The sequence below is a fragment of the Pistacia vera genome, unplaced genomic scaffold (assembly GCF_008641045.1).
Source record: "Pistacia vera cultivar Batoury unplaced genomic scaffold, PisVer_v2 Contig43, whole genome shotgun sequence".
NCBI lineage: Eukaryota > Viridiplantae > Streptophyta > Magnoliopsida > Sapindales > Anacardiaceae > Pistacia > Pistacia vera.
Genome location: NW_022196257.1, coordinates 312,028 through 384,116, shown reverse-complemented (window position 1 = coordinate 384,116; position 72,089 = coordinate 312,028). Strand labels below are relative to the sequence as shown.

The window sequence follows — 72,089 nt, the reverse complement described above, 5'->3', positions numbered from 1 at the left end:
TAGAGGAGGTTTCTGTAAATACCTCTAAGATCAATGGAAGAAGATACAAACCGATTTCCACCTTCAAACGAAGTTACAGTAAGTTAAAAACCTCTTTCAATGCGAAATTCATATGTTGTTTTGTTCCAAAGCAATGTTAAATTGGGCATTAAACTCTCAATTAATATGTTGACCAACACCCTCCCAATTAATACTTTGTTGTGTACCAAATCAAGTTTACATTGGGCATTTCTCCCTCAATTAATACGTTGACCAACACAATATTTAATGAAAAGTTTGAAGGCAACCTCATGTGCATTATAAAACCGTGACATTTTTAACAATCTCTCAAATTTCTTTGTTGTTTTGATTTGCTTCTTACATCTCCCATGGCTAGCACATCTAACAGACGCAACTCAATGCCTGCAAGCCCAACAGCTATGGAACCCATATACAAGAGCACAAGGTCGTAACTCCAAGATTTGAAAAACAAGATTAAAGAGCTAATTCATAGGCTCGGTGAGGACTTTGAAAGTCTTGTTTTTGAAGAAGCATTGCTCAATGACTTTCCCCTTATGGCCTCCTACAACATTTTTTTGGATGTGAACAATGCTAAACGTACTAAAGACAATAATATTGAGAAGAATGTTGGGAATACGATTAACTAAATGAACTTGATGTTGTGGGATTAGGGAGCAGTTTTGTCGTCATGTTTTAATATGTGTTCCTTATCATTTTTTATTGTGTTGATGTTATGCTTACCTTGAATAAAATCGATGTATGTGTTTGTTTCCATGATCATGCGTGTTTGATTTTATTTTTGCTTCAACCAAGTCATGTATATCTTATCTTCATTTACTTTGATTTTATATTTCATTTTAATTAGTTTCTGTTTGTTTATAATGAAAATGAAATAGAAATCAATGCACTTCTTAATTTTTATGTTTATAATGAGCTAGCATAAATTTTTTTTTGTTTTTTTTTGGTTTCTTATTGGGACAGCCAAAATGTTTTTAATTTCTGATGCTACAGTAAGAAGATTTATTTGTAATGTTTAATCTTCTGGTGATAAGATTTGGCAGATGCAACTATTGCAGGTGTGTTTTGACAATTGATATGGGGTATATGGATATTGCTATCATTATACCTATAAGGTATTATAAGTTTTTATGTGGTGTGTGAGGCTGGTTGGAGTCTAGGAATCCATTGAAGAACATGATTTTCCTAAAATTTTATTAATTTGGTTGAATGAAAATAGTGACTGTGTGACGATGGTAGCAGTGGTTGGATGGCAATAGTGATTTGGTGGTGATGGCAATGGCAGTGGCAAGGGTGGCGAAAATGTTTTATAATGTATTACTTGAAAGTCTATCCTTCGAATAATTACAATACAAAACAAAATACACTTCCAAAAATAACTTAAACTTAATCGAGAGAAAACAACCTTGAAGAAGAGAGAGCATGCAAACATGTTTCCAACAAACAATATTGCATGGTTTAGGGAAGACTTTTTTTTGAATTATAATAAAAAAAAGAGTACGTTGAATTAAAGTTGTCGTTGTTTTTTTTTTCTACTATAAGCCATGCAATCTGTAACCAACTAAACGCTTAATTATATTAAAATGTTACTGTTAAGTGGCTAAACCCTAAATCATAATAACATCAACCAAATTAGTAACAAACAATTTTGTTTTTACAAAAAAAAAATAATAATAATAAATAAAATTGCTAAGCCACTTATCAATAACTAAATAATACCCACAACTCATAACAATCAAGAACATTAAATAATTTCACCCAAATCATTCAAACAAAAAAAGTCCACCCTAAAACCTTTGTCACTACTATAATCTGATCCAATTTCTCTTATCAATATCGGATAACTCTTGAGTGATATTCATTGTCTGATTAATATCATTGTCTACATTCCTTATCCTTTCACTCATTTCGCCACTTCTAAAACCCTCGTTAATATTTGACATATAAATGTCTTGAATTATGTTCATATCAAAAATACGTCATTTTCATTGATAGTCGCATGCTCGTTACATGCACTTTGCTGTTCAACCTAAAAAGCAAACCAAAATGTTTTTAAAATCCGAGTCAAGTTAAAATGTGGTGTCAATGACAGTAAACAATATTATACAATGATTGTAACTAACTTGGAAAACATGCTTGTTGATTCCTGGCTACATTATTTTGGCAGAGTTTGCGTCGTGATCTGTATTGATTACTCCATGGACGTCGCGACTCCGAGTCACAAATGGATCAAAGACAGTTGTATTTTTTCCCCTATTGTCATCATCTAGTTGCCTCACAATAACGTCATCTAAGTTCTCTTCTTGCATATTCATCCCATCATGCCAATTCAACAATTCTGCCTTCACGTCTTCCAACCTCTTGTCCAGGTACTCCAACTTGTTCCTATTGTCAAGTCAACAATGATACGCTCTTTTAAATTTCTTATCCATCCTCCTATACGTTTCATACTCTTATGTCATATGCGGATGCCCTCCTTTGAAAAACATATAGCTATGTCATCGATAAACGTCTTTCCTCCACCTCCTTATTAGATAATGCTCATTGATCATATTAATATCTTTCACATACAATATCTTAAAAATATGGCAACAGAGGATTCCCTTTGATTCAAATTTCCTGCATTTACATTAAAATTTGAAAAGGAAAGAAAAATCAGACATTAAAATTTTACTTGTCTGGATGAAACCAATATTGCAAGAGAACCGTAAACCAAATTAATTTCCTGTTTCCAAAAACTACAATGAAACCAAATTGTCAAAAGCTTAATTTATAATATGTAATTTCAATAAATTATAGAATATCAGGTTCCAACCAATATCACACGTAATTTTAGTAACATTCACCATATACTAAGGTAACTACAATATATTACTCGTGTCAATAACATTTCAATAATATTAGACTATAAAATATGTACCATAAATTCATAATTCAAACCTATATCACACATAAAAGACTTTGAAAATTTTGAAAGAAAGTAAAACGGGGATTATCACACGTAATACTTCTGAAATATATGTATATATATACACAAACCTGTAGTTACTCCTCAATAGTTATCCATCTTCTGTATACTCAACTTCATAAGTGAACTCCTTGTGATACCAGTCATTCACTATACATCTCTCCGTCACCTTGAACTTCTCAACACCATCTTCCTACACTTCCTCATCGTATGTGGAGTTACATTGCAGTACAACATGCACCTTATCTCGTTCTGGACAATCTTGAACATTCCGTTTGTGAATGCTCGTTGAAACTTCCTCTCCCATTCAAATTCAAAAATGCACTTAATAACTATATCTTTACTTCTAGAATCAGCATAAAACTCTATCTTATCGTGCATAGCAATCTTGTACTAATCCACAAATTGGTTAAGAGTGCTCATCGAATTCATGTACCCATCAAAATATGCATGCATGCCCTCACTCCTTTGAGTTGATAGCATTCTGACCCAGATTCTATTGTTCAAATAAATTGGCACCCAATTCACCCTCTCCCTGCAAAGCCTTGAAACCATTCATTTTCTTATAGCCCATGCCTCTCCACAAACCCATTCCAATTGCTCTCAAACATCTCAACAGTTAAGCTATCATATATGACAGCTTTAAACTCACGAACTACAATACCATAGTCTGCAACTCTCTTAAACTTCTGTGGGACCTTATATAGAATATGCCACAAGCAAAATCTATGAACAATATTGGGCATGACTTCTGACATGGTTTTCTTGATACTTTCGTATTGATCAGTCATTATGGCTTTTGGATGAACATCTCTCATTGCTAACAGCCAACAAGTGTACAACCATTTAAATGTATCAACGTCTTCATGTGAAATCAAGGCACAACCTAATAGAATGGACTGTCCATGGTGGTTGATGCCCACAAATGTCATGAATGGCATTCTGTACCAGTTCCCTAAGTATGTTGTGTCAAAGCTAACAACATCATTGAACTCCTCATAAGCAACTTTGGAACGGGGATGAACACAAATGACATTAGACAACCTAGAATCACTATCAACATCAATCAAGTGAAAAAAAATCTCTATCCCTTTGTTGCATCCTCAAGAATAATTGGTGGATTGACTCAGCTTCACCTTCACCGAGTCTCGGCCTCCTTTTTTTTTCAATGAAATTGTGACAATCCTTTGGCAAACATGTTAGATTCTCTAGCCCACCAGATTGGACTTCAAGCAACCTATTGCTTTTGCAAGGCCTGATCCCAACAATATCATTAGCCTCTAGATTTATCCTCACTTCATGATTCAAATTCATGTGCCCTTCCATGAGCCTACACATTGATGGATCCAAATCATGATTGTGATTTGTCTGAATTTTTGTAACCTGCCACTTTCCATTAGATCTTAGAACTACACTTAACCTAGCATGACAATTTGTCCTCTTTGAGGACTTCTCATAATATGATTTCTTTCCTTTGTCACAACTAATAGTCTAATATCTTCAATCACCATTCCTCCCCTTATATTCTGATTTCTTCGCAATAGCAAATCTTTTATATTTTGCATGCTCTTTATATGCCTTGAAGTGAGATTCCAAGCTATGGAAAAACATACCTAGTTGAGGACCATGTTCAACAGTCGCTTCTGTTTCATTAGTACTTGCTTCAGTATCCGAATTTACAATTTCATTGTTGCAGAAAATTGCTTCCAATTTCGCGTTTTGCTCTCCGGATTCCATAATTTCCTTCCAAGTCAAATAATGAATAATGTTTTCCTTCCAACATGAAAATCAGCACTTATAAATGAACGAAACCATACCAAATGAAATACAAACACTTAGCTTACAAAACAAACTTCCATAGTTGCCTAAGTTCTTAATTCTTACATTACAAAACATTCTTCATGATTTCTCTTTAAATTAAACCAATTTCATTACAACTTCTCTAGCTGCTAAATGTTTACATGTCCACCATTTTGGTCTTAAATTTTCTTTCTTGCCTTTTTAAAGTCTCGGACTATCAATACTAGATTTTTATTTCATATTTAACTATTAATGAAATTAAACATAAATTAACTTAATTAAACTGTGTAACCCTTGAATTAGTAATTTAATCAATAATTGGTTTTTTTTCTCAAAGAAAAAGAATAAGGCAAAAGTGAAATTATTAATAAGAAGATGGAATACGAGATAAGTCAAAAGGGAAATTTATATCTTGTTGTTTCAATCAAGTACTCTTCCCAATTTCAAAATATTATTTCTTCAAATAAAAAGGAATTATTGTCCATCATCCCCAACTTTCCTTCTCGAAATCCTAATTGTTTTGAAAGTAAAAAGTGGTAGTTATAAAATCGCTCAACACCTAAAACTTATTCTTCACTACAAATACAAATACAAAAACAAGTATTGGATAACGATGATACTCTCTTATTCTTCTTCGAAACTCTTAGGTTTTCAGATATGAACATTTACTATCCAGTTCTCTCTATTTTATCACAATATGAACTAGCATTTTTTATCCAACTATCTCTATTTTATCAATTTACAATATATAGAAAACAGTAATATACAGAAAACGTTTTTTATCTTGTTCTCTCTATTTTATCAATATTCAGATCAATATACAAAATACATTCAGATCAATATACATAAAACATTGATATACGAAAAACATTTTTTATACAGCTCTCTTTATTTTATCCACACAACATTCAGTTCAATATACAAAAAACATTTTTTATCCAGCTTTATTTATTTTATCCACACAACATTCAGATCAATTACAGAAAACATTTTTTTTATCTAGCAGCTATTTTATCACAATATGAACTAGCATATTCATTTGTTGGCGAAAATGAGATAAAACAGTGTACCTTTGCATGAAACTATGTTGAAAATCAATGTATTTCACTTTAGGTGCTTCTCATAAGGGATTACACTTGCAAATGGTTCTGATACAAGAAAAAAGCATGCAACCTCAGTCATCATCCACATCCATGCATTTCTACCTAGCTAGTCATCACATTGCTTATACCTTCTTTATATTGTACCAACACCCACAAGATTGTTAACTCTATTTCTTTCATGTTCATAGCAAACACAAAAATCTCATTGCACCAATCTATTCATATACTCGTAGCTTCATTCATCTCGTCTTTTTCCACCTTTTACTGTAATGAGCCACTGAAGTTTACCTGTTTTTTTTTTTTTTTTTAAGCTGTAAAGATGAAGAGCAAGATGTAGAATAGGAAAGAGTTTACATTTTTTTTTTTTTTTAAGAAATTTGATTATTACAATAAATTAATTCCAACTTATATTTTTGAAAATATTGAAGTAATAATTACTTCTCTCTCATCCTTCCATAACGTCAATGGAGGAAATTGTTTTCCCTCCAAAAGATAGGTTTAGGAGCCAAAAATAAATTTATTTTACTAAAGGGTAAACTTGTAAATTTACCATCCCAAAAAAGTTTTTGATCTGGATCAACTTATCCAAATAACACTATCTATCTTTTAAATGAGTACTACAACTCTCGTTATATACACACAAAAAAAGTACAAATACCCTAAACTTATCCCTACAAATCAAAGCTTCCTATTAACTACCCTTATCCTAGTCAATATACAATATTTTATAGCAAGGATACGATTTTCCTAATCTAGAAAAAACCAGTATTTTTTTTTTTCACATTTAAAATAATTTTTTCATACAATCTTAAAATACTAAGTCTATTGGAATTTGGAATGACCTACTTGACAGCTATATGCTTATGACTATTGAGTGAGGCAATATGTCTTAAAATTCACTTATTTTTTATATAATTAAGAATAATAATTAAGTTTTTTAGTTAATAGAATCAAGCTAATAAACAATTTGACAATTTATAAGTTAAAATTAAACATATAGATATTTATATTTAAAAGCAGATTTAGATTTGAAAAAGTTATTATTCAACTTAAAGTTATCAATGAAAATCATAGTTTCATGAGAGTTTTTATTAGAAAGAATAAACATTCAATTAAATGTTATTAAATAGAGATTTAAATAATAATAATAATAATAATAATAATATTTTTTTTAAAATTATATTAAATAGGGCTTAAAGCAGTTAACTCACTTAATTGAGGCCTTTTTAAGAATTGAAGATCTCGATAAGCACAAAATCTATGAGCACAAAATTATATTAAATAGGAGTACCTGTCCATCGGCCCAAGTTGACATAGTATTGGTAAGGTTACGAAATCGATGAGCTCGTATTTAAGGGAAAGCGTGCAGGACACGTGCTTGAAGAAAGGGTAGAGTTGGCAATAGAGTGCGTTGTACATTTGTACTCATTATATTTCACAATGCTCAGTTCTACCTAGTATAATTGTACTTCAGGTTTTAGTCACATTCAAAATCTTTTACTAAAATCCATACCAGATTCGCCTTTTACCTTTATAAATGATGCTTCTCGGTTCAGCCAACAATTGAACATGTATTTTATTTTATTTATTTGTTATGCACGGGAAAATAAAGAGCTGACGTGGAAGGAGTCACGTCAGGAGTAACCTGCCCCTGTCAGGACAATGTGCGCACGTCAGACCTGCGAATAAACATGGAGCTTACACACGTCCATCTCTCTGCAGCAAGTCATGCAAAGTCAGCTTGGAAAAAGGGAAAACGGGACGTGAAGATGGATGACGTGCTGACAATCACACCAACCCATAGATTTAATGATGATTACACGCTTCCATTCGAGATAAAATGAAGAAAACCTCACCATTAAGGGGGTTGGTTCATTCATTTACCAAGATACCCTCTCTCTCTTGTAAAAAATAAGAACAAGTTCTTTTATAACTCTCTGTACGTCAGTCCGCTTAGCGACCTGACCCACACCAACATCAATACAAAATCAGTGGACGTAGGATTTGCTACCTTAGCATCCGAACCACTTAAAAAGTCCCTTTTCATTGATTTCTGTGGAGGCATCCATTGTCACGGCATAAATTCATAAAACAGTGTCACTCACGTGACATTGGTTGGTGCCGCAATCGAGCATCAACAGTTTGGCGCGAGAAGGAGGGCCTGATTTAGCGTCTATCCTTACCAGGAAACCTTGGACTACTGGTCTGACAGCTACAATGGCCCGTCAATCTGAACCGGAGCAGGGGAATCAACATGCAGAAGTCCCCCCAGCCCAGAGGGCACCCCTTCCAACGCACCTCCAGTTTCGCAAAATGCTGTGGGAATACCCCAACGCCGCAACTGGACCCTGTCATTCGAACTACCTGGAGAGGTTCGACAATACTCTCCAGACGGTCAACCAGAGGTTGGACCGTCTGGACCAAGGCATGTCGTCCGCGACAGCCGTGCGGTGCAACCGCCAAAACACCTGCAAGCCGCGCGAAAGCACGCAAAGGGAAATAGCACGTGCCCGGAGCACTGCAGCGCGAAAGCGCAAGGGTAAGCAAGTGGCAAAAAACAAGCCTCCGACTCCCAGGGCCAGCAATACAGAAGGCGCCCGCGAGCAGGATATCGCAAAATTAAGACTCGGCGAAAAAGTGAATCCCGAGCTGTCCCACGCCACGTCGCAACAACCCGAGCGAGAATGCTGGCGCGATATTCCATCACCACCAGCAGGACGATCCCCGTCGTTCTCATGCGGTGGCCACCACACCGTCGCGGGGCGTTCTACCAACACGCGAGGGTCGTGAAAGTGCCCCGCGTTATCCACCACCTTCGCGCGTCTCTAGTCAGCGTGTGGTCGAGCGCGGCTGGAAATGCGACCGAGGTGAGGGAATCCGACCTCCGACCAGTCCTGAACCGCAACCGAGAGGGCCGGCTCGCATGGGTGAAAACACCCCCTTTGACCTCTTTACCGCAATTGAGGAGCTCCAGCGAGCTCTGGATAGCTAAAGGAGTAGCAAAACGAGCAGGCACAGGTCCCTCTACATCCCGTTTTCTCCTGAAATATTGGCTGCTCCGCTTCCACCAGGGTTCAGAATGCCAGATATGCGACCGTTCGATGGAAACTACGATCGCGATCATTTATGAGTTCAACGACCTGATGGAGCTCCACCAGGTTTCGGACCTTGCGGTGCCGCTGCTTGGCCGTGACCCTGACCTCTCATGCCGCGTTGGTTAGGTCGCTCTCGGCGGGATCTATCGGTTCGTGGGCTCAGATGAGCACAACGTTCCTCCGCATTTCCAGCCAACCGAAAATTTTCAATGCCTTTGAGCTACCTCAGCAATATAAGGCAAGAGAGACGAATCCCTGCATCTTATATTGATCGTTTCCAAGGGAGCTCACAAAGTGGCTCACGCACCAGAAGAGTCCATCCGAACTCTTATAATAGCTGGAGTTCGCCCCAAACCGACCTGTGAAAGAACTGCAGGCTGAGGACAACATTTCCTCACCAGGTTCCATACCTGGCAGAAAAGCATCTCCGGATAGAGAATTCACTGGCAGCACTCGTCTCGCGACCACGGCACATCCAGTAGTACGCCTGTCGGGAAGATAACAGGCGAGCTGATCGCAAGAGAATACTGCCGATCAGCGAAAAGGAAAAAACCCCGCTATGAGCAGAAAAGTCCTATGCTCCTGTTCCTCGTCGCGATCGCGACGCGACCCAATATACTCCGCTGAATGTGTCCGTATCCGCAATCCTCGACAAATCCGAGGAGGCCAGCTTACTCGGCGAGCCCGAGCCCATGAAAACCCCTGCTACGGACGAACAGCAAAAAGTATTGCCGTTACCATCGGATAATGGGCACCTCACTGATGAGTGCCGAGCTCTAAAGCAGGCTATCGAAGAGCTCATCAAGAAGGGGCACTTCAAGGAGTCCATCGATGACTCCCCGAAAGAAAATCAAGGGGAACGAAAGAAAAAACGCCGTGATCGCAGCGGCTACGGCATTGTTACATCATCTTCGGGGGCCCGTACCTCGCAGGAAACACGCGAGGAGCGCAGGAGCGATATGCTCGCGAAGCTCGCCACGACCCGATTAGGGTAATGAACACTTCGCAGCGACCTCAAAAGCTCGGAAAGAGGAACCGATCACCTTCTGTAGAAAGAGGCAGCTCGCTTGCACCACCCTCACGAAGATGCCCTGGTAATCCCCCCCCTGAAGGGTGTCATAATGTCTGCAGAATGCTTGTGGACAACGGAAGCGTGTGAACATTGTTCAAATCCGCTTTCGATAGAATGAACCTGGTCGAGGCCGACCTGAAGCCAGCCTCGATGCCTCTGTATTTTTAGGGGATCCACCTGATCCCCAATGAACGTCCAGCTCCCAGTCACGCTCGGCGATACGCAAGTGACTAGGGTTACAGAATTCTGGTCGTGGACTCCATCAGCCTTAATGGATCTAGGGCGACCCTCTACTGAGAACTTTCAGGGCAGTCACTTCCATTATCACCTCAAAATGAAGTTCCCCACCCAACGGGGATAGGGGAGGTAACGATCGCAGAGCGATCTCGCGAATGCTATGTAAAATCGGTCCAGATGCCGACAAAGGAAGGGCGTTCCGCGATGTGCACCACGCCACGCTATGGCGATCAGCGGACCGAGCACCCGCCTGGTCCGGCAGAGGATAACATAGATCCGCGAGTTCAGGAAATCCCCCCGAGCGGTCCGGTGAGGATCTGTCCGGTGTCGGTTGATCCAAGAGAACCGAGCCAACGCTAAAGATCGGAAGCTGTCTCAGCCCGCAGCTCGCCTCTGAGCTAATAAGCTTCTGAAGGAGAACATTATGTGTTCGCCTGGTCGCATGCAACATGGTCGGATCGACCCGAACGTTATTTCACCCACTGAACGTCAACGTGAGAGCTAAGCCAGTTCGCCAGAAGAGAAGGGCAATGGATCCGGAGCGGTACGCCGCGTTAAAATCGGAAGTGGAGAACCTTCTCCGCAATGGGTCTATTCGCGAGGCTCTCTATCCGACCTGGTGTGCTAACCCTTTCTGGCAAAAAGCCAAACGCAGTGGCGAACCTGTGTAGACTTCAGCGACCTGAATAAGGCTTGCCAAGACAGCTTCCCTCTCCCAGAATCACCAGCTCGTGACGCCACTTCGGGGACGAGCTGTTAAGCTTCATGGATCATATTCGGGATACACCAATCCCGATTACAAGCCAGACAGGAGCACACGACCTTCATCACGGACCAGGGGCTTATTGCTACAAAGTCATGCCCTTCGGCCTCAAGAATGCAGGTGCGACCTACGAGAGGTTGGTCAACCGAATGTTCTCCGACCAGATCGAGGAACAATGGAGGTCTACGTGGACGACATTGGGTCAAATCCCAGGCCGCCACGGACCATATTTCGCATCTCGCTGAGAGTTTTACATACTCCGACTCTACAGAATGAAGCTGAACCCCTTAAATGCTCGTTCGGAGTATCATCAGGAAAGTTCCTAGGGTATATGGTAAATCAGCGAGGCATAGAGGTGAACCCTGAAAAGATCCAAGCCCTACTCGATATGAAAAGTCCGACCAGCAAAAACAGGTCATGAGTCTGAACGGCGAATAGCGGCACTTAGTCGCTTCATTCGAGGCTAACGACCGCTGTTACCATTCTTCAACGTACTGAAGCCAATAAGAAATTCGAGTGCTTCCGAATGCGAGCAGGCATTCCAGAGTATAAAAGCATCTTGGGAAGCCACCACTCCTCTCCAAGCCACTTCCACAAGAAATCCTGCTCGTCTACCTGTCCGTGCTCAGTCGCGGTCAGCGCAGCTTTGATACAAGAAGGAAAAAGTTCAGTGCCGGTATACTATGCAATACGACTATCGGATGCGAGATGCGGTACCCGGAAATGGAGCGCCTAGCTTTGCCCTGCTGGTCGCGTCCAGAAAGCTGCGACCTTACTTCCATGCCCACACGTACTTAATACAGCTACCCTCTCAGGCAGGTCCTCCAGAAACCAGAGGCCTCGGGTAAGCTGCTCAAATGGGCCTGGAATTGAGCCAGTTCGACTTAAGGTACACGCCTAGGTCGCTATCAAGGGCAACTGTTGCAGACTTTATCTCGGAATTCTCCTATCACCCGAGCGAACAACAGTCTAGCGAAGTCGGGCAGAAACTATCTGAAATCTGTCGACGTGGAACCTCTACGTCGACGTCATCGAACAGAAAAAGAGCTGTGCGGGTCTTCCCTGGAGTCCCGGGGGATCCGAATCCATGGTATTCTCCGATTCGGTTTAAAGCGACCAACAATGAGTCCGAATACGAGGCTCTGCTCGCGGGGTGCGACTCGCTAAAGAAATGGGTGCGACCGATCGTATTTATAGCGATCCATGCTGGTCGTCAACCAGATCCTAGGGAGTACCAAGCTAGGAGAGAACTGATCCGCTACCTGAAAGAAGCTAAAGCCTCTTGGGATCGTTCAGCACTTTGAGATCGCTCAGATCCCCAGGGAGAGCCTCATAGCGGACGCCTTGGCAAAGATTGCCTCATCACTAGATTCGGAGGCTCCTGATAACATTCCTGCGTTTTGTCAACTCTCCACTATCAGCTCGGCCGAGAAGCCTTGGAATGGTTCAGACGGATTCCTGGATGAACCCCTGTACTACCTCAAGGACGGGACCTTACCCAACGATAAAGTCGAGGCGAGGGTCTGCGAACAAGTCTGCTCGCTTCACGCTCATCGGGGATCAGCTGTACAGGAGAGGATTCAGTGCCCCACCCTCCGATGTGTGACCAGCAAGAAGCAACTACATCAGGAAATTCACGAGGGGATCTGCGGTAACCACACAGCAGCTCGGTCTCTGGCGAACAAGATTGTTCGCCAGGATACTACTGGCCCCGAATCCAGAAGATGCGAACAACTTCGTCAAGAAATGTGACAAGTGCCCGTTTCGCGAACATTCCGCGAGCCCCTTCTCACGAGCTAATCACTATGTCTAGCCCCTGGCCTTTTCCTGGGGGAATCGACCTCATCGGCCCCATGCCGGTTGGAAAGGGAGGGGTCAAGTATGCCGTGGGTCGCGGTAGACTACTTCACGAAATGGGTCGAAGCCGAGCCGCTAGCCGCGATCACGACCGAGAAAGCTGAAGGACTTCGTTTTCAAGAATATAATGTGCCGCTACGGAATTCCTCACACCCTCATCTCAGATAATGGAAAGCAGTTCGACATGAGGAGTTCAGGCAGTTCTGCGACGAGCTGGGCATCCATAAAAAATTTGCCTCAGTCGCCAGACCGCAGGCGAATGGCCAAGTTGAAGCAGTCAACAAGACCATCAAGCACACCTTGAAAGCCAGCTCGGGGCGCCAAAGGAAATTGGGCTGACACCTCCCCAAGTCTTGTGGCGTACAGGACAACTCCAAGGACCTCCACCTCGGAAACTCCATTTTCGCTACTTACGGCGTGAAGCCATGATCCCTGTAGAGGTCGGAACCGGGTCTCTTCGGAGGGACCTGTACGATGGACGGAAACGAAGCGCTAATGAGAGCAAGTTTGGACCTGGTCGAGAACACCGCAACAAGGCCTCACTAAGGATAGCGGCCTACCACAGCGAGCAAAAGATTCTTCGACCTCAAAGGTCAAAAAGAGACTTTCAGGTCGGAGACCTTGTTAAAGGAGGTTCTCCTCGGGACCAGAGAACCGAGTGCGGGGTACAGGACCTAACTGGGAAGGTCCATACCGGGTCGACAAGGTAATCAGACCGGGACCTACCATCTTAAAAGATGACGGTTCCAAAGTACCCCAGCTTGAATGCCGGCACACCTCCGGCCGTATACTCATAATCCCGAACTCAACTCTCTTTTTGTAAATTTCTTTTTAAGTGTTACTTTGTTCGCTTAAAACAGTTCGTATGTGTTCTGTCGCATTTGTAGACAATTATGTAAATCACGAGTTGTAAATTGTACACGCAATATATGAAAAGAGCGAACTGTGAATGAATAGATAACTCATTTCAAGGAAATTCAAAAAACCCGATTACACAAAGACAGTTCAACTACGCCTAAGGTTGGTCGGGAGATCCTTCGCCGAGCCACCCCCTGGTCGGGCCCCTGAGGGCCGCGGCAGCCTGGTCTCCTCTTCGGCCATAATCGCAAGGTCGCCTGCCACCCTCCGGAGGCGGACATGTCCAAGTCGGGTTCCTAGCTGCAGGGTGTAGATACACTTCGCCCATCCGGGCCTTCTCTTCCAGCTCCTCCGACTGATTCGCATTTCATCAGTCAGAGAGCGACCTTCGCTTGACTTTCCTGGAGCTCGGCCTCAGAGCTAGCCTTTCTGGCTCGGACACCTGTCTACCTCTTTCAGCTCGCTGAGCCCGTGCAAAGGTCGCCTGAAGCTCCTGGTCCTTTTCTCCGACCTCTCTAGAGAGCCTGGCGGTCGTCCTTGAAGTTCTCTGACTTCCTCGGCACGCCGATCGAGCTCTGCCCTCTGGAAGTCTACTTTCGCTGAGCAGCGTCCTTCTGGTTCAGGTACCATTCGCTGCTTCAAACGCTTGGGTTCTTTCCGCCTCAACGACTCCAAGTTTGCTTCAGTTTCGCGACCTCCGCCTCCAGGTCGCTCGTTCCTTTGCGGCCCCCAGCCGCGTCTTCTCCATGGACATCCTCATCGCAAGCAACCCCTGCGAGCAGTATACGAGTTAGAATAAACCAAAATGGGAATTCAAGGTACAGCTGGTTTACTGCTCAGATGCTGAAACGAGGGGGCCATCAGGTCGTCACCCGCGTCTGCAAATTCATTATACGACCCCATAGCTCGCTCTCAGAGCAGCCATATACAATTGGCTGCAAGTACTCGGGCAAACTCCCAACAGAGTCCAGAACCGGGCGTCCTTCGCCTTGTCGCCAGTCACCGCCCGCTCGCGGGTCCTTTCCGGGCTCCTGGATTTGGCGCGTCCTGAGGGGCTCCTCCTCGGATTCGGTCTCAGATTCTTCGACCTGGACCTGTTTCCTTTTCTTGACCTTTGGGCCGGAGCCTTCCCTGGGGCGAGCAGGAGGTGCGGGAGCGACCTGTTCTGTTCTGGTCGCTTCTGTGCGGGCGAGGCTGCGAAGGCGCAGAAGTTCGCAGCGGTTGGCGGGAATGGCACGAGCAGCCTCGGCCTCCCTTTCCCTTCCCTTTCCCTCCTTGATCGAGGGAAACAAATGGCGCTCGGCGGGACTGCCCGGACTCCTTTGGGGCATGGTCTCTGCATTTAAACTGTCAGTAAGGAATTTATACCACGCCAAAAGTTACCACATAACTCACCGTCCAAGGTTCTAATGATGCCTTGTCGTGAAAACCGTACTTCCCAGGTTCGCGGTCGTCACAGCTCCTCGCGTCCCGGCTGTTCCTCGCCTAGTATCCTGAAGGATAAGAGCACTGCTCGGGTCGGCGAGTAAATCTTGGCTGGTCGTTCTGTTAACTGCATAGAAAACAGGTCGTTAGTAATGATCGTGCGACAATTAACGAATCCAGAAGAGAAACCTACTGGATCCTGGAAGTGGCGGTGACCGTTATAAAGAAAAAGAAAACTTTTGTCGTAGGCCCCCCATTGCTGGGATAGCTGTGTATCCCCCAGCAATGTTAGGTCGCCGAGACAAGTAGTAAGAATCCTTGTCCCTACCTTCTTCAATAGTAGGCGACACCGAGTCTCAGTGCCGACGGCTCGCCCAAACCGTTCTCGCAGCACGCAATGTACATCGCAACGCGATGACATACGCGTTTGGCGTCAGTGCATTGGTGCGATCCCGAAATATCCGGACCGACCTGATGAAAGGTGGAAGGGAATCCTCCCTCCACCCTTGAAGATCTCCTCGAGTAGAGCGGCAGAAGGCCTCGGTGTGCGCCGTGACGGCCTAGTTGTGTCGAGAACACCTCGTACGGATATCGACTGCCGCTTTATTCTGGCATATTCCTCGGAGGTAAGGACCGAATAGACGTCGAAGCTGCGTCCTCGGGAGCTCCCCGCGAGGACGCTGCTCCTCCCTCGGTCCCGTATGTTGACGGTTCCATTCCAGTCTGCAACATAGACACTGGTCATTTGGGCCTTCAGTTTTGTCCCGTGCGGCAGCAGGGACAATACTTAAAACCTAGAGGTGATTCAACGCCCATCCACGGCTCGAACCAATAAACGCGTCGAAACCCGGTGAAACGCCGGAAACCCAACACCGTGGTTCGTCAAACCATACCAAAAAAAAAAAAAAAAAGAGGAGAACCTTACTCTGTGGTATAATGGAGCTGGGCCGAGACTCGTCCGTTGCCTGAAAAGCGTCGATCGGGAGAAAATGGTTCTTGGTTTGCCCAAAGTTTGTCACTCAAAGCGAAAGAAATTTCGGTGACTTCATCTGAAAAATGCCAAGTTTTTATATGGATACGACACGACGGTTACCACCCCTCGGAGGTCTAAACGGCAATCCCCTCTCCTCCGCATATCTCTCCCCCACGTCGCATTAAATGCCGTACAAAGGGAGCCCAAACCATTTCAACCCACGTCGCATTACTGCAGCAAATTAGGGCTGTCAGTTTCAAACGCGTTAAACGGTCACTACTGTCAAAACGGCGTCGGGTCCTCATACGCGCATTTAATGTGTCGACACGCGCTGTAACGCATGCAGAGCCCTGACAGCGCAGGAGCAGATTCCAGTGAACTACACTAAGGAGCGTCCAACAAGCCCAGGTCGCTGAGATAAAGATTGTCAGTGGGCGAGTTGTGGGTGTTTGCTTGACAAGGATGCGCGCGAGGTCGCGCTAGACCGTTTTCGTACGAGTCTTTGGCGAGCTCGTCCCATCCAGGTCGGAGGACCAAAGTCTCCATGTGAACGTGTTTCCAAGGCTCGTTCCTCGACCTTAAAACTAGGGGCTTCTGTTGTGCACGGAAATAAGAGCTGACGTGAAGGAGTCACGTCAGAGTAACCTGCCCCTTCAGGACAATGTCGCACCGTCAGACCGCGAATAAACATGGAGCTTACACGCGTCCATCTCTCTGCAGCAAGTCAGTGCAAAGTCAGCTGGAAAAAGGGAAACGGACGTGAATGATGACGTGCTGACAATCACACCAACCCATAGATTTAATGATGATACACGCTTCCATTCGAGATAAAATGAAGAAAACCTCACCATTAAGGGGGTTGGTTCATTCATTACCCAGAGATAATCTCTCTCTTGTAAAAAGTAAGAACAAGATTCTTTATTAACTCTCTTGTACGTCGTCCGCTTAGCGACCTGACCCACACAACATCATACAAAATCGTGGACGTGGTTTGCTACCTTAGCATCCGAACCACTAAATAAAAGTCCCTTTTCATTGTTTCTGTGGACAGGCATCCATTGTCCCGAACATAAAATTCATAAAACAGTGTCACTCACGTGACAATTGGGTTGGTGCGCAAATCGAGCATCAACATATTAAATCTTTATTTAAATTTGGATATCTTGGTGTGTACTATTCCTCACCTCCCCAGGGTTTGGTGTACTAAGACATCCCAAGCTATGAAATAACACCTTTTATCTCCCTCACATTTGGAAAACAGTCCCTCGCCCCTGCTGTGCTGTTCATTTATGGTCAAAAGAAATTGACACACCCAAAGCTGTCAATCACAAACTTAAGCCTCTTTGCCTCACCGCCATTTGTGTCACCCAATGATCAAAGGATTCATCACATGTGGCACAATCGATATTACGATCTAACAAAAATCGGGTTGGAAAAACGATAACACGCCTCATTAAGACCAATAAACATTAAATTTTTGCCGACAAGTGACTGTATGTTAATTACACCGGACACCCAAAGGGGCAATCGCAAAACCCATAAAACCTGCGTATGTTTAAGCCTTAGCTAGATTCTCGGATTATCTATCTTTTAGTCTAGTCATTATCTTTTTTTGGTTCCGGGTATGAAGTTTTAACAATCTTTTATTACTCAACATATGAAGAAACCAATATGAAAGATGATCATAAGTTATGTAATATGAGTACTTTAACTTACATAATAATCTTTTTGTTATCTAATTTTATCTTTAATCACCTTTTTAATGTCATACCAATTACTCTTTGAAATAATTTTTTAATCTCTTATTAATTAATTATTTGAATAATGTATAATAAACATTCTATTGTGATATTTTATTGCAATAAATCTTATTAATCATAAAAATTCTAATCATAACTTTTAATATCTATTTTCGTATATACTGCTACAACACACTCTTTAATATCCATTTATCCATTTGTATTATTCTACTGCTACAAACCAAAACAAGTTGAAATTCTATCTACTATATTATAAGTTATTTATCTTAATCATCTTTGCTATCATTTTATTAAATAAATGGCAGATGCGCCACTTAAATTTCAGAAAATATCTGTTCACAATCTGCCGTAAAAGAGGGCAAATGTGTAATTTCGGTCTTCTGACCATCATCTCTAATTAAATTTTCAAAAATGGAAATTTGCAGTGATCATAAAATATACAGTCATTCTTTCCCTCCATTCTTTACCATTTCTATTCAGTAAACCACAGTTTGTACATCTCTTTGTTCATCATAAAGGAAAAATAAAAACAAAATTAAAAACTTACAAAATAAAAAAATAATAATAAGAGTCAAAATTCACATCTCTCTAGGGAATTAACAAAGCCCCGGCTGCCAAAACTGTCACCACTCACCAGGCTTTCCCTTTTAACTTATGCTGCATAATCAACCCCAGCTCCACCTTACACGTGTCTCCCTCACAGCGCCACATCCTCCAACCTTCTCTTCTTCACGGCACCACTGGTTTGCAGGTGAAACCACCGGCTCAAACCCGTGTCACTCCAGCCCCAACCCAATATCTTACAAGAACAACCTGAACGGCTCGCTCATTCGGCTTGGCGCCACACTCCGGCTCGCTCGGAGAGAAGCGAAGCCGTTTCAGCTGTCTCCACAGACACCATGCTCTCCGCTCTCCTTGCTTTCATTCTCGACAACGGCCAACTCGGACTGGTGACTCAGAGACGACTCGTGACTCGTGGACCGGTTCATTTCATCTGCGTAAAATTTAGTCTCCGGGCACCGCGCTGGTTCATCAACCGATTTGTTAAACTCAATCTTCTGAGCTTTCGGCTTAACTACTCGCTTAACCCGGCACCGAGTCTTAACCCGCTCAACTGACGCCGCGGAGTTCTCGTCTTTCGAAACATGGCGAATATCGTACGCCTTGAGAGGTGGGCCCTGGCCGATCGCCGCAGCTTCAGAATTAATTGGCGTAATCGAAGCCCCCTTGAGCACGGCCTCAACAGCCGCCTGGCAGAGCTGCCAACTACCCGACCATAACAAACCGACCGACCCGTATATCGGGTTCACTATTCTCCCACAAGCCTCGTATAACAAGGACCTGAAAATCGCTGCAATGAAGAAGAAATAAAAGACTGTCAGTTATTTACGAAAATGCCATTAACAGAACATTAAAACTTAACTTAAAGAAAGGGGTAAAAAAACACTAACCAGGACGCAGATGTTCAGGGCCAGCGTTAATGAGGTTCATGAGCCCAGCACGGCCGTAAAACTTGGCGAGAAAGACAGTGGCGTTGGCTTGAGACTCGGGGGATTTGATCCATTGCAGACAAGGTCGTATACTGCAATTCTCACTACAGCCTTTGCGAAGAACGCGACATCCATTACAGCTCATACGCATTTTCAAAGAAGTATAACAAGTAGAAAGATTATTATTAAGTGTTGTTCTTTTGAAGCTATAGAAGAAGAAGAAGAAGAGAGAGGATGATGATGCTTTTGTTGAATAGAAGAGATGAATGAAGTGGTGGTATTTAAGAGAAAGAGAGTTAAGGATGAAAGCCGCTGGGTTTTCCAGGTTACTCTGCGGACGCAGTTGTTTTTATCTCCACAACACTGGTTTCCACATTCAAGGAGGTTAGGGCTTGTACCACTTTTGAGCTTATTAAAATACGGACTTCAATATTCACTCTCGGTCGGAACGCGTGCGTCTCACTCCCCAACCCTGGATGCTGATTTCATGTTCTTATTGGAAGCGTACGTTAGTTACTGTTTCATTGCGTGACAACAAAGAAGTCACAGAAACTCTTGCTCTGAAACCGATGAAACGAGTTTGGCACTTTCCCGTTCGAAATTACCCTCGCTTAGTTTACTAAATCGCAGGACTAACATTTCAGAATCCGAAGGAATACAAGGGTAAAATAGGGATCTGGAAATTTCTGACAGGTGGAGAAAAAGGTTGAGAATGCCATGCAAGTGGGTCCAAAAATTGGGAAAGGAATTGAAGAGCGCGTGGCATGCACGTTCAGGTGTCAGAGTGCGGTCGAATCGCCACATATTGGGGGAAGCGAAGGGCCCACCAAAGGGGGAGGTCCCAGTTTTCTTAAACGAAAAATTATAAAAAATAAAGCTCCGGGTTTTCGGGAAGTCATGGTGTCAATTAGTTCAAAACCGCCTTCAGACAAAACCAGTGACCGGTTTCCGGTTTTGATATTTGGGACTGTGGGCGCAGTACAAGACTGTTAGCCAGCGGTTTTGGATGCCCTTTGTAATTTCATGCTTATCGTTTAAGACATGAGACTCAACTTGGATTAGCAGTCTAGATTATAGATTAAGCTTTCTTAAGTACTAGATTACAACATCTAATCAGTTGGCCATTACCAAGGTAGTTTTACGGATATTTCTTTACTTTTTTCACTATAATTTATTTTTTTAATGCAAATTGTCTTTCCGTCTACAGAACGTCCTATAAATTCAATATTTCACATACGTTACAAATATAGTAAATAATCACAAAATTATTGAATGTTCTATAAATTTAATATTCTACATAAAACATAAATATGATAAATAATTTCAATATAGTTTAAACCTAAAAAGTAAGGCTCCGTTTGTTATACTCTTGGGAATACTATTAGAAATACTATTATTAATATTCCCATCAAGTTAAACAGTAAAATTGACTTATTTTTAAAATATTATTTTATATTATTTAATTTCTTTTAAATCCCTCTAAATTTCTTAATTTACTAAACACCCCTAAATATTTTATTTAGAAATTACAAAAATACCCCAGCAACCCTCCAACGATGGTGGCTGGCTGTTCGTATTTAATAGGTGGGTTGGGGTGTTTTTGTTAACTTTTAATATTTTATTATAGAGGTATTTAGTAAACAAACAAACATAAAGGGTGTTTTTGTTAATTTTCAATTCCTACATCGTAATACCCGTCCAATTTAACTTTTTTCAAAATATTATTCTAAAAAGTATCAAAATAATGAACCAAACGAACCTAAATGAAAGGAGCAAACTTTTTTTTACCATCAGGGTAGACCAATCCTTTGGGGTTAGTTTAGGAGTATTTTGTTGATGGTTGAATTTTGAAACACTTTTAACAATTTATTATTCTTTTATGATAGTATTTAATCAAAATTAAAATAACATTTTATGTATTGATACAACAAAAAAGGGACAATAATAAATGGTTAATTAATTAGTGTAATCTAATGCTTATTAGTTATTACATAAGGATTGTTTAATGAGTAGACGGCTGCGAAGAATTTGGAAGTTAACAAGTCCACTTGATGCAGCGTCACATAAATTTTATTTTTTTATTATTATTTTCAAAAAAATATTTTTTTAAATAATATCAAAGGAAATATCCTATTAATTTTGTTAATAGTTGGCGTAAAATTAATAATAAAATTCAGTAGTGGAATTACTTCTTTTGGGTGTTTAGGATACATGAACTTGCTCCATTTGTAATATTAAAATGATTTAATTTCATATAATATAATGCCCAACTTGTATAGTGTGAAACTCCTATTCCTAGATCTTGTTAAATTATATCTTGCTTCAATGTTGTTTCTTTATGGCGTCTCTTGTCTTTATACCACGCTTAAAATATTATAAATATTTGGTCAAATACCTATTGGCAATGGCACTAGCAAAAATACTACGGACACCGAATGTTGATATCGAAATTTTGCACTGATCTATGTGATATCTGACTCGAACATACCACGTAGGACACAACACATATATTCAATAAATAAACGTCTGTCTAATAATTATGGACGCCCGTCCACATCTTATGAACGACCGTCATCACGAATGGACGAGAGTCCAGAAAATATCAATGGACTCTCGTCCATATATTATAGACGGGAGTCCCTTTAATATGGACGTGCCACGTAGGACACAACACAGATATTTAGTAAATAAATAGTCCTCCAACAATTATAGACGTCCGTCCACATCTTATGGACAATCGTCATCACGAATAGACAAGAGTCCATAAAATATCAACGGACTCTCGTCCATAATATATGGAAAGGAGTCCCTTTACTATGGACGGTTGTCCACATTATATGGATGACCGTCCATAGAATTTTAAAGCACAAAGTATGAACGTCAGTACATCTCAAATAAATTTTTTTTTTTAATTTACAATTTCTTTTTCATATACAATGGACGACCATCAAAATGAGATGGACTGGCATCCATACTCAAATAATTTTTTTTTAATCAACAATTTTTTTTTCATTTATAAAAAAAAAAAAAATGCAAAGCAAGAGAGAAATGAAACCTAATTTTTAAAACCTATTTTGGGAGGCCTAAATTTTTAAACATTTTAATTGAAAATTTTCAAGAAATTTTTTTATTAAACTAGAATTTGGTATGGACGGTCGTCCATCTTACACAGACGTCCATATAAGATGGATGTCCGTCCATTATTTGCTTTTAAACTTTTCTAGACGGGCATCCATCTTATATGGATACTCGTCCATAGTAAATTGATACCCATCCATATTATATTCACGGGAGCCCATTGATATTGTCGTGGACTATCGTCTATTCGTGATGAACGGTCGCCCATAACATATAGATGACCGTCCATGTAAGATAGACGACCGTCTATTCACTGAATCAGTATTTTCCATCCAATATGGCCACGTCTTAGTGGATGTTACATCGTTCGGTAAAAAAATTCAGTGCACGAATTCGATGTCCGAAGCATTATTGGTGGCACTAGACAGGTTACACGTTTAGCTCTTTATAAAATTTAGGCTTATTAGAGTTTTTTTTTTTTTTTTTTAATATATAAATAAATAAAAAAAAGACATTTTATTTATTGTGCAAATAATAATAATTATATTAATGAATTTGTTACAGTTAATCAATTTTTGTCCTTTTTAAAGTACAGTACTACGTTTCAATATATTTTCATTTTCATGTAAAATATCATTTTAGTCCAATGATAATTAATTTAATAGTACTTAATTATAGTCCTTACAAAATTTAATTAAGGAGGTCCTTACTTAAAAATTATTCGATTATATATATAGTTGAATCAGTAATCTTAATTTTTCAAAATATGAAATTTAGGTAAATTTACATGTTGTACAAATTATAAATATGTTTTTATTAATATGTAAATAATATATTATGCTACTAAATTATAAAATATTTGATAATCTAGTATTTACAAGTATAATTTAACAATGTTATTAAAATACAGATCATACCCAGATAATACTAAACTTAATAATTTAACATAGTTTTATTATTTTTATTAATCGGTTAAGTACTTAATTCATATAATTTTTTTTTATTATTTTTGTATTTTAAATCAAAACTTTGATATTTTAAAAATTAATATCATTAAAGATAACTATGAAGTAGACGAGTTGTTAGATAGAGACTATTAAGTAGGCCATGAGTTTGAGTTTCTCCTTGATTGGTTATTGGAACTCATATCTAATCGATAATTTTAGTATTTCAAGAGATTAGTTGAAGTATACATAAATTAGTGTAAAAAAAAAAAAAAAAAACAAACTATGAAGGAAAATTTCACTTCATTAAATGTAGTTGATTAGTCCAGCTGGTATCTTCCTACTTGAAATAGTTAGCGAATAGAGTTTAGCTCTTTGTATACGGATGCATTAGCTTGCACCCTTTGATTTTGCAATACTAAAACAAAACCTGTCTAGTGTTACAGGCGGGGGATTTTACACTAAAAAAGGCTAACCTCAGAGCGATCCGTCTTTCGATGTCTTACTTATCAAGCGCCCATGTAAGAACGTCCACGTGTAATTGTGAGTCCACATGAGAGTAAGGTGGATAGATAAGCGGGGGCCTCCACCTGTGACAGGGGTATCACAAGATTGGATGGGGGGAGAATGTTACGAATCCCACATCAGAAACGTATTAGGGAGGTCCTGGGCTTATAAATAGGGGGAGTCCCTACCCCTAATAGGTTGACCTTTTGAGTATGAAACTCCTAACCCGTGACAAGTGGTATCAGAGCAGACCCAATCCGTTTTTCGATGTCTCAGCTAAGTGCCCACACAGGGACGTCTACGTGTGATTATGGGTCTACACAAGAGTAAGGTGGATGGGTAGGCAGGGGGCTCCACCTGTGACGGGGGTGTCACAAGATTGGCTGGAAGGAGAATGTAACGAATCTCACATTAAAAACGTATTAGAGAGGTTCTAAGCTTATAAATGGAGAGAGTTCTTCTACCTAATAAGTTAGCTTTTTTAGTGTGAAACTCTCAACCGTGGCACTAATCATGCTCCAATATTTTATTCCTTTTCTGATCTCATTTCTTTTTACAAAAATTATTTTTTTAATTTAATTTTCTTTGAGCACGTATAAGGACAAAACAAAGGGCTAGAAAGTTCTGAAGCTTGAAGAGGAAGGAGGGACAGGTGGAGTGGAAGGAGAAGGAAGCGGCATGCAAGAGCGTCCAAAAAAATTCATGCAAAATATGGAGGCAGCGCGTGGCGGCTACGTTCAGATGTCAGTGTGGAATCTAATTGCCACATAATAACATGGGATACGCCACCTCCTCAATAGCTCCAGGTTTTTAGGAATACCTTTTGCAGGCCACTGATACCGCCCTTCTCTCTTTCTTTCTAAAACCTACGGCTGCGTTGCTGGTTTTCTTTTCTTTTAGCCCGCCCCCAAAGCTGTACTATTTTTTATTTTTGTACTACCTTCGGCTTTACCACCTATTCGCCAATACAGTGATGCACTCACTAACAAACAATGTACTACTTAATTGTGGACTGTCGGTTTTGTTTCATTTGATCTTAGCACAATTATACAACTAATCAATCTATACAAATATTTTATATAAAAATAATCAGTACATAATAATAAAAAATTTTAATCTTAATTTAAGACAATTACATATAAGAATATACTCCACGTTATAATCAATTATAATTTTTCTATTTTTGATCTTAAGAAAGTTACTCCATGTAATAATAATTATATATATATTTTACCAAAAAAAAAATTATTATATTATATTAAATATTTAAGATGAAATAAAATATTTATTTAAAATTATTTTAGACAATAATTTATATTTTAGAATTGTTACCACTTTTTTAACTTGTGGATATGTATTAGCATGGATACCTTTTTGTTGAAACCAAAACATTTCTAGCTTTTCAAACATGTTTAGAGCTTATTGACACGAAACTTTTGAAAATTATGTACTATTATCCTCAGGATTAATTCATTTCTCTTATTGTCTAATTGCAGCAATAACTACTAAAATAATGAATTGAAATCCTAGCACATACTACTAAAACATGAATTATAAATAAGAAATCAAAATAATAATTTTTGTAACTATACCTCTATTTATAAGTTATAACCTCCTTATAGTAATAAATTAGTTTGATTCGATCATTATGACTATAAAGATGTTTTACTGTATAATTAATACTTATCACGTATAACAAATTAGTTTATATAAATTTGTTCTTCAATTTTACTCATTCATCGTTGGACTCTCCACAACCTCCTCTACAAAAACTCATACATTTATTTGCTGACCTCATTTATCATTTTCGACAATCTCCAACAGTCATTAACAGTATTAGTTTAAGGGTAGAAATTTGGAAAGATTGAAATAAATGCAATAAGAAGCATCAACTTGAGATTTTGCTAAACCTTATGTGGGAATATGTGGTTTACTCATATTCAAATTATTATAAAATAACCATGTAATATATCTTGAATTAAAGCTACCACAAAATGGATGACTTAGATTAGGTGTTGAAAAAATATAATTTATATAGATATTGAGAAATGAAATAATGTAATAATTCAATGAGAAGCAATTATTGACTTATGTCTCATTATTTAAATATAAATTTATGATAAATTAGTAACGAAGAAGTGACTTGAGAACCTTTTATTATTATTATTATTTTGTTTGACGGTTTACAAAACCGTATTATTTTTGGCGGTGCATTAAACATGGGCGGCTTACCAAAGATTTGGAAAGCCAATAACCTATCACATGGTGATTCACAGATATCTAACTTGAACTTTCCTCAATTGAGCATCGCATCCTTGCACATGAAATTAAATTATAATTATTATAATATTATTAATCCTTAATCATGATTGTTTGTCATCTAATACAATCAAGTTGATTTTGTTATATAAATATATTTACAAAAATCAATAACATTCCTCGATGGTTGCAATTATTTAATGTTTGTTTGTCAATAGGTTCATCCCCCCAGGATGATTATTCTTATTCTTAAGCTAATTGGATTTAAATGGCCCACAAAATTGGTTGGTTACAGAATCTAATGACCTCGAGCTTAGGGTTGACATTAATTACCTTAATTGGCTACTGGATTCATCTCAACTTGCCCTCGGTTTTTCAATTAAATTAATTATTAAAGTGCGCTAATTAAGTGCTGAATGTTTTTTAGGTACGCTATCGTTTTGAAGAAAGTCAAAATTCTAGTTGTTTGCGATGTACTGTACACAGTATTAGACTTCTGCCAACAACTCTTGTAATGATACATTTTTTTTTTTAACAAAAAGATGTTTGAACTAATTTATATATACTTCGATTAATATTTTGAGATTAAAAAAATATCAATCGGATAAAAATTTTAGTGATTACCATTATTAACAATCGATGAAAGACTTGAACTTATGACCTTCTGAGTAATTCACTCAAGAATTTCTATCGACCTACTCGATCAATCATAGATAATTAAAATGCATTTGTCTTTTGTATCATTTGTTTTAGGTAGGATAGCATTCAATTCAATATTGCCAATATATGCAATTAAAAATCAACCCTGGTTTATCAAATAGCTTCTTTGAGGTTTTGGTTTAATTTCTCACACAGAACAAATATAAAAATTCATCTTCACGTCTCATATTTCAACAATTATCTCACATCTCCCCTATTGTTCTCAGGCCAAGGAAAAGAATGACAAAAATATAATATTATATCCACGACTTAGCTTTATCAACGTTCAAAAGATGAAAATAATAGGTTTATCTCTTTTTAATTTCCTATTTTATACCGTTCAATGAACATGATCCATATACTCTTTGGAACATGAGAGTGGTACTATTGAGTATTGAACAAGTCTGAGGGTGACGAGTTTTAACAGTGCTAGTGATGTTTTATCGCTTGCTACCTTTGTCCGATGAGATTTTTATGTTAACATTCTTGATTTTGAGCATTACTTTAATCATTTTTCGGGAATTATTTTAGTTGAAAATTTACATGTTGATCTAATGATACTTTACATTCTCGATAATATTTATACGATCTTTAATATCTTAAAGATTAGTTAAGATGCAACGATAAATTAGCTCAAAGAAATTATTTTTGGTTAAGTTTTACTTTTCTCGCTTGGGAATAGGAAGAATTTAAGGCTTTTGAACCACCCCACGATGCCACAACAACCCAGTCAAATAAATAAATAAGGTGACATATTGGAAATAAAAACACAGATGAAAAGTGAAGAGGAGACATCGCTTTGGTGGAATGTCAGTCTCTCAGCCACATATATAGGCCACGCAATGTGGAAAAAGCGACACCGTATGCTTCCCGGTTTCGAGGAAGTCATTCATTTTCTTTGTTTCACACTTAAAACAAAAACCACTCGCTGGTTTTAATGCGGTCTATGGGCGCCTTAAACTGAGGGCTCTCTAACTTATATTACATGTGAATCCTAGGTTAGGACAACTATCTACTCTAGTCTCTTTCTCGTCTCAATTAATGATTTTAATATAATATTTTTGTTCATTTAAATCAGCTATTCCATCTTGTTTTCCATAAATTGGCTTTGAACAATCCCCCTTTTTGTGTATTATTTATTTGCATAAAATTTAAAGTAAGATTGTTAAAACACGTAAGTTGGAAGGTGAGAAATTGATATTAGAGTAAACCACTCTTTCCCATCCAAGGTTTGCCTTAATGCCATTTTTTTTACCTAAAATTAATATTTCGTTATTATCTAAAACTGATTTTGACAACAAAAATTCTCTCTGTCATCATCATTTGAACTTACAGTCTCTTCTTTATAAAATCCTCTCACTCTAACACTTGATTTCTTATTGATTGTCGGTCACCACAAATTTATGATTTTTTGTTCTTAGATGATTTTGCGACTGATTTCGACAGAATTTATTCAATTAGTCATCACTATTTGATTTATTGATCTCTACTCTACAAAAACCTTCTTACCCTGACCCCTGATAACTCATCGAAGGCCAACTAAAAAAGTGAAATATATTTTAAATATTAACAAAATATAAAATATGAACATTGAGTGGAAAAGTGTCATTAAGGCAAACCTTGAGTGGGAAAAAGTCGTTTGCTCTTGATATTATTTATAATATTATATATAATATTATAATATAAAGAGATGTCATGTAGAAAATAGGTGGGGGGCGCTGGGAATTTGGAGGACAAGGACTTCCAACTTGTAAACCTCCCATTGTTTTGCACTTCTAATGTTTATCTTTTTATCTTTATAATTTATTATAGTATAATGGTTTGACTGGTGGGCTGGCCTACCCAGGTGTGCATTTCCAACTTTTCGTAATTAAAAATCAAAATGTGCTTTGGATGAGACAGAATAAAGTTAGGTACCTTAGGATAAGTGCACTCCTCAGTCATCTATAACCACATCATCAACTATTTTATATTTTATTATTTACAAAGTAACTTTGATTCATATTTTCAAGTTTATCCTCATTTTCTTTTAATAAAAATATCTGGGGTTTAGTTAAATCAATCCTCACTTTATATTTAATTTCTTCCAGATGCAATACAGCAATAGAAAGAAGATTTAATGGCATTACTCAGAATTGGCACTTTTTTGACAATTTTTTTTTTTTGGTAGATTAGGTATCCAAACCCCACATTAGAGTCCGTTTAATCCTCAAGGTCACGGAATACATTACAAGCTCAATGGACCAAGATAATTACACTAATGTAATATATATCTCTCTTGCGACTCGAAAACAAGACCTTTTGGGTATAGCTAACCCCGATGACTAAAAAGTTTGTCATTCGACCATAAGGGGAGAGGTACTTTTTTGATAATTTTATCTTTATCTTTAGATGAGTTTAACTATATCAATTTGAATATTTAATTTTAATTTATAATGTTAAAATCATTAGTTTAAGAATAGTGTGAAAAAAAAGATAATTACCTTTAACTTCAATTGATGCATAATTATTAATTAAATATAACTACAAATATCAAATTACTCTACCATAAATTTAATTAATTGCCAACGGAAAACAGAAGTTAAAACTAATACTTCACTCTTCACCCACATGTTAAAAAAATGCACTTTTTTACCTTGATATTTTCAAAAAGTGACAATTAAACCCAAAAAAATTTAAGGCTGCATTTGCTACTATTTTTTAATAGGATTTCTAAAATCCTGTTCTAAATACATTTTAGGATAGGATTTTGAGAATGTGTTTGGTACGTTATTACAAAGCATTTTCTGAAAATTTTAGATTATTTTTTAACCCCCTAAACATCCCCCACAATAAAAGTTTATAAATTAATAAAAACACCCCCACCCACCCAGTCGACTACCAGCAGTCGGCCACCACTGCCAAACGATGGCCGTCAGTTACCGGAATGGTGCACGACCGTGGATCTGGCTGTCGTTGATGGTTAGATTTCTAGCTGTCATCAACAGAAAAAGCAAGATCGATGCATGACCAGCCAGATCCAGCCGGTCATGCGTCGTTCCAGCGGTGGTAGTGGCTACAGGTGGGTGATAGTGGCTTGGGTGAGTAGGGATGTTTTTGTTAATTTATAAACTTTTATTATTAAAGGTAATTGCTAAATTTTTTGAGTTAAATAGAATAAGATTGGATTTTAAATTGAATAGTCAATATTAAAACAAACACATTTTTCATTGGATTGAATATAATAGTAGAATATAATAGAGTATGAAAAGTGTACAAAACACAGCCAATTTGATTATATTTGTCAAACTTTTTTATTAACTGATTGATGGCATAATATAATTACTTTTAATAAAAAATATTACTTTTAAAAAAAAAATTATGTTATGATATGATCTATCAACATATAAATTAGTAAATACTAAATAATCACTCCAATCTTTTTAAACAAGAATCACTTGTATGAAAACTATTTACTAAGAATGGGTTGGGTAGGGCTTTCAAGCATAAAATGGGTTTGGACAAGTATGTGGCCAGATAAGTTTGGGTCAAGAGCAGGCCTGAACATATATTGTAGGCCCATAGTAATGGACTTCTAGGCCCATGGGCCGATCCAGACTTGATAATTTAGGATAGTTGGACTTTGATCCACTTAAATTAGGGGTGTCCGGTTCCGAGTACCCTGCACTTTTTGAAGGAACCGGAATTGGAACCGACGGTTCCTTGAAATTTGGAACCAGAACCGGAACCGACGGTTTCGGTTCCTAGGTACCCAGAACCAGAACCTGTAACAACGGTTCCGGTTTTGGTTATGGGTACCCTGTAAAATTACATGACCCCCCAAAAGTTTTTAAAATGGCAAAAAAACCCTTAAAAACTTACAAATACCCCTTACCTGGCACTTGTTAACAAAAATAAAATTATAAATTATAAATTCAAAATTCAGAATTCAAAATTACAAACTCCATTACTTTGTAAAGGAAGATTCTCAAAAGTTAAACCAACTTACTTTAAATGTTATGAAATATAAATATAAATGTATTCACATTACTTTTTCTACAAAAGTTTTTATTAACCCCCCTAATATTTAATTTGATTTTATATTAATCTCGGTTCCTGGTTTCTGGTTCCGGTTCCAAAAATTTGGAATCGGAAGCTACCCATTGACGATTGGTTCTGGGTAAGAACTGGAACCAAACCCAGGGTACCTGCCGGTTCCGGTTCCAACCGGTTCTTTTGAATACCCCTAACTTAAATGATTAGAGTTGAGCTATTGGCACCCTACTAATCAACTAAAATAATTTTAAAATATATATTTTTTTCTTATTGCACCCCATAAATTCTTACAAATAATCCCAAGAACATAATATATTTAAATAACACAAAAATTATATAGATTACAATAGCTACCAATACTTTGAATAAAAAAACAACAATAAATTCATATGTGAAGCAATTAAAAACTTCCAATTTTATATTGTTTGTAATTTGATATATCATATTGCAAATCTTCTTCCTCCATTAAACTATCTTTTTATACTAAGAACAATTTGAATAGAATAAAAAAATATTAGGGTTTATGAGATAATAGTATATCCTATTGCAAATCTTCTTCTTCCATCAAACTATCTTTTTTTTCTGAGAACAATTTAAATAGCATAATAGAATTAGGGTTTATGAGATAATAGCGGCGTGTTAAAAGTATTTATAAATGATATAAATTTAAAGTTAATTTTAATAAATTAATATAATAAAACCTCTCTATAGCCATAATGTTGGGACTAACTAATTTTATTACTATAAAGAGGTTATAACTTAATGGAGGTGTATTTACAAAAATTATAGTTTTGATTTCTTATTTTATAATTCATGTTTTAGTAGTACAGTATTATGATTTCAATTCATATTTTAGTAATATTAGAATTTCAATACAGCTTTTCAATTGCCTACTTTTAAAACGGATAAAAGATCATTTCTTAGAACCAACAAAAATAAGTGTCATTAATGGAATTGTAAATACAGTTGATACATAGTCGATTGATGTGAAGCCACAGACAATTGTCAATGGTTTTAAGTGCTGTAAAATAAGGACTACTAATGTCAATGAATTGTAAATTACAAATAAAGTGGATGAGGAGAATAAAAGAGTTATTATAGAATTGATTGATCAGATTTAACAAATTCACTACACTAATCGAATGGATATTTACGTCTTCTTCGATTATCCAAATGAGCAACAAATCATTTATACTTTAACCAAAGGAGAAATCATTGTTGCAATTAGACAAGAAGAGAAAGGAAATAATCTTAAGGATAATAGTACGGAAATACAAAAAGTCTTGTGCCATGAAGCTCTAAACATGCTTGAGAAACTAAAAATATTTTAGCTTCAATAAGAAGGTATCCATGCTAACAGGCTATTACGTACTCGTAAGGTAAAAGATGTGATAACAACTCTCTAAACTATAAATCATTGTCCCAAACAATTTTAAATAAATATTTTATTTCATTTTAAACCTTTAATTTTACATAACATATATTTTTTTGTAATATACAGATAATTATTACTATGTAGAGGCAACTTTCCTTAAGGCGGAAATTAGAAAAATTATAACTTATTACAATGTAGAGTTTATTCTTATTTATAACTATCCCAAATTGGGACTAGAATTTTTTATGATTATGTAGAGTTTATTCCTATATAGAGTATCGCTAGAGAGATGTTTTACTGTATATGGATAAATTTATTGTTATAAAATAATAGTGAATTTTAATGATTTTGTAAAATTATAAGAGTGAATTAAATTTAATTATGACAAAATTAAGGATCTAAAAGAAACATGCACAAACCTTGCAAAGCAAAACGACGACATGTCGTTTTACCCACATTAGTCTGTTGTTTGCTGCATGGCGATTCCACGAAAGCTTATAAATTCAAAGTTTCTCATAAGTTTCAACTATTCTTATAATTAATCAATCAGGTTTATTTTTATCTCTTCTGCAACCCTTTTCTTCTTCTTCTTGATAAAAGATTTAAAGAAGATGAATAAGAAGAAGAAGTAGAAGAAGAAAAGAGTTGCAGAAGAGAGGATCAGAGAAACGAAAGAAGAGAGCTTCCAAGAAACAGGTTTTCCGTATTGATTTTTCATATTTCAGTTCGTATTAAGCAGGCATGCATCATGCATTCTGTTTTTTCAAATAAGATATTATAGTTTATAATTAGCGTGAGATATGCGTTCTCTTGATTTAATTCATTAATGGCTTCTTATATAGAATAGAATCTTGTATTAGTTAATTAATTGTTAATGTTAATGTTAATCTGGGCATTTCTTNTCTAGTTTCTCCTTTGCCATTTTATCAACTTTTAATATATGAAATTCTATCAAAACATGACTATCCAAGATTTTTGTTTTTTATCGTTTCCTGACAAATCTTTTTTTTTTTTTTTGTTTTGTTTTTGTTAAGCAAACCCTAAAGATAAGGAGTAATATTATTGGAAAAAAAAAAAAAAAATGAAGACAACAAAATAGGGATGGTCTAATGATAAAAGAGTGAAAAAAAGTTTCATGAATTTTTCGAGTCCCCCCAAGCACTAATAAGAGTGACCACTAAGGTTTTTACCGAGTCCTCAGCTAGGGGATTAGTTAAGATACATGCAAGCTGACCCAAACACTCTCGATCACAAAAAAAAAAAAAAAAAAAATTCAAACCCTTAACAATCGTGAAGAAGTATATTATGACTTTCCATCCAATGCCAAGCCTTTTTGTAATAATAATTTTGGATTTGGACGGGATCCCATCCCATGAATAATGAGTATAAAGTAGTTTTGATAATTAAACTTTATGGGATTATGAAACACTAAGGGTCTGTTTGAGAGTTTTTTTTTTCTACTGGTTTTGAGGAGTTTTTAATTAGATTGGTTTTGAGGTGTTTTAAAACTATTATTTACCAGGTTTTTTATTCATTGGTTTTGATTGGCTCAAAAACCTCCCAGAACTAGTGTAGTGTATTTTTGAGGGGTTTATAAAACACTCCAAATCGGGGTGTTTTGATTGGTTTTAAAATTTTATTCCACAAATGCCCTATCCACTATAAAATTACCCCAATTATATCAAAAAAAATAAAAATTTGTTAGGAAGTAATGAAATCTGACCATTGATTGTAGATGACGTGTTAGGGAGTTAGTTTTATTTTTGTTACAGTGCACATGCAGTGCGCATATATATATAAAACACTTTACGCATGTATCATTGAAAAATCATCATCAATAATACAGATCTGAATTTTCTCTCTCTTTTGCTCAGTTTTTCCTGCGTTTTCTGTTAGTGTTCTAAGTTGGTATCAGAGCCATTGACAAATGTCATGAATGGCTGATATCTCTCAAAATCCTTCACCTTTTCACAAAACAGATAATAGTTCGAGCTCCAAACACACCTTTGATTCAAGTAATCCTGTCAATTCTGCTACAGTGTCATCTTCAACATTGCCTGTAATTTCACCGAAACTAACGAGAGACAATCACCGCTTCTGGAAATCACAGATTCTTTTTGCAGTAGGAGCTCACAACCTTGAAGGACATATCACTGGTTTAATATCATGTCCAGCTCCTTTCGTGAAAGCTTTATTAGACGGTACACAATTAGAGGTAATAAATAAACCTAATCCAGAATACTTGCTTTGGAAGAAAATTGACAAAATGTTAGTTAGCTGGCTGTTATCATCAATTTCATAATCTATGTTTGCCGTGATCCCTAAGTGTCAATTTGCTACTGATATTTGGCTGACATTAGAAAAAGAATTCTTGACTGAGTCTAGAGCTAAGACACTTCATGTGTTAAAAACCTCTTACAAACCACAAAGAAAGATGATATGAGTATACATGATTATTTCTTAAAAATGAAGAACTATGCAGAAAACTTGTCATCGAGTGGAGTTGTTATTACTGATGAAGAGCTATTAAACTATATTCTGGATGGATTGGATTCAGAGTATGATGCTGCCGTGGTTAATATAATAACTAGACTGGAATCTAAGGTTGATCCAATATCTGTTCAGGAAGCTCAAATTGTTTTACAAAAACTTGAACTTAGGTTGGAGAAATCACATTCTGTAATGAACACAATGATTCATAATGAGTTTCATAATAGTTCAGCTAATGTTGCTAGTGTTTCAGTGGAGAATGAGAACAAGAAAATGGAGCCTGATCAATCACCACATCTTTCTAGAAATCAATACAACACAATGACCTCAGCTATACCAGAATATACTAGATTTAATTCCTCATACTTACCTACTGGTCAGAATTTACCTGTCGTTGGTACATCTCAGCCTTAACCTTATTTTAGTAATCAATTTTCTGGAGGATATGTTGGTGGCCGAGGTAGAGGTTGTACAGGAGGTAGAAACAATTTTTTTTTGTCAAGTTTGTGGAAAAGCTGGACATCTTGCCTTACACTGCTATCATCGGTTTGATGTAAATTTTATTGGACATAATTCTTATGTCAGAGACAACTTTAATCCACCTGGTTTTATGAGATCATCTGCATCTTTAATAAACGGACTATACACTTCTGCTCCTTCTCCTCCTCCTCCTCATTACACACAAGACAGTTTCTCTGGACCATTACCATCATATCAACTTGGATACCACACTCAATTCTTGCCAAATGCTGGTCCACTTTCTACACCTACTGTAAATCAGCCAACAACTCATAATGCCAGTCAATCCAATCAAGTGTTCATGGCACAATCTCAATCTTCTAATCAAACACCTGCTGCTATCAATTATGTTGCTTCACCAATCTCTATTCAAGATGCAGCCTGGTATATGGATTCAGGAGCCACGGATCATGTTACTTCAGATTTTTCACAGCTTACAACAAACTCTCCCTACACCGGAAATGAACAACTCCAGGTTGGCAATGGTGAGTTGTTATCAATCTCTCATACTGGTTCTGGTACATTACTCTGCCCTGTTAAAACTTTGCACCTCAAACATATTTTATTTGTTCCTCATATCACAAAGAATTTACTTAGTGTATCCAAGCTCACTAGAGATAATGATGTTCTTGTGGAATTCTTTACTGATCATTGTGTGGTTAAGGACAAAATGTCACAGGTCATTCTTCTTCACGGGGTATTTAGAGCTGGACTTTATCGCATTCAAGTCCCAGTTCATTCACCGTATTCTTCATCTAGTGTAGTTTTGGATCCCCCAGTCTCCTTAAAGTCCATTGGCAACAGTCTTGTTCCCCATGTCAAAGTCTCTAATAAGAATGTTGATATCCTGTCTGCAACTCAAAAATTGTATTCCACTTTCAATAAGTGTACACCTTTGAATGTATCTGTCAATAATCAGTCTTGTATTGATCATGTTAATCCATCTAAATCTGCTTCAACTTCAGTTGTAACTGATACCTCTATTGGCAATAAATTGAATGCTTTTCCAACCTGCAAAACTGATTTTATGCTATGGCATAAACGTCTTGGTCATCCTAACATTTTAGTACTCACAAACATTCTTAAAACTCTAAAATTACCTCATCCTGCGAACCAGACATCAAATTTTCCAAGCCTGCTAGTATGGCAAACCACATCAGTCTACCTACCCCAAGTCTGGTTCTCATGCATCCAAACCACTTGAACTTATTCATTCAGATCTTTGGGGACCCTCACCAATCACCTCCCCTGAAGGCTTCAGATATTACATACAATTTTTGGATGACCACACTAGATTTACTTGGATCTTTCCTTTAAAGAACAAATCTGACACTTACACCATTTTTACTCAGTTCCACAAACTAGTAGAAAAACAATTTAATGCCTCTGTCAAATGTGTCCAAACTGATTGGGGAGGGGAGTATAGGAGTTTGGTCTCTTATTTTAAGGATCATGGCATACTCTTTAGGCATCCTTGTCCTCATACCCATCAACAAAATAGGAGAGTAGAGAGGAAGCATCATCAGATTGTGGAACAAGGTTTAACTCTTCTTACACAAGCTGGTATGCCACTAAAGTATTGGTGATTTACGTTTCAAACCTCAATTTATCTTACAAATAGACTTCCGTCCCCTATCCTTGATAATCTCTGTCCTTTCCAAAAACTCTTTCATACTATTCCAAACTATTCTGCTCTCAAGATTTTCGGTTGTGTAGTCTATCCATTTCTTCGACCCTCCAGTGCTCATAAGTTTAATTTCCATACTGTTAAATGTACGTTTGTTGGGTATAGTCTTCAACATAAAGGTTATTAGTATTTAGATCTTTCTGGTCGAGTTTATACATGTCAAAGTGTTCGTTTTGATGAGTCTGACTTCCCATTTCATACTTCCTCCAACTCTGCTTCAACATCTACAACCGCGTCATCTGAATCTTTGCCATCTAAATCCTTGCCAGTTGTTCCTGTCTCTTTTTCTTGGTCTATTCTCACTTCAGTACCTTTAACCAATGTGTCTAGTAATGTTAGTCCTACTACATGTGATCAGTCAGAATTTCCAGCAAGATCTCATGTTTGTCCCACTACACATGCTCATTCCAACTCTCTAGGCTTATTTCCAAGTAACCCGTTTTAGTCATCTTCACAATTGTCTCCTCCGCTAACTTCTTCCAAACAAATTAGTACTTCCTCTACAGATCCTTTTCCGCATTCAGACTTTGTTCTGTCTCCTATAACACTTTCTTCTAATGAGTCATTGACAGGCTTTTCGCAAGTGTACGAAATCGTGCAAGTAATAAAGCTCGAGTAAACGAGTGTCGAATCCCATGAGAACTACTTACTAAGTACCAAACTAGTATATCGTATTGCTATTTGATGCAACATAATTTTAAGAATGAATTTAATGAAAAAAAATATAAACTAAAAACTAAATAAAAGCAGAATTTTATAAATACTTTGGTAGAGAGATCAATATGACTAAACCTAGGGCACAGATTTCACACCAATTTAATCCTATGCATTGACAATTATTCCTAACCTAATTAAGCTTATTCTAAAGGCCAAACTCCTTAATATTCCACTAACTTTCTCTCGAACAATTAGCAAATTAACCCTTAAGCAACAACCCAAAATATCTCTAAGTTGAATTTAGAAGCTAAGAGATCATTAAGTTCTATGGAATTTACTAGAGCCTCACAGATCGCGGTAACATATCTCTAGCGTTCGCTCAATCTATGGTTTTATTACCTTAGACTAATCAGGTTTCATCTCTCGATCTCAACCCAACCCATAAAATCATTCAACTCTCGGCCCCTTAAGAATTGAAAGCATTATGCACAACAATAAAACTTAGAATTAAAATCTCAATAAGAATTAACAACAATTTAAGTCAACACATATTCATAAATTGGGCTACATCTTAGCCCTAGAAATAGATTTAGTTCATAAATACAGTAATGAAAACAACCATTATATTGAATAACATGAGTTCAAGAAAGAAAAATAGAAACACTTCTCTAATTTGTGAACGAGAATCACAAAAATTCTGATCTCCAAAGTAGTAGCCGTCATTTCTCCTCCTTCAAATCAAATCAAATCTTAAAACTAATTAAAAATCCTTATTTATAGTGCTAAGGTTTAGAGGTTACTTAGGAAAATAATTAAAATCCTTAACCCACTCAAATTCGGATTAGGAGAATGTAATAACCCAAACAAGCCCGAGACCCATCGCTGCGGCGATGAGAAACTATCGCTGCGATGATCGTTCTTTCTATCCCCAAAGTCCATGAACTTCAGAATTTGGTAAATTCATCAACACAAACATTTTATTTCTTTGAATAAGCTTTCCAACGCCACTAGAATCGTTGAATTCTGATTACCACAGCTCAAGTTATGATCAAAACATTGAAGCATGCTCATCTTGAAGGATTTCTAGATTTTACGTTGTAGTTTTAACATGTCACAACTTTCTCGTTTCAACTCCGATTCTTGCACCGTTTGTTCCTACTCATCACAAATTCCATCAAAATCATTCTTTTTCCTTCAAATATCGGTTTGAACCTGAAAATACTCAAAATACACCCGTGATCCCGTAAAAGGTATTTATGAAATAATAAATTCTAATTCCAACAATTAAACACCTTTTTCCACAAATAATCCAATTAAATCACTAATAAAATGTATACTTTCAAGCTCTTATCAGTCATATGATACCTTTCCTTTGGAAGTCAGCTTACCTATACCTGCTCCTACAACTCATCATGCACAAGATAAGCCCTTAAACACTCATCCCGTGCAAACCAGATCCAAGACAAAATTTCTCCAAACTGCTCTTGTGTCCACCTCATCTTGTAATGTTACAGAACCAGTTGCTAAAGTTACAGAACTAGTTACTGTATCCGAGGCTCTCTCTCATCCTTCACGAAAGGCAACCATGCAGGCTGAATTTGATGCACTGCAGTCTAATCACACTTGGGAGTTAGTTCCCGTTACTTCTGATATGCATCAAGTGGGTTGTAAGTGGGTGTTCAAAGTTAAAACCAATCCTGATGGTTCCATTCAATAGCTTAAAGCAAGGTTACTAGTGAAAGGATTTCAGCAGACTCCTGGGATTGATTATCTAGAGACTTTTGTCATGTGGCAAAATCTCCAACAATTAGAGTTATCTTGAGCCTTGCAGTTAGCTACGGGTGGGACATCCAACAAGTGGATATTAATAATGCATTTTTGAATGGGGAGCTCACTGAGACAATTCACATGGTGCAACCGGAAGGTTTTGTCAGTTCACAATATCCTTATCATGTTTGCAAATTAATCAAAGCACTTTATGGTCTCAAGCAGGCACCAAGGGCCTGGTTTTATAAGCTTAAGAAGGCCTTTCTATCATGGGGTTTCTCACATTCTTTAGCTGATCCCAGCCTCTTTATCTATCGACACCAAGAAGTGTAAGTCTATATTCTGGTTTATGTCGATGATATTCTCCTCACTGGCAATGATTCAAGTCTGGTTCATAAGATTGTTGCTAACCTCAACACTCAGTTTGCTCTAAAAACTCTAGGTTCACTGCACTACTTTCTTGGGTTTGAAATTACAAGAGATAAGTCTCATCTGCACATAGACCAGGCAAAGTACGCAAAAGACTTACTGGTTAAAACCAAAATGTTGGATTGTAATCCCTGCACTACTCCCATGGCTGTTGGCACTAAATTAGCTCTTGAATACAGTGAACCATTTGAGAATCCAACTTTGTATCGGAGTACCGTTGGTGCACTTCAGTATCTCACGTTGTCTAGGCCTGATGTCTCCTTCTCAGTCAACCAATTGAGTCAGTTTTTTAAGGCTCCAACACAGTTGCACTGGCAAGCCTATAAAAGGCTTCTTCGGTATATCAAAGGAACCTTAAACTATGGAGTATTATACAGTCCTAATAATAGATTTAATCGAATCTGCTATACAGATGCTGACTGGGCTTGCAATCTTTCAAACAAACGTTCTACCAGTGGGTGTTGTGTGTATCTTGGATCTAATCTGATTCAATGGAATTCCAGGAAGCAAAAGGTGGTAGCTGATAAAAGCTTGAAAGTATATATTTTGTTAGTGATGTAATTGGATTATTTGTGGAAAAATGTGTTTAATTTGTGGAATTTGAATTAATTATTTCATAAATACCTTTTACGGGATCACGGGTGTATTTTGAGTATTTTTAGGTTCAAACCGATATTTGAAGGAAAAAGAATGATGTCAATGGAATTCGTGACGAGTAGGAGCAAATGGTGCAAGAATCGGAGTTGAAACGAGAAAGTTGTGACGCGTCGAAAATACAACGTAAAATCTGGAAATCCTTCAAGATGAGCATGCTTTGATGTGTTGATCATAACTTGAGCTGTAGTAATCAGAATTTGACGATTCTGGTGGTGTTGGAAAGCTTATTCAAATAGCTACAAAGTTTATATTGATTAATTCACCAAATTCTGAAGTTCACAGACTCTGGGGATGGAAAGAACGATCACCGCAGCGACCATTTCTCATCGTCGCAGCAATGGGTCACGGGCCTGTTTGGATTATTGCATTCTCCTAATCCAAATTTGAGTGGGTTAAGGATTTTAATTCTTTTCCTAAGTAAGATCAAAACCCTAGGATATAAATAAGGGTCTTTAAGAAGTTTTGAAAGAGATTTTTGAAGGAGGAGAAATGACGGCTACTACTTTAGAGATTAGAATTCTTGCGATTCTCGTTCACAAATTAGAGAAGTTTTTCTATTTTTCTTTCTTGAACTCATGTTATTAAATACAATGGTTGTTTTTATTACTTTAATTATGAACTAAATCTTTTTTCTATGGCTAAAGATGTAGCCCAATTTATGAATATGTGTTGATTTAATTTGTTGTTAATTCTTATTGAGCATTTAATTCTAAGTTTTATTATTGTGCATAATGCTTTCAATTCTTAAGGATCCGAGAGTTGAATGATATCATGGGTTGGGTTGAGATCGAGAGATAAAACTTGATTTGTTTAAGGCAATAAAACCATAGATTGAGCGAACGCTAGAGTTAGGTTACTGTGATCTGTGAGGCTTTGATAAATTATATAGAACTTAATGATCTCTTAACTCTTAAATCCAACTTAGAGATATTTTGGGTTGTTGCTTAAGGGTTAATTCGCTAATTGCTCGAGAGAAAGTTAGTGGAATATAAGGGAATTTGGCCTTTAGAATAAGCTTAATTAGGTTAGCAATAATTGTCAATGCATAGGATTAAATTGGTGTGAAATCTATGCCCTAGGTTTAGTCATATTGATTTGTTTACCATAGTATTAATAAAATTATGCCTTTGTTTAATTTTTAATTTGTTATCTTTTTCATTAAATTCATTCTTAAAATTCTGTTTCATCAAATAGCAATAAAATAGACCAGTTTGGTACTTGGTAGGTAGTTCTCTTGGGATTCGACACTCGTTTACTCGAGCTTTATTATTTGCGTGATTTCGTACATTTGCGAATAGCATGTCAGTAGCATTATCCTCTACTGAAGCAGAATATAGAGCCTTAGCTCAAGGTTCCATTGAGTTAGCATAGTTTTGTATTCTGTTTTCTGAAATTGGGCTGCCACTACCAGAGGTTCCTATCATCTGGTGTGATAATCAAAGTGTCGGATCGTTGGCTTCAAACCATGTCTTTCACCATAGAACAAAACATATTGAGGTAGATGCTCATTATGTCCGGGAGGAGGTTACCTCTAGCAAGCTCAAAGTGCAGTTTGTTCCTATTGAACATCAAACTGCCGATATATTTACTAAAGCCCTATCAGCTTCCAAATTTGAACTACTTCGTGAAAAGCTCAATGTTAAATCACCTCTTGCTGTGCATGGAACTTATGGCTTAGTGACTTCTACGTCTGGTGCTTAGTTGAATTATCCAATTATCTTGAGCAGTTCGTGAAGTGCAGCAGTGCAAATGTGCAGTTTTCTTTTATGTTCAGTTTCCGAGCACCGCGAGCACCTTTTTCGAGCACTTCGAGCACTGATCTGGGAAATGTAGAATGCAGCAATGAAATGCAGCAAGTTTTCATGTGTTCTTGAAGTGTAGCAAGTTTTCGTGTGTTCGTGGAAGGCAGCGAGCATCGAGTATCTAGTTTTCGTGTGTTCGTAGCGAGCAGGGAGTTTTCGTGTGTTCGTGAAATGGAGCGAGTTTTCATGTGTTCGTGAAGTGCAGCGAGTTTTTTGTGTGTTCGTGACGTGCAGCGAACAACGAGCAATAAGTGTTCGTGTGTTCTGTTACTTGTTAATTAGTTGAGAAGGTTTTGTTGAAGAAGGGATGTTAGAATGTAATGAAAGAACATAATGAAGAAGTAAAGAAGTGTGAGGTAAAGAAGTGTGGACGTTTTGTTGAAGAAGGGATGTTAGGAAGTAATGAAATCTGAGCGTTGATTATAGATGACGTGTCAGGGAGTTAGTTTTATTTCTGTCACAGTACACATGCAAAATACATGCAGTGCGCATGTATATATAAAACACTTTATGCATGTATCATTGAAAAATCATCATCAATAATACAGATCTGAATTTTCTCTCTCTTTTGCTCTGTTTTTCTTGCATTTTTTGTTAGTGTTCTAAGTCAGGAAAAACAGAGCAAAAGAGAGAGAAAATTCAGATCTGTATTGTTGATGATGATTTTACAATGATACATGCATAAAGTGTTTTATATATACATGCGCACTGCATGTATTTTGCATGTGCACTGTAACAGAAATAAAACTAACTCCCTGACACGTCATCTACAATCAACGGTCAGATTTCATTACTTCCTAACATCCCTTCTTCAACAAAACATCCACACTTCTTTACCTCACACTTCTTTACTTCTTCATTATGTTCTTTCATTACATTCTAACATTCCTTCTTTAACAAAACTTTCTCAACTAATTAACAAGTAACATAACACATAAACACTTATTGCTCGTTGTTCGCTGCACGTCACGAACACACGAAAAACTCGCTGCACGTCACGAACACATGAAAACTCGCTCCATTTCATGAACACACGAAAACTCGCTGCTTGCTACGAACACACGAAGACTGGATACTTGATGCTCGCTGCATTCCACGAACACACGAAAACTTGCTACACTTCACGAACACATGAAAACTTGCTGCATTTCATTGCTGCATTCTGCATTTCCCAGATCAGTGCTCGAAGTCTCGAAGTGCTCAAAAAAAGTGCTCATGGTGCTTGGAAACTGAACATAAAAAAAAACTGCACATCTGCACTGCTGCACTTCACAAACTGCTCAAGATAATTGGATAATTCAACTAAGCACCAGACGTAGAAGTCACTGAGCCATAAGTTCTATGCACAGCAAGAGGTGGTTTAACATTGAGCTTTTCACAAAGTAGTTCAAATCTGGAATAACCATATTATGACGTCTTCAATCATATTAAATATAAAATAATTTTAAATAATCATAAAAAGAAAAATGATTAAAATCTCATATCTAGATGCTTTCTTGGAGAAGTTGAGTTACAATTTTTCAATCATTCCAGATACTACAAAGAATGACAAAGAAGGATAAAAAGACTTTATCACATTTGAAGTTATAAAATACTAATAAGTAGAAAACAAATAAAGAACTTTTACCTTATAATTGAAAAAAAAAAACTCCCAAATACTGGTTAGAGTTGAGGTATTTTTATGAGCATATATGTAAATTTATCATTTTAAAAACTGTTAGAACCACTGGAAAATAAACTCCGAAGCACAGGTTGGGTGTTTTAAAAATCGCTACTAAAAACTTCTTAATGATTTACCCTTAAAACTGCTACGGTAGTTCACTCTCATAACCGCTATCATGAAACTCCCAAACGGACCTAAGGTTATTAAATGAATTCTCACTAGCTGTTTTATACCACCTCCGTAACAATTCTTGGGAAGATTGTAGATTATTCATGTCAAATCACTACTATATGTGTCGTGATGAAATGGATGATAATACATATTGGACGGAATCTTTTACTGGTTATTATCTGAATATCAAATTTTCTCAAAGATTCATTCTTTCATTTGACATGGGAAGAAATTCGGGAACCGTGCACTATTCCTGAATATAGTGTGACTATTGGGTTATATGATAACAACTCTCTCTCTACTACTTTTAGATGGGATGGATGATTGTTTTGACATATGGGTGAGGAAAAAGAGATGTTGGACCAAGATATTAAGAGTTGGACCAATCATAAGAGTCCATACGCCACTTGGATTCTGGAGGAAAGGTGTATTTTTTTATGCATTCTAATAATCTAAGACTACTCTTATATGACCTTGGAAACGAAGAAATAAGAAATTTAGGACTCAAAAGTAATTTTTTTTTTTTTTCATATTTTTGGTTTCACGTAAAGTCTTATTGAAATCAAGCAAGAAGATAGCTTGCTTGAGAATTTTGACATTCCATGGCATATATTGGGTGTTTACTTACAGATGCATTTTTTTTTCTTATTGTCCTCTTTGCTGGCATGGCATAGTTTCATTTGAGATGCTCCCGTGGACAAAACTAATCAAGTATATCGCAAGAACAAGTTTATCTCTTGCATTTTGCACTTGTTCGGGATTGGAAAATTAGAAAAAAATTCCATTTTCCACGGAAGCCGGCTCGACATATTTGATCTTAGGTACATTTCCCTCTGGAATATTATTGTTTGGGTATGACCGGACAACTACCGATATCTATTAATATCTTTTTTTAGAATGTTGTTGTTAAATATCTATCTATCTATATCGTAAACTATCGGATCTGGTATTACTTAGTTGTGAAACTTGCAGACCTCATTAGTTGTGATATTGATCTTACGGGGGGAACGAAATCAAAGAAGGCTAACATTAATTATATTTTGCTTCAATAAAACTGCGTCTTAATACCCACCCATGGGTAGCTCAGCGGTAAGGGCGAACCAAGGAGGCTGTAAATGAGTAGAACCCACAATTCTAGGTTCGACTCTCTGTTGGGTGCAAATGTAGTACAATTGCCCATAGTTTACTTGGGGGGTCATGACGGTGGCTTGCTATGGGATAGCTCACTCTGAGGATTAGTCGAGTTTAAGCTCGTTAGCTTAAAAAAAAGAAAAAATCTAGGTCTTAATGTGATCATTCTAGGATTGGCTGGTCAGTGGAATTGCATTTCTTCTATCCCTCTCAAGCTTTGTATAGAAAGAAAAAAAGAAAGAGTGGCGTAGTTTCTTATGGTCAACTTGGTTTGCCCGAAATTATTGCCCTTCCACATATCATTTCTCTCTCTCTCTCTCTCTCTCTCTCTCTCTCAATATCTCAGGGTTTCTGAGCCAGCTTACACACACCTAGACTATTCCCCCGGGGCCCTGAAGTTGATGGCCAGGGAATCCTCTAATGGCTACCCCTTATTAGTAGTTATGGAGATTCGAACTTAGGATCTCTTGAGTAATACACCCAAGAGTCTCAAGTGAATCAGCAAGCTACCTAGAGGTAGTTCATATCATTTCTCTTTCATTGTTGTAGTTTCTTCTTTGGCATTTTATCAACTTTTAAGACCATAAAATCTTCATTGCCAACTGTATAATTTGAATTAGTTAATTTGATGTTAGTTAGGTTTGATCATTGATGTTCATATCACTTTGGCTCTGTCTCTCTCTCTCTCTCTCTCTCTCTCTCTCACACACACACACATAATTGCTAAGGACTAGGAAGATGTTGGTTAAGGGTTGACAGGTTATTTGCAAGTGTACGAAATCTCATAAGTAGTAAAGCTCAAGTAAACGAGTGTCGAATCCCAAGAGAACTACTTACCAAGTACCAAACTAATATATTTTATTACTACTTGATAAACAAAATTTTAAGAATGATTTAATGAAAAATAAAACAAACTAAAAACTAAACAAAAGCAGAATTTTATTAATACTTTGGTAAAAAGATCAATATGACTAAACTTAGGGTACAAATTTCACATCAATTTAATCATATGCATTGACAATTATTGTTAACCTAATTGAGCTTATTCTAAAGGCCAAACTCCCTAATATTTCACTAACTTTCTCTCGAACAATTAGCAAATTAACCCTTAAGTAACAATCCAAAATATCTCTAAAGTAGATTTAAAAGCTAAGAGATAATTAAGTGCCATTAAATTTACCAGAGCCTCACAGATCGCGGTAATCTATCTCTAGCGTTCGCTCAATCTATGGTTTTATTACCTTAGATTAATCAGGTTTCATCTTCGATCTCAACCCAACCCATGACATCATTTAACTCTCGGATTTATAAGAATTGAAAGCATTACAGATAATAATAAAACTTAGAATTAATGCTCAACTAAAATTAACAACAATAAAATCAACACATATTCATAAATTGGGTGTAATGACTTCTTTCTACTAGTATACTTTAAAATATATACAATAAAAACGTACATACTTAGCATATAAAAAATAGTTGGGCCCAATTTTTTTCTTTACTTATAAAATATAATTCTTTACATATACTAAAATAACAAGTACAAACACTTAGTAACGGTGGACAATAATGCCTATCCTCTCCGCTTGACGACTCCCTTTCGACCGCTGCTCACCTATTTCCTGCAAAAACATGGAAAAACAACGGGGTGAGCATAAAAATGCTCAGTAAGTAAATCCCTTAACTCCTCTCCTTCTTTGGTTCTTTCCTTACTTAATTCTCTTCTTCTTTCTTTCATTCTTAGTTCTTTCTCTTTTCTTTCTCCGTTTCTAATTCTTACTGTTCTTTCTTTCTTCCTAATTCTCGCTGTTCTTTCCTTCTATTTGTTCTTTCTTTCTATTCTTTCTAACCATGATGGAATTCATGGTAATGTGCATGAATGAAATGCATATGCAATAATGGATAAAAAATGCATTTTCTTTCTTCTTTCTATTTCTTTTCTTTTCTTTCTTATCTTGCTTGCTCAAACTTCTCTTTTCTTTGCTTGTTCAAGCTTTCTCATTCTTTCTTATTCTTGTTCTTTCTTATTCTTTCTTTTCTTATTCTTATTCTTTGCCGATCGGACTCGGTTGATGCATGGATTTGGAACATTGGCCGTGTGAGTGAGTACAACCCTCATCTACATGCACTCTTGCGGACCGTACAAATTCTTTATTTCTTCTTAGGCCACTCAATTAAGGTGGCGTGCATGTAAGAATTCTTCTTGGTACAACCCTCATCCACATATACTCTTACGGGTCATACAATTCTTCTTCTTCTTATGCCACTCAATTAAGGTGGCGTGTATGTGAGAATTTTTTCTCAGCACTCACGGTTCCCTATCGCACAACCTATTCTTTTCTTTCTTTAATTCTTTAGTGCTTATTCTTTATTTTTCTTTATTCTTAAAGTGTTTTATTCTTAAAATTCTTTATTCTTTCTTAAGTACTACATATATACAAATATATGCATATGGATGGCTAATGCTTAGAATTCTTACTTAAATGCACTCATGAAATGCAAATATGCCATGTTGCATAAAATTAAGGTTTCTACTCATACTCATGCTTCTCTTAGGCATTTTATCAAATAATAAATGTGTATATACAAACTTTACTTTAATTATAATTCTATTTGTTTCTTAAACCATCCAAAACGAGAGCAAAACTCCCATGTATCCTCATAATCCCTAAACGGCAAAACACTCCCAAAATTCTTCCAATTCCAACCGAATTTCAATCCATAATCATACAATCAAAAACACTTCTCATACTAAAATATATCCAACAACAAGCACAAATAATCATCAATCTCATCTCAATTTCTCAACAATCATAACATATACATGCTTAAAAAAATCTCTACTCACTTGAGCTCTTAAACCTTAACTTGAGTTGGAGTTTGAGTGGAATTTACTTACTTTATACTTGAATAGTCTCCACTAAAGCTCTCTACTCTTGTTTGATTCAAACCTTCTCTTACCCCTAAGCATAAACTTAATAAGAATTCAACTTCTACACAAATAAATCATATATATAAAGCAAGAATTCTTACCTCTTGTTGCCTGGGATCAAAACCTTATTAAATTCCACTCAAAAGCCCTCAAAATCCTTGGAAAATTGAGTGAAAATTTGAGAGAAAATGGAGAAGGAGAGTGGCGGTGGAAGGAGAGAAATAAGGGTTTCAATCCCGTACTATCTTGTTTTATAAACATACTTCCCCATTTCGCCCTTACACTTTCTTGGAAATTCCATCTTTGTCCCTTAGTCAATTACTATAATGCCCTCATTTTTATTGCATTCTCCATGAAATTCTATCTATTTTCACTCCCCACAATTTCAACTAATTTTGAGTGAAAAGACCATTTTATCCTTAATGAAAGTTTAAGGAATTTTCTTCATATTCTCCTAAAATAACTTTAACAAAAATCAACTAAGGGCTATAAAAACATATATTAAATTACATACCTCTGTGTGGGCGTTACATTGGGCTACATCTTTAGCCCTATAAAAGAAATTTTGTTCATAATTGTAATACTAAAACAACCATTGTATTCAATAACATGAGTTTAAGAAAGAAATAGAAAACTTCTCTAATTGGTGAACGAAAATTGCAAGAATTCTTATCTCCGAAATAGTAGCTGCTCCCTCTCCTTCTCTAATCTCTTAAAAACTAAATAAAGACCCTTATTTATAGTGCTAGGGTTTGGAGATTAATTAGGAAAGAATTAAATGTCTTAAACCATTCAGATTCGGACTAGGAATATACAATAACCCAAATAAGTCCGCAATCCATTGCTGCGGCGACATATAGCGACCGTTCTTTTTGTCCCACAAGTCTTAAATATTCAGAATTTGGAAAATTTATCAACACAAACTTTGTAGCTATCTGGATAAGCTTTCCAACGCCAAAAGAATCATCAAATTCTGATTTCTACAGCTTAAGTTATGATCAAAACATCGAAGCATGCTCATCTTAAAAAATTTCCAGGTTTTAAGTCTCATCTTCAACGCATCATAACTTCTTCATTTCAATTCCGATTCTTGTACCGTTCATTTCTACTTATCACAATTTCTATCGACATCATTCTTCTTCATTCAAATATTATTTATAATCTGAAAATACTCAAACTACACCCGTGATCCCATGAAAAGTATTTATGAAATAATTAACTCAAATTTTGCAATTTAAATACATTTTTTCACAAATAATCCAATGGAATCACTAACAAAATATGTATTTTTAAGCTTTTATCACTAATGCTATTGCAATTGTAAGAATTGAATCACAAGTTAGACAAGGTATGAAACTTCTAGGCTTCGTTTGGTTGGTTTTTGGGAATACTATTATTAGTATTCCCAAAAAAGTTAAACAGTAAAATGCCCAAAAACTCACAATATTATCCAATATTATTCAACTTTTTTTAAATCCCCTAAATTTGTTAATTTAATTAAATACCCCTAAATATTTTTTTTTCGAAATTGCAAAAACACCCTTAAACCCACATTATACCAGATTCCGGCCACCACTGCTGGAAGTTGGCCGGAATCTGATATAATGGTGCCCTACAGGCTAAATCTGGTCGGTAGTGCGCCGATCTAGCCTTTTCCCGCCAGATCCATGGTGGATCTGGCCAGAAAAGGCCAGATCTTTGGCCGTAACCAGACGTCAACGACAGCCGTATCTTTGGCCGTCGTTGACGAGCAAATACGGCCAGATCTGGCCAGCAAAGGCCATATCGGCGCACGATCGGTAAGACCCAGCCGTTCATGCGCCGATACGACGACTCCGGCCACCCTCTGGCAGTGGTGGCCGGTTGTGATTATTCAATGGGTGGGTTGGGGTTGTTTTTGTTAACTTTCAAAGTTTTATTATAGGGGTGTTTAGTAAATAAACAAACATAGGGGGTATTTTTTTAATTTTCAAATCCTACATCGTAATACCCGCCCAATTCAACTTTTTAAAAAAAACTTTTCTAAAAACTGCAAAAAAGTGAACCAAACAGAGCCCTATTTCTTTCTTTCTCAGTATTGGTCTATAATTGTTCCATTTACATGAAACATAAATTGATCTTCAAATTACTAGAAAACTGAAATTTTGTGATTGTTAGATCACGAAAGGATTTATTTGAATTTGAACCTTAAGAGTAGACAATGACGACAAGCATGGAAGATTTGTCCGAAGATATAATAATTGAAATTCTATGAAAACTACCAGTGAAATCTTTGATGAGATTAAGATGCGTCTGCAAATTTTGGTATGTTATTTAAAAGACCTAGTTTTATTTCTAAACATCTCAAAAATCTAACTCTTACAGAGATCCCATTAATAATGACAATAATGCATTACCATCGGACACTCTTTTTATTCTTATATAAAGTTAAATCTAACTCTGACTAAATGTAATTATTCCTTCAATGTGAAAGTATAAAAAACTCTGTACCCTAATTGATAATATCCCTTCACTTTATATATGTTTTTTCACTAACTTTAGCATTTTTTTAGATAATTTTTCAGTTTTGGTTTTAAAATTTTATGAAATTATATATGTTTGATATAATTTCATGACTTTGATTAATAACGTATAAATTGTTAGGAGATCACGCACTAAAAAACATACATTCGAGATTAATAACACAAGAATAAAATTACATTACATAAAAAAACATGATATTACGTGGTTCGATATAACTCGTCTATATCTATAGATAAGAGAAATTCATTATAGTTTTATGAACACGATATATAATAGTACACAACACCGTAAATCTGATACATAATTGATAGAGCAGAAACAATTCTCTTGGTACATAATTAATAAAGTAGAAACAATATTAGTTCTTAACCACGTTCAACCTAGTACCTAGAGCAGGGGGGACCCAGGCCCTTTGAGGGTAGGCCCAGGCCTGCCCTCAACTTTTAAAAAAAATGTGTAAAGTTTTTTTAAAATGTTAAGAACAAGTAAAAGTTAAAAAAATATAAAAGTGAGGCTTTGTTTTTTGCGTATTCCACTTTTTCTTCCCCAATTCCTATTCTCTCTTTTACTGTAATTGTAAAAGCTCTACAGACTACATGTGACGGTTGGGTTCAACCTGCAACAGAAATTAAAAAAATCTCCCTCTCAACTTCTCTCACTCATGTCTTGAAGGTTAGTCTACTAAAATATTGAAATTTTAAGTTTAAATAAGATTGATGTTAAAATTTTGGGTACTTTAAGCTATAAAATGTGGAGAAAGGTCCACCCCTATCCGTCACTGATTGTGGCTGCCTGGATTTTTGAAGTCATGTAGAAATTGGTTGTTGAATATAGTTTTTTTCTGTTTTCAGAAAACTTGCTTTTTTATAATAAATATTTGTCCTTTGACTTTACTAGTTTATTTACCCTTGGTTTACCAGTGCGGCAAGGATGCCTGGTTGGTTTTTAACCAATTATTTCAGTCTTTGCTTAAGAGAATGATGGGGCTACATGGTGGCAATATTTGGATTTTTGAAGTCTTGTAGTAGGAAATTAGTTGCATACAATTGGATTGGTTATTGAAAAATCTGCTTGTTGCATAATCAAGAATTGTACACTTTTCCCTTTTTGGAGGATGCTTGGTCAATTTATAAACATTTGTTTGATTCATTGCTTAAGATAGCAAAGGGACTATTTATCGTCGAAAAAGTAAGATCTGACTGGTTGGCTAGAAAATATGGGAGAACAAAGGAAGCAATATTTGGAATTTTCAAGTGTCACCAAAAATTACAGAAATTTGTGAAAACTTTGTGGTGTAATTAAGTATTAGTCTCCTGATTTCTAAAAGAAACACTGACACATATCCTTTTGATTATGAATTTGTTTACCCTTGACTTGCTTTTGTGCCAAGATACTTGGCTGGTTTGTAACAAGTTGTTCAGTTCTTGTCTTTGTGAAGACATGATTTACCCTTTGGTTTGCCTTAGTGGCCAGACGTTGCTCTTTTAAATTTTGAATTTATTTTGAAACTTCCTTTTTAAACCTCACAAATTATGGGCGCCTAATCTATAAAAACGAATGGCCTCCATCTCTCATTAGATGCAATTAAATATTTAAATGTATCATGTATGGTGTGTTAAATTAAAATATGTCTTATGTATCGTGTATCATGTATTTAAATATATCATGGTTTGTTCATGTATCTTATTCAAAAGAAAGTTAATTAAGTTACTAAATTAATTATTTATTATTATTTTTTTTATAGGAATCTCTTTGACTCTTATTTTTTGGATCCCATTTTGGTACTAACTCATTATATGTTTATCGGATTTGGAATCAAAAGCATTAACAAATAAGATTATGATATCAAATTATTTCAAGAGACTGAAGAAAAGTCCAGCAAAAAATGTTGATGGAGACTCTACTGATATTGAGGTTAATCAAACCCCATTAGAAGAAGAAGCCCCACAGCAGCGACAACAACACCAAGTAAAAGAAGCTCAACCTTTAATTGGGATGTTCTTTAAGTATACCATTCTAACTTGATTTTTAGGTCAATACGCAGAGGATGTGTGGATCTTTAATCTAGACGATTGAGTTAGAATGTTAACGTCTGGATCTGGATTTGGAGTGATTGTAATCCATCTTTTTGTAAACCTTTGTATATTTTACTTTTGTTATAGTTGTAATTGAGCTCTAAATTTGTGTAGAATATTTTTGGTGGATTTGTGGTTGTTGTAAACTCTTTTGATTTTATTGGATTTAAATGAATCGTTAGATTCCCGTGGTTTTTTTTATCTCTTCACATTGAAGAAGTTTTTCCACGTAGAAAATTTCTTGTGTTTCCTTATGAATTGGATGTTATTTTCTTATGTTTTCACTAGCTGATTGGCAAACAGTGGTGGAGCGATGGGGCCCCCCCTAGGCAAAAATCCTGGGTCCGCCACTGACCTAGAGCGTAAACAATCCCAGTTTTTAAGATACTATCCATGGTGTTTAACAACCGTTACATCAAATATCTTATGTTTTTACATTCTCTCGTCACTTTGAATTGGTTCTCACTCGTTATATTTATATATAATATATGAGATATTTTATTTTTAATAAGACGCATATGTCAATTCTTAATAGAGTTTTTGTAATTCTATTCTTATTTATAATTGTATTTATTATTAAATAATTTTCTTAAAAATATTTAATTTTAAATCAATAGAAAAACGGGTCACAATGAACCAAAAGAAATTTAACATGTAAGTCCGTTACATTTTTACATGTTACTCGCATGGTCATAAAACATTATGATCCCAAGATAAAATGGTTTTTATGAACCACCTTGTGAGATGTTAGCTATTTTCCAGTGCACCCACTATTTCTGAAAAATTAATTTTACAATTTTATAAGTTATGTATTTATAATGGAAAGAGAGTACTTAAAAGTTTAGGAATTTCCGCTGTTAACACTCCGTAATAACTCTCTCTAACTTCTGGACCTTGAAATGGATTGATCTCGACGTGACTGTTAAGCTTATGGCTCTTTCTTCAATGGAATCTGTTGAAATAAATAATTGCGCTCTCTCTTTTCCTTTCCATCTTCTTTCTTTTCAGACAGAAAGAAACCCTAACCCGAACCCTAGCTCTAGCTTGATAAAATCTTTGGTTATGGAGAATTGGAGATTATTATTATTATTATTAATTAATTAATTTGTGCATTTTGTGTGATGAGAAAAGGCATCAAAAGATCTTGTTTGACAGTGGATCTATGAATCATTGGGGATTGTGTGCTCACAAGTCATTCGTAGTCTAATTCTAATGGTGTTTGGGAAGAAATTAAGCACACAATACAGGCCATTTTCATGCAGGCCTTCTGGGTTTATGAGCTCTCAGTCAATTCACCAGCTTTTTTAAAGACTTCATTAAACATAACACGTAAACACATAAATAAATCGATAACTATCATACATACATGCATTGTTGAAAAATCATGGCCTACAGTTTGAACCAATCAAATTAATTAATTACGAAAATAATTGAAGAATAAAGATAAATTGATAAATATTTTTCATAATTTTCTCTCATAGATATTAATATGACAGTTTACAATGGGTCAATTCTCATTTGATCAAACAAGACTTATTGCGAACTAATCAATTACGAACTGATATATTATATTTGTGAGACAAAGATATTAAAAAAAATTTGTGAGTGTAGTATTATCGTATAACTTAATACCCATTACTATATAACCTAATACCCGTTACGAAATTGTTTCTCAAACAGTCATTACCATTAATTTTATAGACTTTTATATATTAAAATTAAATTGATTGAGATTTTATTTTATATTTTAACATTAATAGGAACCAATAAACCATTAATCAATACCACTTGATTATGTAACGTTGTCTTCTATCTAAACTTTCTTATCAAAATAAGTTACCTTTTCCATACGAAGGCCTAGATTGTGAATAGCTTAGCCTTTGATACAAATTTTATAAATATAACAGTTCTGAATTGCAATACTCTATCATCATTAGATTGTGGTCCGAACACCCGATTCCCAAAAAAAATAAAAAATAAAATAAAAAATTTGCGGTCACTACATGTACAGTTAGGGTTTATATATTACAATATCATCTCGAAGTTTCTGCACACAAACTTTCTCCCCGTCGATTCGAGACACTAAACACAAACTTTCTCCAGGCCGATGCAAGACACTAACACAATCACCTATAAAAGATATCTCTGTTAGTTAAATGTAATATTTTTAATAATCTATTATCTTTTATGGTTAAATGGTTGACAGTTTTGGACAAACAATTAAAAATTTAAACAATTGACTATTTTGCTGCTGTTATAATTCTTGAATATGAAACTAGTGAATTGTTTGACCAACACTATTGAATATGAAACATTTTTACATTTAACTGCTATAACATTTATTTGGGATGTTAATGTTAATTTCTCAAAATTGGAAGGAGTTTACAGTTTACACCACAAAATGACAATGTAATTATCTCCCTATAGTTATCAAAGTTGATCAATTTAGATTTATCATTACGCAACTTCAAAACTATAGTATAATCCTTAAATTCCATTGCAAAAATTTTATAGCCGTGAGGGAAAATATGAAAATTACATGTAAAAGACAAAATTGAAAATAGTCAAAGAAGGCTTACCTTTTTTTTTTTGGTGATAAAACTGGAAATTTTATAAAAGAAAGAATCTAAGAAACAACTGGGAGAAAAAAGACCCTATCAAACTAAGAGAGCAACTTGGACAGCCCCAAGAGCTCAACAAAGGGTTTTACTTTTACAAGAGTGGAAACTGAGAGAAAAAGGCAGTATGTCACCGTTTTTCTTTATACATTTATTGAATTGAATTCAATTTTAATATCGATTGCTACACTACTATTCACTCTATCGTCTTTCTTCCGGGTCCCAATAAACTTCTTCTTATTCTTCCAAATTTACGTAATTCAGAGGGTAAAAGATCATGTGCAACAAAAGAGAAAGAGAGAGAGAGAGTCTGAAAAAAAAAAACAAATTGTCTTTAATTAATTGTTACGTCAAATTGAATTTTACTTTCACTCCTCCTGCTATTCTTGTACTTTCTCTCGTTTCACTCCCCGTTTACTTGTTGAATGAAAGACACAGTTTCTCTCTTTACATACTTTTGGAATGTCAGCTCTCTCTGGTTTCTCATTTACTTCTTTTCTGATTAATTAAACTTTGAATTTCGATCTCAATTCAATTTCAATAAACCCTTTGGCCTTTTTGGCCTATTTATATCACTTCACCACTCAGCTCAACTCTCACAAAACACAACACAATGTCTTCAACATTTCACTTTTCTGTCTCTCTCTCTCTCTGGTTTCAGCTTTGTCTTCAAGCTTTCTTGCCATTTCTAGCAACGGAGTTCTTTGATGATGATGACAAATGGAGATTCATGGACCATGCTTCTAGGGTTTGATTTTTATGGTGCTATCCCAACTGAGCTTCTTTATAATTTTTTTTTTTTAATTTTTGTTTTCCTTTTTCCTTTCTTTTCTTGACCTTGCAAGGCTTTTTCGGTTTTGCATCGCCTTCATGGCCGCCCTCTACCCCGTCCTATTTCTTCGCCAACCTTGCCAATCTCACCCACTTTTCTGTGTTTTCTTCCTCTTTTATCTCTCTAATTTTTATTTTTACTTTCAACTTCACCGACCCTCCCATGTTCTGCATTTCTTCTATTCCTCCTGAGCTTTGTGTATATATCAGTGCAAAATATGTGTATTTTTCCCTGTATTTTGTATTGTTTCTTTATGTCTATTGTACTGCTCGAAACGTTGCTGCAATGAGAACTATCTTTTCTTATGTACGTTCAATGTTGTTATGTGCAGGCTTACTGTTAGTTTTTTGTTTTTCTTAATTAATCGACTGTAATGTTTAATATTTATACGAATTATGATTACGTAATTTTGGCTTGGCTTTTGCTAATGTTTTCATGTAATCAAAAAGAGCTATATGGCCGACCAAAAATGAAAGTTATTGCAATGGACAAAAAACCATGACCCTTTTCAGTTTTATACTTGTTTCAGTTCCTACTACAGGTAACTTTTTCTTCTTATTAATGAACCCTAAAAGCTGGTAAGATTCAAAAAGTTGAATATCAAAGCAGGAAATTATCTCAATAATTAAATTAGAATTACAATAGATTGGCAACTATCGGGCTTGTTATTGGCACTTTGAAGATATAATTAATTAGCCAGTCAATGAGACAATTGCCGCTATGGTTTTCTTTATTTTTATTTGTTTCTGTGTCCATACCTTCTTCTGATCCCAGAGCAAATTGCATTACAGTTAACTCCAATGCTTTAAAAGTCTCATTTAACGTAATATTGATAACTTCAACTTCAATATCACACAGATGTAATGGTATCGTTCGGCTACTATATGTAGCTAGCATGCTTAATCTACCATGCATTGAAGTTGAGGTTATAATTGATTTGTCCAAACGTTGATAATGAAAAAACTGATAATATAAGTAGCATAATTACGAAAATTTGAGTGACAAAACTTATTTTTGTTTTTTATATTTTGGATAATATTTTTGAAAAAAGTAAGAGTTGAATGGTAATATGAGTAGGATTTAAAAATTAATAAAAAAATTTTTAGGTTTGTTAATTTACTAAACAGTAATAAGAATATTGAAAATTATAAAATTATCCCCATCCATCTATTAAATACTAGCAATCGGCTACCATTGCCAGAGGGTTGCTGGAATCATCGTATCGACACATGATTGGTTGAATTTAGCCGATCGTGGTTGTGCGTCGAGATGACATTTTCTAGCCAGATCCACCGTGGATCTGGTCGAAAAAGGCTAGATCTATGGCTAGATCTGGTCATGTTCTGGCTGCGTTTGATGGTCAATGACGGCCAAACATATGACTGTCGTTGATGGTCAACGATAGCCAAAGATTTAGTCGTCAACGGCTAGATTTTTGGCTGTAGATATTGCCTTTTCTAGTTAAATCTACGGTGGATCTGGTCGAAATAGGCTATATTGGCGCACTACCGGCTAGATCCAACCAGTAGTGCGCCACTATACTAGATTCTGGACAACTTCCGATGGTGGTGGCCAAAATCGGGAAAATGTGGGTGGTGAGAGTGTTTTGATTAATTTCTAAACTTTTTTTTGGTGTTTAGTTAAATTAACAAACTTAAAGGGTTTAAAAATAATTGAATAAAATATAATAGTATTTTTAGAATAGGAAAACACATGTGTATGTTGGAAATGATTAGAATATGATAGGGGAAAATAGGGAAACAAACGCGCTTACTTTCCTTAAAACATTTCTATCATAACCCTTAGTGGCAACTTTCAATTCTTGATGAATTTTTCTAAATTCAAAATTATCAAAAGCTGAGAGTTGTCTGGTAAAGGTTATGAATAAACCTTTATCGAAATTTTTATATCTTAAACAATATTATATTAAAAGAGGAAATCTAGTATGCAGAACTAGCTAATCATGGGGCGAGTGTGTCACGCATGCTGATGTGACAATCTATGATTGGCGATTGTTCATATCACTATGTATCCTATTACAATATACACAATCAATTATAAATGAAATATGTTTCACTCGTATTGATGTGGTATATTGTTTGATCGAGGCTATTTACCTTAGAGACTTGATGCGGTTACTAGTACTATAGAATGCGAATGACATTCGGTTTTTCAGATTTTCAAGGGCCGTTGGAGGCGCATTGGACACCACACGACGTGCGGTGCTCTTATCACCCAACCCAAAATTCAACTACGAGTTTTTTAATTACAACAACTTAGATATACGCTTTTGTAGTTGACTAACTAGAATTACTATAGCTACTGGCACTAGACTAGCTCTTCAATGGATATTCTGATTGTACTACAACATATGATGCACAAAAGTATTTTTTTTAACATCGATTAAATTTGGATTCACAGAAGACTTTCTGAGCGATTGTTACTAATCAAAGTTGTCTAGTATTGTACGTAAATTATTATGATCAGACCAAGATTCTCTTTAAATAAGTAAATACAAAGATTTTAGTTACAATTAGCATAAAAAGGAAATATTTTGATTATCTATGTTATAAATAAATAAATGATATGTAAATTCCTTAAAATCTTAGCGCAACTATTTATCTCCTAGTACGAAATATCAATGAATACTTATGTGCATTTCGGCCCGGCCCGAACCGAGTTACAGTTATTCATTTTACCTAGATTATTGACCGGGATTACCCGAGCGGGTTAATTTTTTTTTTTCCTGATATATTTTCCTTTTAAACCTTTGTTGCACTTCGTTCTCTTTTCCTATTGTTTTTACCGCCAGGAGAGTGAGTGCGGTGGAAGTTGAAGTTAGAGAACGAGTTGATGAAGCCATTTAAATTTTTTGCTGGGATGAAAGTTGTCATCGAAGAATGATAGGACATCAAATTGGCAGAGAGCGGCAGGTCAGTGGCGGAACGTGCACACGTGAGGGGGCGTGGCGCCGCTTAAGTAGAGTCAGCTGTTCCGCAGCAATTACCAGCTCCTTTGCTGCAGCCTACTGGTCGAGACCCGGCGGCGCACAGAGCGTGTCCGCTGCTTTTATGAATTTGTGCCTAACACTTTTGGCGTCCAAGTCAGTCGTTGAATTTGATTTTTTTTTTTTTGTTAATTTTATGTTTCTGTTTGCTTGTTGAGAAATTAAAAGAGAAAAAAAAAAAAAAAGTTAACTCAACTGCTGTTCCTTAAAAAGTCAACAAAAATGAAGTTAGTGGCGGAACTATAAACAATAAGTGAGTTTTTGTTGTTGTTGGTTTTTTTTTTTTTTTTTTTTTTTTTAAATAAATGTGGATTGTTGTTTGTTTGCCGAGAAAATGGTAAGAAAGTTCGGATTTTCCGAAGGGATGATAAAATAAGTTTAACTAAACTGCGCATGAATAAAAGGTCAACCAAAATCCCGAAATTTAAGGGCACCACTTTTTTTAACTCAAATTATGAAACATTATTTTTAACCATTGGATCAAAAAACTGTTGGTGATTGAGATTCAATGTAATTTCTACTATTGATTCATCTTGGAAATCACATAATTTAAATGTAATCTTAACCATTCAAATACATGAAATGAAGAGCTAAAACATTGTGCTGTTGGTAAATTGAATTTGAGATTGATAATGTATAAAACTAAAGTTGACATATGGAATGTTGGACTGATAACAAAATAAACGGTGATGTGGGACATATGGAATTTCTATTATTAGTCACTCATACTGTACCAGGTTCTGGTCTGGCTTGGCCAGATTCTGAGTATACAACTGCATAATGCGTTTGTTATCGCAAATGAAATTAAATCAAGCATCTGATTCTGATTCTATAAATATGATATTGATGGAATTTTGGGTTTGTCAAGTTCTATTAGGATCATAAAAGATGCTTGGCCGAGCGTGAGTTTGAAGCATTAAAGGAACGGGTTGCAGGGAAGAGGACAGGGTTTACAAGAGTTTCCTGCATAAATGCTACTCTTCCTTTGTCACAGCTGTCAAGCGTCTCAGAAGATTTATGTGCTGCATGTAAGGTTTGTTTGCTTTCATTCTTTCTTTGTCCAAAACAAGATATATTGGCTTTTAATTTCCCATTGTCATATTAAAGAGCATGGAAGCAAATTTTAGATTTGGGTGTCAATTGTTATATTATGGAGAAAATTTGAGACTTATGATCGAAGTGTTATTTTCTGTTTATATTCCATCAATATTTGGATTCCGTTGGATTTTTGTATAACTCGTGTTTTTTTTGATATTTGACAAAGTTCCATGAGTAGAATAAAGAGAATATAAAGGAAAATTATAATTTCTTGTATACCATGAAATAGGTTTTGTTGAATACAGTTGATGAACATGATTGGTAAAATATATGTGTTTTATTTTTTATTTTTTAAGAATGTAGGTTCTACCTTTATGTACAACTATCATGTATGTTTAAGCTTTTCCTTGGTCTTGTGGTGGGCCCACTGACGAGAGTGGTCTGGTAGGTATATATGCAAATCTTAGAACCCAAATTGCACCTATCTAGATTGTCAATTTTTATGATATTAGTGTAATATCTTTATGGAAATTAGGCACAACTTTGATCCTGATGCTTTTGTTGTTTTATTTGTGGTTAGTTTCCCATATCATGTTGTAGTAAATGGTCTGTCTCATATGTGCTGTTTATGGTTTTTGACATAAATAAAGTACTCACTTTATTGCTTCCTTTGTCTGATTTTGTTAATCAGTACCATTCTTATATCTACTTATGTTCTAATTATGGAAGAATAATGTGAAGCTAGGCTCTGACTGTCATCCTTGCTGTCATAAGCTTTAAAATATGCATCTGGAAAATTTGTTTAGCTTTGCACATCATCCCGGACAATCAAGAAGAGCCAAATTAGTACATTGTTCATAAGGCACCCTCTAAAAAGGCATAATACATGGCACGCTATGTTTATAATTATAAATTAGTTTAATTTTATTAGTTTTGTATAAACATGTATTTGCTGTCAATAATGCTAAAAGTGGGCTTTTCCTCTATTTCTGTTCCAGCTCTCTCAGTCACCATAGAATTTGAGGATGTTTCTTAGTGTATATAATATATAAATAAACCAAATTCAGTACTGTTACTCTGTCATTGCACTCAGTCATATTTAGTTTTTCTTATTTTTTTACAGTTTAGTGATGATGGAGAAGATCGAGTAGTAGTTGGGACCCTTGATCTTAATCAGTGTCTTAGACTTCCTGATGAAATTACAGGAAAGAAACCTGAGGTAATTTGTAAGATGTCAGTTTTATTTTTTTAGATGTCACATGTGCTTATTTATATTCATAGGATTAAGTGTAATATATTGTATATGGTATGGTTGATTTTAAATGACATCTTTGTTCTTTATTTTCACCATTTCCTTTTCCATATGTAAGATTGTAGTTGTATAAAATCTTTATTCACACCATTTTTTGCATAAACCCATATTGGCTATAAAATTGTTCAAAGTTTTTAATTGAGTTCAGATGATTGTGTAGGATTATGGGTTTTTCTAGCTCGCCTGCCCTTTTTCATATTTATTTACAGAGAATTTTTTTTTTTTTTTTTAATTTTAATTTTTTAGTCCACAAAGTAATTCGTGCATTGTTGTATCTCTACATGTTTATATGCATCTGTATGCATAAACATACAAACATATGCTGAATTTTTACTTTTATGAAATCTTGAATGGGTTATATTTATTATTTCCCCTAATAACCAAAATGAGCAACCTTTAATAGGGGATTGGAGCTGATTTTGCAAGAGCATACCTGAGCAATGTATGTGTAGCTAAGGAACTTCAAAGAAATGGTTTAGGTTATGAACTTATTGCAAAGTCAAAGATAGTGGCTCGGGAATGGGGTAACAACTCAACACTCAACTATTTATCTTTTATATTGTCTGATTAATATACCCTGTTTTTTTTGCTACATATGTAATTTAGTTATCAAATTGTTGAGTTGTGTGTGAACATTGAAAAATTAAATGCAATCAAACTACAACAAAGGAACCCTTCCCCCCTTTCCTTAGATAAAGAACTTGCTCCCCCCTCCTGAAAACCAAAAAGAGAAAGAGAGAGAGAGAGAGTAGACAAGCATTTTTATATATTCATTCATTAATCACATCTCTAGTTTGCTATGTGTAAAAGATCTTCAGGCTTTTGATTATTTTGGTCTTTATTCTTTTATAGTGTAAAAAAGAAATTTTGGCTATAGACTTAATTTCGACCGGTTTCATGTTGTTTTGACAACGAATATGTGGATATGGTTGAGCATCGAAAATTTTATACTTGTTGATATGGAGTTCTGTCAATTGTCTTGTGGAGCTCTCAAACCTTTTAAGATTTTATAACAAACTTATACCAGAGGGTTAATTTTTGTGATTAAAGAAAATGACGTGCTTAATTTTCTTCTAAAAGGTTTTTCCTCTTTTTTCATATTATCTTTATGTTATTGCACAAGTTTTCATTTTATGATTTGCTAGAAACTTTTTACAGAGATGTTAACCAATAACACAACACTCTATGTGGGGTGGCTTGAAAGATGTTATCAGCTATCTCATTCCCTTGTAAATTGTTACTGTTCAAGTTCAGGCCAAGCATAATTTGTTCGTAACTATATGTTTCATTCACTCTTCTAGTTTGAGCCTTCAAATTTTGACATTGGTACGTAATATTATCTACAGTGCTGCACGACCTGAAGCATATTTATGTGAAATTTAGGTTGACTTTGCTGATTTATTTGCAGGCATAACTGATCTGTATGTCCATGTTGCTGTGAACAATGAACCGGCTAAGAAATTATACACGAAAAGTGGTTTTGTCTTTGAAAACGACGAGCCTGCATGGCAAGCCAGGTTTCTAGACCGGCCTCGGAGGCTTCTACTCTGGTTTTGTCTCTCGGGCACGCAGGATTTGTGATGTTATATCCATTTCCTCTCCCAAATGCTTCACTGCTGATTTGTTTGTACATGTTTATAGTTTCTGAATCTTCTTTATATTCAAAATGTATAAAGCTACTCTGAACAACATTGATCAGAAATATTTATACCTTTGTCATAATTGATCAAAAAGATGAGAAAAAAATATTTTTTCGTTCAATTCAAATTTGTTGATGGCAGGGAAGAATAAAAACTTCATTCTATAGTGAGAAGAATTTGAAGTGCTCTCTAAAGAAGTACTTGTAAAAAGGGCTTTCAAGAATTGTGTTTTACTCGAAACATTTTCTATGAAAATTGAGTAGTTCGTAAACATGGAAATGTAGTAATGGAGCTATCAGGGAAGTGATACAATTAGCATGAGATGTGTTTGTAAAAACTGCTTTTGAAGTGTTTTAAAAGAAGTGCTTTTATAAAACACTGCTAAATTCACCTTTCATGAATTGGTTTTTGATTTTGGTCGGAAACAAACTTTGAGGGAAACCTGCATTTTACTACTGAATACGTTTGTGCAACAAAAGGGAGTTCAACTCTTTTTTTCTCCTGGTTTTCTTTCCAAACTAACATCTCTAAAACACCAGAGAAGAAACGTTTAAAAGAGTATATAAACACTACTTTAATCCATTCCTACGAAATCCCCCCCCTTTTTTTTTTGTGTGTGTATAGTAAATTCTACTTCTATCAAGAACTTGCTTGATTGAGTGGAGATTCTGATATTGGTATTGCATAATTTCCTGGATATGTATATTGTTATAGTACAATTGTTTGTTGTTGCACAACCAGGACTTAATGTTTTCTGGGAAGATCTTTGGTGACAAGAAAGTTGCCCAACAATTCCAGGTTTTGGGAATTCACAGTGTTTTTCAACTCCTGATGTTTGTTGAGTTGATACAAAATAAACGGTGATGTGGGACATATGGAATTTCTATTATTAGTCACTCATACTGTACCAGGTTCTGGTCTGGCTTGGCCAGATTCTGAGTATACAACTGCATAATGCGTTTGTTATCGCAAATGAAATTAAATCAAGCATCTGATTCTGATTCTATAAATATGATATTGATGGAATTTTGGGTTTGTCAAGTTCTATTAGGATCATAAAAGATGCTTGGCCGAGCGTGAGTTTGAAGCATTAAAGGAACGGGTTGCAGGGAAGAGGACAGGGTTTACAAGAGTTTCCTGCATAAATGCTACTCTTCCTTTGTCACAGCTGTCAAGCGTCTCAGAAGATTTATGTGCTGCATGTAAGGTTTGTTTGCTTTCATTCTTTCTTTGTCCAAAACAAGATATATTGGCTTTTAATTTCCCATTGTTATATTAAAGAGCATGGAAGCAAATTTTAGATTTGGGTGTCAATTGTTATATTATGGAGAAAATTTGAGACTTATGATCGAAGTGTTATTTTCTGTTTATATTCCATCAATATTTGGATTCCGTTGGATTTTTGTATAACTCGTGTTTTTTTTGATATTTGACAAAGTTCCATGAGTAGAATAAAGAGAATATAAAGGAAAATTATAATTTCTTGTATACCATGAAATAGGTTTTGTTGAATACAGTTGATGAACATGATTGGTAAAATGCATGTGTTTTATTTTTTATTGTTTAAGAATGCAGGTTCTACCTTTATGTACAACTATCATGTATGTTTAAGCTTTTCCTTGGTCTTGTGGTGGGCCCATTGACGAGAATGGTCTAATAGGTATATATGCAAATCTTAGAACCCAAATTGCACCTATCTAGATTGTCATTTTTTATGATATTAGTGTAATATCTTTATGGAAATTAGGCACAACTTTGATCCTGATGCTTTTGTTGTTTTTTTTGTGGTTAGTTTCCCATATCATGTTGTAGTAAATGGTCTGTCTCATATGTGCTGTTTATGGTTTTTGACATAAATAAAGTACTCACTTTATTGCTTCCTTTGTCTGATTTTGTTAATCAGTACCATTCTTATATCTACTTATGTTCTAATTATGGAAGAATAATGTGAAGCTAGGCTCTGACTGTCATCCTTGCTGTCATAAGCTTTAAAATATGCATCTGGAAAATTTGTTTAGCTTTGCACATCATCCCGGACAATCAAGAAGAGCCAAATTAGTACATTGTTCATAAGGCACCCTCTAAAAAGGCATAATACATGGCACGCTATGTTTATAATTATAAATTAGTTTAATTTTATTAGTTTTGTATAAACATGTATTTGCTGTCAATAATGCTAAAAGTGGGCTTTTCCTCTATTTCTGTTCCAGCTCTCTCAGTCACCATAGAATTTGAGGATGTTTCTTAGTGTATATAATATATAAATAAACCAAATTCAGTACTGTTACTCTGTCATTGCACTCAGTCATATTTAGTTTTTCTTATTTTTTTACAGTTTAGTGATGATGGAGAAGATCGAGTAGTAGTTGGGACCCTTGATCTTAATCAGTGTCTTAGACTTCCTGATGAAATTACAGGAAAGAAACCTGAGGTAATTTGTAAGATGTCAGTTTTATTTTTTTAGATGTCACATGTGCTTATTTATATTCATAGGATTAAGTGTAATATATTGTATATGGTATGGTTGATTTTAAATGACATCTTTGTTCTTTATTTTCACCATTTCCTTTTCCATATGTAAGATTGTAGTTGTATAAAATCTTTATTCACACCATTTTTTGCATAAACCCATATTGGCTATAAAATTGTTCAAAGTTTTTAATTGAGTTCAGATGATTGTGTAGGATTATGGGTTTTTCTAGCTCGCCTGCCCTTTTTCATATTTATTTACAGAGAATTTTTTTTTTTTTTTTTAATTTTAATTTTTTAGTCCACAAAGTAATTCGTGCATTGTTGTATCTCTACATGTTTATATGCATCTGTATGCATAAACATACAAACATATGCTGAATTTTTACTTTTATGAAATCTTGAATGGGTTATATTTATTATTTCCCCTAATAACCAAAATGAGCAACCTTTAATAGGGGATTGGAGCTGATTTTGCAAGAGCATACCTGAGCAATGTATGTGTAGCTAAGGAACTTCAAAGAAATGGTTTAGGTTATGAACTTATTGCAAAGTCAAAGATAGTGGCTCGGGAATGGGGTAACAACTCAACACTCAACTATTTATCTTTTATATTGTCTGATTAATATACCCTGTTTTTTTTGCTACATATGTAATTTAGTTATCAAATTGTTGAGTTGTGTGTGAACATTGAAAAATTAAATGCAATCAAACTACAACAAAGGAACCCTTCCCCCCTTTCCTTAGATAAAGAACTTGCTCCCCCCTCCTGAAAACCAAAAAGAGAAAGAGAGAGAGAGAGAGTAGACAAGCATTTTTATATATTCATTCATTAATCACATCTCTAGTTTGCTATGTGTAAAAGATCTTCAGGCTTTTGATTATTTTGGTCTTTATTCTTTTATAGTGTAAAAAAGAAATTTTGGCTATAGACTTAATTTCGACCGGTTTCATGTTGTTTTGACAATGAATATGTGGATATGGTTGAGTATCGAAAATTTCATACTTGTTGATATGGAGTTCTGTCAATTGTCTTGTGGAGCTCTCAAACCTTTTAAGATTTTATAACAAACTTATACCAGAGGGTTAATTTTTGTGATTAAAGAAAATGACGTGCTTAATTTTCTTCTAAAAGGTTTTTCCTCTTTTTTCATATTATCTTTATGTTATTGCACAAGTTTTCATTTTATGATTTGCTAGAAACTTTGTACAGAGATGTTAACCAATAACACAACACTCTATGTGGCGTGGCTTGAAAGATGTTATCAGCCATCTCATTCCCTTGTAAATTGTTACTGTTCAAGTTCAGGCCAAGCATAATTTGTTCATAACTATATATTTCATTCACTCTTCTAGTTTGAGCCTTCAAAATTTGACATTGGTACGTAATATTATTTACAGCGCTGCACGACCTGAAGCATATTTATGTGACATTTAGGTTGACTTTGCTGATTTATTTGCAGGCATAACTGATCTGTATGTCCATGTCGCTGTGAACAATGAACCAGCTAAGAAATTATACATGAAGAGTGGTTTTGTCTTTGAAAACGATGAGCCTGCATGGCAAGCCAGGTTTCTAGACCGGCCTCGGAGGCTTCTACTCTGGTTGGGTCTCTCGGGCACGCATGATTTGTGATGTTATATCCATCTCCTCTCCCAAATGCTTCACTGCTGATTTGTTTGTACATGTTTATAGTTTCTGAATCTTCTTTATATTCAAAATGTATAAAGCTACTCTGAACAACATTGATCCGAAATATTTATACCTTTGTCATAATTGATCAAAAAGATGAGAAAAAAATATTTTTTCGTTCAATTCAAATTTGTTGATGGCAGGGAAGAATAAAAACTTCATTCTATAGTGAGAAGAATTTGAAGTGCTCTCTAAAGAAGTACTTGTAAAAAGGGCTTTCAAGAATTGTGTTTTACTCGAAACATTTTCTATGAAAATTGAGTAGTTCGTAAACATGGAAATGTAGTAATGGAGCTATCAGGGAAGTGATACAATTAGCATGAGATGTGTTTGTAAAAACTGCTTTTGAAGTGTTTTAAAAGAAGTGCTTTTATAAAACACTGCTAAATTCACCTTTCATGAATTGGTTTTTGATTTTGGTCGGAAACAAACTTTGAGGGAAACCTGCATTTTACTACTGAATACGTTTGTGCAACAAAAGGGAGTTCAACTCTTTTTTTCTCCTGGTTTTCTTTCCAAACTAACATCTCTAAAACACCAGAGAAGAAACGTTTAAAAGAGTATATAAACACTACTTTAATCCATTCCTACGAAATCCCCCCCCTTTTTTTTTTGTGTGTGTATAGTAAATTCTACTTCTATCAAGAACTTGCTTGATTGAGTGGAGATTCTGATATTGGTATTGCATAATTTCCTGGATATGTATATTGTTATAGTACAATTGTTTGTTGTTGCACAACCAGGACTTAATGTTTTCTGGGAAGATCTTTGGTGACAAGAAAGTTGCCCAACAATTCCAGGTTTTGGGAATTCAGAGTTTTTCAACTCCTGATGTTTGTTGAGTTCCTTTATCGTATCGTCTTCTGGCTATTATAAGATCATATTTACCTGCTATTGATTCAATTTCTGCTAGTGTTTCTTGTCCATTTTCGACCATTTGCTCTACATAACATACTCTTTGATTGGTACAGTTTCAGGTTTAACATCACTCAGCAACTCGGAGTCAAGAACTTTCTCCCAGTCTACGCAGGTCTCAGCATTCTTGGCAATGATGCGGACCATAGTGAGGCTTATGATTGACTTCTGGCTCATGCATTTAGCCAGACTTAATGCTTTGCGATCATCACTGCCTCCAAAGAAAAGCATAGCTAGAGAGAGATGATATTGAGGATAAGTCCTTGGAAATGTTGAACCTTCACAGATAGCCACGATCAACAAGAATCGCTCCAGAGCAAGGTGATCGTTCAAGAACACAGTGATTCAGGGCTCTTCTTGTGTTGTCCTCTGATTGAACGGAGCCATCTAAGAACCATTTTCAATGAAATGGGAGGACTACAATGGTTGTGAGCTTGCCAAACACCACCATGCATATATCCTAGCGCATAAACTTGGTGGAGATACTGCTGTGAAGAGATGAGCATATACATTATCTAACCACTCCTATTCTGAGCATGCATTTTGTGGGAGATAAAGAGTGGAGCATCTCACCCACTTAGATTGATTAGGTGAAGGACATAAACAGCGACAAGGCTGCCTTTGGTCAAACAAGAGGCATCGAGAAAATTGAGTATGGAAGGGATGTTATTTGGCCTGAAAATACACTCAAGTATATGAAGCTTTATGCACTTAGCTTCCATAATGTTTCTTTTCTGGTAGCATGCATACTTCCTCTAAGGATCATAAAAAGCTTCACAAAGATTGGCATGACGGTGGCTGTAATTAGAATTGTAATAATCAATAAATGAAACACCTTCGCTCTTATAAGCTGCATTTAAGGTAAAAAGTTAGCAGTATTAGTGGCCTTGTTATCAAGAAATGACATTTGATAAACATTGTAATTGGATCCATGAAAATGCTAATGGTACCTTGTTGTCTCTAACTTTAGTGTAACTGATCAGCTCAACTATGCCTTTGGAACTTAATAGGAAGGCAAGTGCAACAGCATCCCTGTTGGGTACCTTGGAAACCAATGGAGGAATCAAGACATCAACAAATTTGGCCGTGTTAATCGTAGCAACAAAGATTGCAACGCTAATCATTAACTCGTCGCTGAAGTGAATAATATCTTGCACATTCACTTTCATAGCACACATATTTAATAGAACGGGGATGAATAGGCCTAAGACAAACGGATCGAGTTTATCAACCAGAGTAGAATACAGCTAAACCCAGAAGAAAAGGACCCCAAAAAACAGATTGATTAAATATGAATGACATTAGGCCAGATCCCACTGCCAGCATGATTATATAATTAACGTACAAGCTCTTGACAGGTTTTCCTTCAAGTGTTTGTTTGATAATCCAAAGGAATTCTGGCCTCATTATGGTTACTATTTTCAAGATGAAAACCATCATCGATGCAATGTCGATAAAACCTTTTTTCACAGAGCTTAATTTCCAGCAACCTTGTAAATCCAGATTGCAATCCACGTAAAAACAAAGTGACGATTTCACAGACAAATGCGCATGATAGTCCTAATCGGCCGAGTTCTGAATTTATGATCTGAAGGTCATTGATGAGGTGAGAAATGACTGGCAATGGACTCTGGCAATGTATTATAAGTACAAAGAATAGTTGCATTCTTCCATCAGGACCAAACTTCCAAAAATTGCTCACATTTAGAAGGACTGTAGCACCAAGTAGTATAGGAAGCAGTAGAGACAGCAGAGAAGTAAACAATATCTTTTTTCAAGTCTTGGGGATCATGCTAACTTCCATTTTCACTCCCATTAGAAACATAAACATCCCCGTGTGATTATTTGTGTTGATATTTTTGTCAAACTTATGTTATGGTGAAACATTTTGCCAAGTGGCATTTTCTCTTTGATTGTCTTGCCCATTAAGTTTATTTTGATTCATGATATTCTTGTGTAATCTAACTTTACATGTGTCACAATTTTCTCATGTGGTCCTAAAAGATTGTAAGGTTTGTCTGTGGTCCCGCAAGAAAGAGAAAAGATATGTTTATGGTCCAACAAAAAGTTGGAATTGTTTTTGTCCTCCACGTGTTCAACTATGTTAGACTTATGTCTTTTGCTTTTTCATTTTGTGTGTGCGCACACTTTTCTATTGTGCTAACATTGTATGTCTGCTTACTTTTACACAAGTTACGTGTTTTTTTTTTTTTTTTTATCAGTTGAGATATTTTTTCCCATCTATTGTGCTGTCATGTGGACCACCTACAGGTGTCCCAATATCCTCTTGTGGTCCAAGGAAATAAGCTTTTTCCCTTTTCGGTTGTGGTCCCAAAAGTTAGATGGAATGTTTTCCATTTTTGGACCAACATTTGTCAGCTAACTTGGCAAGAATTGGGGAGCACGAAATTAGTCTATATCATCTTCATTCTTGCTCATTTGTAAAGCTAACCTTTGATATTTTATTTTTTTTGTGCTTTGAAATTTTCAGAGAGTTTTTCTTCAAAGGTTCAACTTATGTTTATGTGCTAAACCGTTACCATCTCTTATTCTTGATTGAATGGTTATTGGAACTTGGTTCCATTGTTGATGCTGGAGCATGACTTTGGCGTGTAAAGCTTGGGTGGAGCTCAAGTGTTCTTTGGGTGTGTTCCCGGTGTGAAGAAGTCCTTATAGCAACAAGACATTAGAGATTCAAAGGGTGGTGTTTAGTGTAACTAGAACATGGAGTTCTCTTCATTGTAGCTAAAATCAACTTTGAACTATATCTTGTAGTGTTTGTTGTTTAGTGGATTTTCTTCGATCTGAACGAGATCCCATAGATGTAGGCTAAGAGTGGTTTTAGCCGAACCTTATATATGCTGATGTGCACATTTATTGTTTATGGATGTTTGGTTCATGTTTAACTTGATAACCATTAATCAACTTGGTAAAAACTTTCGCTGCACTTTAAAAACGGGTACCTAAATGCTATCTAGAGTTCACCGACTCCTAACAATTTGGAACTCAAATCTTGGCAACGAAGCCTCTAAGTGATTATGTAATTTGTCATGAATATATTCCAATAATCCATTTGAATAAACTAATGAAGGAAACTTTATGCAGAATCTTTGCCTTACTTCATAAGATTTCGGTTTTACTTGAAGTGATTCACTCATGTGGTGAATCGATGTCATCGAAAACTGAACCATCGCTGCTCCCTTCGAACAAATGCCCAACCGAATAATTCTTCATCTTCTTCTTCTCCAAAGGTAAGGCTGGAATGTTATTATTGATTTGTTTTTTTATGTTCTTGGGATAAAAGCCTTGTTAAGGTTGAGCTGTTTTACAATTTTTGCAAATAAAATGGCAGTGTTATCGAAATGGAAGTAAAGTTGGGCACCTAAATTTTGGGACTAAAAAAATATTTTTGTTTTTTTTTTTAAGAAACCACTCTTGGATGGCCGCATGGGACAATAGCTTTGGTGTATTACTTAAGAGGTCTTGACTCTTGAGTTTGATTCCTCTTGAAGATTAGTCAAGGTGTATGCAAACTGACTAGAATACCCTCGGTCACACGAAAAAAAGAAAAAAGAAAAAAAAAACTTTTTACACTTAATTACATTTGTAAATTTGCATATCATTACACTTAAGCTAGTCAATTAAAGCATTATCATTGTGATCAGCTTATAATATTGGTTAATATTAGTTGAGTAGTTAGTCTAGTATAGTTAGTTGAGCAGTTAGTCTAGTAAAGGTTAAGTTAA

At 35.9% G+C, this 72,089-nt stretch overlaps 2 protein-coding genes and 1 pseudogene across 2 annotated transcripts; 2 read left to right on the top strand and 1 right to left on the bottom strand.

Moving 5' to 3' along the window:
* Positions 1 to 18,694: 18,694 nt before the first annotated feature.
* LOC116143338 lies at positions 18,695 to 19,725 on the bottom strand (annotated as a pseudogene).
* A 20,284-nt stretch (positions 19,726 to 40,009) lies between these two features.
* On the top strand, positions 40,010 to 63,387 carry LOC116143337. Its single transcript, XM_031428789.1, has 6 exons — positions 40,010 to 40,203; positions 59,294 to 59,372; positions 60,154 to 60,309; positions 61,438 to 61,533; positions 62,030 to 62,150; positions 63,035 to 63,387. The coding sequence occupies exons 1-6, from the start codon at positions 40,010 to 40,012 to the stop codon at positions 63,205 to 63,207; spliced, it is 819 nt and encodes a 272-aa protein (XP_031284649.1). The 3' UTR covers positions 63,208 to 63,387.
* A 626-nt stretch (positions 63,388 to 64,013) lies between these two features.
* LOC116143336 lies at positions 64,014 to 67,476 on the top strand. Its single transcript, XM_031428788.1, has 5 exons — positions 64,014 to 64,064; positions 64,318 to 64,473; positions 65,602 to 65,697; positions 66,194 to 66,314; positions 67,199 to 67,476. The coding sequence occupies exons 1-5, from the start codon at positions 64,014 to 64,016 to the stop codon at positions 67,369 to 67,371; spliced, it is 597 nt and encodes a 198-aa protein (XP_031284648.1). The 3' UTR covers positions 67,372 to 67,476.
* The last annotated feature ends 4,613 nt before the right edge of the window (positions 67,477 to 72,089 follow it).

Excerpts from the sequence above, each read along its gene's own strand:
- LOC116143337 (XM_031428789.1), top strand. The coding sequence starts at position 40,010 with ATGGCTGTTGGCACTAAATTAGCTCTTGAATACAGTGAACCATTTGAG. Across the intron at positions 59,373-60,153 it reads CTAACACTTTTGGCGTCCAA|GATCATAAAAGATGCTTGGC; the intron begins GTCAGTCGTTGA and ends AAGTTCTATTAG. Across the intron at positions 60,310-61,437 it reads ATTTATGTGCTGCATGTAAG|TTTAGTGATGATGGAGAAGA; the intron begins GTTTGTTTGCTT and ends ATTTTTTTACAG.
- LOC116143336 (XM_031428788.1), top strand. The coding sequence starts at position 64,014 with ATGTTTTCTGGGAAGATCTTTGGTGACAAGAAAGTTGCCCAACAATTC. Across the intron at positions 65,698-66,193 it reads TTACAGGAAAGAAACCTGAG|GGGATTGGAGCTGATTTTGC; the intron begins GTAATTTGTAAG and ends AACCTTTAATAG. Across the intron at positions 66,315-67,198 it reads GATAGTGGCTCGGGAATGGG|GCATAACTGATCTGTATGTC; the intron begins GTAACAACTCAA and ends ATTTATTTGCAG.